We start from the raw sequence: 72,089 nt of genomic DNA on the forward strand, positions 1-72,089 counted from the left end.
ACACAAGTTTAGAATGAGTTTAAACGCTGATTCCAGTGGAGCTGTTCTGGGTCTTAGTTTTTTGTCTGGCTTTGTATTAACAGAAACAAGACATGGGAAGTCACTGAACCACAAGCTCTTTGGAAACTGTCTCCTGTTCTGTAATTAAATGGGTTCTTGCCTGGAGAATCCCAGGGACGGGGTAGCCTAGTGGGCTGCCGTCTATGGGGTCACACAGAGTCAGACATGATTGAAGTGACTTAGCAGCAGCAAGCACTGTGCAATGTTTGGATTTATAACTTTTAAGAACTTTTCTGTATGTCTTTACTGTGTACACTTCACAACTTACAAAAGTTGCAGTTAGTCCAGCCTTTGTAATCACAAGAAGATGTTGCAGGGCCTCATACAGTGAGGAAATAATTCACACCTTGGAATGCTAATTGCACTTGCTTTTCAACCCAGAGGCTCAAAAGGCAGCAGGACCCGTGTGCAATGGTATACACCCTGTCTTGTCTGGCTGGATCTGGCTTTTGAAATGAAGAAAGAGAAGAAAATCATTTAAGTTTTGCCTAAAAATAGTCTTTTTAAGGGTTCCCCCTCCTTCAAATAATGCACCCAATATAGGCTGTGCTAGATATAGAAATGTAATGCTTTTTTCATTCTCTTCAAAGGTCAGTTTGTTAGTTTACTTTTTCTACTTAGTGCAACACCTATCATTGGCTTGTCACCTTAGATCTGACACAAAGGTAATATAAACCAGGACCAGTCAGATGTACTCCTTGCTTAGATTTCATGTTCAGAAGATCTAATATTTGGGACCTCCCTGGTGGTCCAGGGGCTAAGATTCTGTGCTCCCAATGCAGGGGGCCCTGATCAGGGAACTATATCCCACAAACCCTGCAGGCCACAATGAAGACTGAATATCTCATATGCAGCAACTAAGACCCAGCATAGCCAAGTAAATAATTATTTAAAAAAAAACCTAATAATATTTTTTCCATTTACACAAGTATCAGAGTCCCAGTGTTTGCAAAAGACTTCTAGAAATTTGGGAAACACAGATAAGCTAGTCAAGCTGATCCTTAAAAATGAACTTTAAAAAAAATGATATAAATATATGTATATAAAGCATCATCAGTACACTAGCTGAAAGCACAGACCTTCATTTTAGACAAACCTGAGTTTGAATCCTGACTCTACTGGCTGAAACTTGGAGTAAGTTCATGAACTAGCTGTGCTTCAGTGTCTTCACTTCTAAGGCAAGGGTACAAAGAGTACCAACTTCATAGATTTTCTTTGAGGATTAAATGAAATAATGCACATAAAATATTTAGAACAGGGGCTGGACACACAGAAAGCATTCCAAAAAATGCTAGCTATTATTTTTGTTGTGACCCTCATAATTACTACCATTCTGCCACACAAATTATTAATACCTGAAGTAGGTGTGGTCATTGTGACAGATTTCATGGACTGGCTCCCACAATATCCACTCCGACCCTTTCTAAAATCCCCAACACCTGAATTCTTTTGTAACTAAGGTTTTACATATGACCCAGCTTCTGCTGAGTATATGCATGTGAGCCCCAGAAAAGTGACAGTGATGCAAATGAAGTGACAGTTTCACGTGGGTGGATCCATTTTCTTGCGAGAAGGACAGTGGAGAAACTCTGGTAAAAGTTCTAGTGTCCAGAACTCTCCCGGCAGTCCAGTGGTTACGTTTTGATTTTAAAACAAGGACAGAAATAAATGAGAAAGCTGGTAAAACTGAAACCACACTTCACCCAGGACTCCAGCCATCACACACTTCCACTGCAGAGGGTGTCCCATCCCTGGTTCAGCAGGATTCCATGCAGCCCGATGCAGCTAATACAAAAAAAAAGTTCCAGTGTCCAGTACCTCGTCTCATAGGTATTGAGTGGTAAGCAGCCACAATGGCGTTTCCATGAAAACAGTCCTGTTTATGGTTGCTCATTTCTCCAGAGACTGTCCTGGCTGTGTGGCATGTCAGCCTGTTTTCCTGGCACTGGTGAAAATCCTCCAGCCCACCTAGTAGCCTGCTCTAATCCTGTTCTGTTAAAACTAGCTGGAGTGAATTCTGTTGCCTGCAACTAAGGACACGGTGATTATCAAGCGAACAATACATAATTATCAGAGTAATCCTAATTACCACAGTCAAAAAGTTTTCTTTACCAAGTATATTCTGTTTCCTAAAGGGATCAAGATCAGCATGTATAAAAACCCTCAAAATGCATTCACCCTAAAAGATACCACATGAATGGAAACTTGTTTTGTTGTTGTTGTTGTTTTTAAAGGCTTAATTTTCTTCAGCAGCAGAAAGGGGGTCCCAGAAAGTCAGTTAGTGTGTATATGTACTCGGCTCAGTGTGTTGTATATGGTCATTAACATCCTACCCTCTAGGATGGCACCCAGGAGTGTGCTCAATTATAATGATAAGAATGACTTGAAAGACACTAACAAGGGCATTGAGACCCATCTCCAGACAGATTTTGAACTGATGAAAAATGACAGTGTGATGGGTGGAGTGCTGGGTGAAGTGTGGTTTCAGTTTTACCAGGTTTCTCATCTGTTTTTGTTCTAATTTTAAAACCATAACATAAAATTCTTTCCTTCTACAAACACTGCTCTTCAAGGCATCTTCTCTGAGTGAGACAGAGGCCATCTTTGACAATTCTCTTGTCATTTAATACCTAATTTCCCATTTTTCCCCTTTACATCCTCCTGGCAAAGTGAAATGACCACTTCAGTGCAGATCAGGGAACTTCCCACAACACTGAACTAATAGGCACAACTGTCAAGTGCTTAAGTTACTTATGTCTTTCTCCAAAAAAGTTCATAGGAATGCTGGACTCCTGGCTTAGTCAGTCAGATGGTATATTTGTTTCCTATCACTGCTGTAATAGTTGTCACAAATTTAGTGACTTAAAACTACACAGATGTATTATCCTTACAGTTCTAGACATCAGAAAGTCTTAAATCAATTTTACTGGGATTTAGCCAAGCATCCACAGGACTTGTTCCTTTTGGAAATTTCAGGGGAGAATCCATTTCCTTGCATTTTTCAGCTTTTCCAGGTTGCCTGAATTCCTTGCCTTCCTCACATCACTTCAACCTCTTGTTTTCATGGCCACAACCCCACTACTGACTCTGACCCTCCTGCTTTCTTTTTATGAGGATCTTCAGGATTACACTGAGCCCAGTTGGATAATCCAGGACAGTTTGTTCATTTCAAAATCTTTAACGTTCCTTTAATGTATTTTTGGCATCCCTTTTGCCCTATATGGTAACATTCACACGTTCTGGGGATTGCGATATGGACATGGAGGTCAAGAACCAGAGTTCTAATCATGTTTGCTCAGTCTGTGGGAGCTTACTATAATGTTACATGGAGAAATTAGAGAATAGGAAATAAGAAAACCAACTGGCATTTAAGATACAACACGGATACCTGGTTATCTTTCTGGCCTCTCAGTAACAGATCTTTTGTTTGTGACTCTAGACTTCACTGATATCATGACTGTCTCTACTTCCTCTATTTCTTACTAACTATCTCAGCATCTCTCACAGTCAGATTTAACCAGACACCATCCCGCAGAAGGTCCTCCTTTTCTGTCATGCTCTTGTATCAGACATCTCATTGGCTGCGGTCTAGCCTATAAAGGACAACTTTTGAATCACGTGCCAATCCTTAGTCCAATCGGCTTTGGCCAAGGAAGCATGACCACAGGGCCCAAAACATAGCCCCCAGTGCATAGGAACCACAAACATTTTTCTCTGAAAGGGACCGAGAGGTGGCAAGCATTCAGAGATTGTCATAGACTCCTCTCCAAACAATCAATGTCATAGACTTCTCTCTAAACAAAAAAACAATCAATGACCTCAGAGTTTGGGCCATAATTTTTTACCACCTGATTTTAAGAACTGGTACGTTTATAAGCGCCTGTTACAAATGGGTTTTAGTTACCATTTACAAAGTATTCTTAAGAGAAAAAAAAATTGTAAAATGTCCAAAAATGAATAAAGAAGGAGTTTGCCAGGAAGTTATGATGTCGTAAAAGCTTGTAGTCTAATCACTGGCAAAGATATGCAACTCATTAAAAAAAGTCTTCAAGGTCAAAGGCCTTTATGATACTTCAGATTACATAAAGCAACACACTGAAATTCCCAGACCTTGAGCCATCCAAGAAAAATAACCCTTATAGCTTCCAGGACACTGAGTTTCATTCATTTGATAAACATTCACTGTCTTTCAAAGAGAGATGAGATCTAGGAAAGGGGAGAAGTCGTATGGAATGTAGCACAAACACAAACTGACTTCTCTTTAATAGGAATCAAAGAGAGTGTCACACTTATACTCTCGGATTATGTCAGATAATCATAGGTTCAGCCACTGGATTAGTCATATCATGAATTTCATAATCACTATGTAATTGACACAGACCTTTAAACAGTCCTTTCTTCCTGGAAGCCAGTTTATTGCTGGAATTAAATGAACTGTCACTCTGGGGAAAATGGAACCAACTTTTCACTTGGCTCACCTTGGCTGTGAGTAAGAAAGAGCTTTCCAGGAGTTCGTGTTCTTCCTCTCCAAGTTGTCCAAGTGGAAACAAGTAGATTGTCCTTAAAGATGCAAAGATTCTCCAAGTGGGAGCCTGGAGCAAAGGTAAAGGAGTGTTTAATGCCCAGACTATTAGAAGTAATGGAATGTGCTGTGTGCGTTTCCACTGCATCAATACCAGCATGTAATTAAACCTCCATGCAGCCCAGGCACATCCATTGTAGCCTTAGAGCCAGAAGAACGGTTCAAATCCCAACTTGGCCACTTGCCAGTCATGTGACCTTTGGCAAATGGGACTGACCGGGTGCATGTTCAAACAGGACTCTTGTCATGATTAAAATCAGGTAAAATAAAATGAAAGCAGGCAAAATGCAGTTCAGTGTCTGTGAATAGACGCCCTCCACAAACCTTACTCTTGTTATCCATCATCCACTCTCACCACCTCAGATCTCGAAGTCCTGTCTAGAGTAATGTCACACTCCTCAAATCACCAAACGCTTTCTCTCTTCTTTGATACTCATTCTGGGCTCTGCAACAGCCCACGAACTCCTTCTAACACCTAAATGTAGTCTGGGTGCTACCTGCGAGCACTCCATTCGGCTTTTGACGGATTTGTTCTCCTCCTCTATGTTCTAAGCAACTGTCTGTTATTTAAGAGCCTCCTCTCTTTCTTCCCCTCCAGTTCTTCATTCCTGGTCTTCTCTTTCCCTAATCTTGTCCCTCGAGAGGCCAAAGTCTACAGTGGATAGGAAATTTCCCGTCAGGTTTAGAATATGTGAAATGTGGTCAGCTTGAAAGAAGAAAAAAGGAAAGGAATCATGCCTGTTGCTTTATTTTTTTCCACATAAATTCAGCTCCTCATAAATTACTCCCTATCTTTATGCAGCTTCTCAACCTTCTTTTTTGTTGTTGTTGTTTTTTTGTTCTTTAGCTGTTCCACCCAGCTTGCAGGATCTTAGTTCCCCAACCAGGGATTGCATCCAGACCCCAGCAGTGAAAGCACTGAATCCTAACCATTAGTTGTTGTTCAGTTGCCAAGTCCTGTCTGACTCTTTGTGACCCTATGAACTGCAGCATGCCAGCTTTTCCTGTTCTTCGCTATCTCCTGGAGTTTGCTCAAACTCATGTCCATTGAGTTGGTGATGTCATCCAAGCAGCTCATTCTCTGTCACACCCTTCTCCTCCTGTCCTCAATCTTTCCCAGCTGCAGGGTCTTTTCTAGTGAGTCCGCTCTTTGCATCAGGTGGCCGAAGTATTGGAGCTTCAGCTTCAGCATCAGTCCTTCCAATTCAGGGTTGATTGCCTTTAGGATTGACTGGTTTGATCTCTTTGCTGTCCAAAGGACTTCCCTCAACCTTTTCTTAATCCCCTTTGATTTATTGGCAAATATTGGGTATGATCAAGAGAGCAGGTTTTGTAGTCACACTGCATTTTCTGGCCTCCATGGCAGTCAAATTAGCACCAGATGACAGGGTTCTAGCCAGCTGGATGAGGGCAGATGTGTTGTATGTGACTTATATACTTGGCCCCCAAACATCTTACACTCTTCCACATTCTTTTTCTTCACCAGTTGGGTTGTTGGATAGAAAAGGTCTAAGGAAGAATTTCCAGGAGACCCTGGGGAGTTATGGGACTCCAGGATAGAAGGAGATTGCCCAGGAGAGCTGCCCAACTCACTGTGAGGTGAGGGGAAATAAATCTTTGTTGTTCTAAACCACAAAGATTTGGGAGCTCTGTGCTTTAGCAGCTGGTGGGATTTTTTTTTTTTTTTCAATATTTGTTATTTATTTATTTGGCTGCCCTGGGTCTTAATTGTAGTGCCTAGGATCTTCGATCTTTGTTGCAGCCTGCAGAATCTTAGTTTGGACCTGTGGGATCTAGTTCCCTGACCAGGGATTGCCTGCTGCATTGGGAGCACAAAGTCCTTGCCCCTGGACCACCAAGGAAGTCTTTAGCAGTTAGTGTCAATTAACCTTTTAAAAGTTCCTACAATGTAAAAAGGGATTAACAATTGTTAGTTTTTATTAACACTATTATTCAATCAGCTTGTAATTATTGATGATTACGCGTATTTTCTCATGTGTTTTCCACAACTCCTCAGGAGGTAGGTACCCAGGCCTTGCTCCCTCCCATTGTAGGACCTTCATCTGTGTTCTTCTTTCTGCCTAACCTGCTCATTCCTGCCTTCTTCCCTTTGGCCACTACTCATCCTTGAGATTCATAGCTCAAGAGGAATTTTACCCATGAAAACCTTCCTCAACCATCTAGGCTTGCTCAGTGCCCCTTATCACATGACCTTGTAGGTCCCTACATTTTTCCTACAGAGTACTTATCACAATTTGCCCTTGCATGAATATTGATTTAATTCTTTGGTGAATATCTCCCCCACCACAGAGTAAGCACCAAGAGAGTGGGGGCCATCCTCTTTGATTCACTGTTGCATTCCCTGTGTGCCTTGCCCAGTGGCTGGCATATTGGACACGCTCAAAAATTATCTGGGTTGTGCACGTCTCTGCCCAGGGTGGGTCTCACAGGCTTCATAGTGCTTCATAGTGGGGTCAAATGTCTGTGGATGATTGAGCTGTCATCTTTGCAAGTTTAGAAACTTTTTCATTTTTCATGGAAGCCCAGAGATCTGGGAAATGATTCACAATAACCACACTTACAGGATATCTACTTCCTGGCCTTAAAGTCCCTGGGAAAATAAACTAGTTAATATTCAGAAATGCATTTGAAAGAGGATGGTTTTGAGAGGAATTTGTTTCTTCTAGGCTGGAGAATTAACCTGGCTGTCTTAAAGAGTGTGTGTTTCTTTTCCAAATACAGCTGTGATTAGATACCACTGAAGCCGTGCTTAGTGAAGGCCATAGCACATAATAGGAGCTCAATAAAGACCTGAATAACTATCTGTGAATCTTACTATTAATAGTTAAATGACTGACAACTGTACTTATACTCATTTTCTGGACCCATGCACATAATTACCTTGTGTTGTGATAGTATCTGTCCCTGTATCTGCACCAAGAAAATTTAGGAAGGACTGGTGACCAAGAGCCAAACTCAAGACTACAGATTTCTTGAAGTTAAGAATCATCATCTTCCTCACCCCTACCCCACACCAAAAAAAATTTATTATCATGATGGCCAACATTTATCATGTACTTTTCCATAGGAAGCACTTTACCACTGTTGTCTAACCCTCATAACAACCTTGTGAGCAACAGCTTCATTTTCTAGATGAAGAAATGATGCCCAAACAAGATAAGGAACATATGGAAGATGACCTGACTAGTAAGCAGCAGAGCCAAGATTAGAACTCAGGCCTATGTCACTACAAAGTCTGCGTTCTTTTTCATCAAGTTCAGCACATTCCAGCCTGTAGTTGTTTTGGTATCCCTGCAACAGTTTGAAATGAACTTGTGTGTAAGGGACTTCTCTGGTGGTCTAGTGGCTAAGGCTCTGCACTCCCAATATAGGGGCTCAGGTTCAATCCCTGGTCAGGGAACTAGATCCCGCATGGTGCAACAAAGATTGAAGATCCTGCATGGCCCAACCAAGATCCAGCGCAGCCAAAAAAAAAAAAAAAAAAACAGGTATATACAGTCAAATCTGGGTTGCCAGGAGCAGAAAACAACTCTGGTTATTATAAAGAGAAAAGCGATTATAAGGCTACCCAGAATTTACAAGAAGCTGGAGAACTAGACAAAATTTGAGGTAGGGATGGAGCCTAAGGAGCAGAATATTGGATACTCATCTTTTAGCAGAAAAATCCAACCAGAATGCCTCAGACCAATCCTCTGAATGCACAGGGATCCTAACTTTCCATTCATCTTTGCTTCATTTATTCACAATTTAAAGTTTGGGTCATTTGCCCTTGTTCTAGCTAAGAGCAAGCAGGGGAAAAGATTGATCTCTAGACCTTTCTACTTCCCTAGTGGGATGTGAGGCTTTCTTTGACTCATAGAGTGGGAAGTTCCCCTAAATAGAGGGAGAGCTTTATACTAGGCAGTCACGAACATTGGCAAATGTCCTCTACATCACAGGTGAATTAACTCATATCCACTGCAATGACTGAATCACAGTTTATGTTATATTTTAGTCCTCCTTGCTGATACGATTTTTTTCTTTTTTCTTTTTTTTTTTTTGCCTGAACTGTGCAGGATCTTAGTATCTCAATCAGGGATCGAAACTGTGCCCCTAGCAGTGGAAGCTCCAATCCTTAACTCCTGGACCACCAGGGAAATATATCCTTGCCAATATTGGAGAAAACTCAGAAACACATTTACAAGTCACTATCTAGCATGCTTTATACACATAATTCAAAATTCACTTTGGTTTTCAAAGGTGACATTCTCTGACTGACATAGGGATGCTCCTTAATTGGAAGCCTACAGCCTCTTGCATCTGATTAAAGGAGCCCATGCATGAAACTGGCCATGTTTTCAGTTGAAGAAGACCATTCCCACCTGGGTAGGGGGCAGAGGGTTCTCCAGATCCAGTGGTAAGAATTGCCTTTTAATTGTTTTTAGGTTAACTATCACCATAATATCTCACAGCATGGACACTTCCTCCCTCTATGAAATCTCAGTACACCTGGCCTTCCTGCTGCTCACCTGCCACATCTGTGTTTACCTTCCTTTTAAACCCCAGGAAGGCCCAAAGGGGCTATGTCCATGCAGCTGGGCCAGGTGTGTCTGCAACAGTGGTAACTCCGTGCTTTGAATCCCGGTGGAGGCTGCAATGATCTGGGGCTTGAGGAGCAAGAGGCTTCCCAGTGTGGATCGGGAAGTAGAAGAAGGGGCCGCCAGCAGCTCTAGGGGATGAAAAAGTCCATCAGCCCCTCCCCAAAGCCTGCTCAAAATATCCGCATTGAACTGACGCTCTTTGTTTCTTTTTTAAATAAAATCACTTGAGGTGACAGAAAAACTTGAAAATGGCTATAATAAGACACTTGCATTACAGCTGTCCTGACTCTCTGAAATATATGACCAAGCTTAAAAAGACACTCAAGGTCAGAAGACACCACAGACTTGGCAACACCATCTTGGGTTCATCTGCCCTGAGACTGGCTCCTTAAAGTGACATGGTCACTTTTCTAAAACTCTTGCCTGCTTCTGAGCACACTGTCATGGAACTTCCTCCTCAGAACCATGTACACATGAATGTCCCTCTAGAACTGTTTATAGTGGATATCCCTCATGGAATAAAGCACTGTTATATGCCAAATCTAATATTTATTCAGTCTACTGAGAACCAAATTTAAGAAGTCTATTCATGAGCATTTTTTCACATCTTTGTATCAGTAGTTTTTTAAACTTGAAGGTAGTGGAATCACCTGGAGGACTTCTTAAAACAGATTGCCCAGCTGCAGTGCAGAGTTTCAGCTTTGGCAAGTCTGAGGTAGGAACCTAGGAGTTGTGACAAGGTCCCAGGGGACACAGTTGCTGCTGGTCAGAGGCCCACTTGTGACAACCTCTGCCTTATGTAATGAAATGGATCACATTCTCCTTTCTTTCCTGGGTCTGATGTAGCCTGTTTCACACTGGACACTCCTGAGAAGTACCAGGAGAAAGAGGACAACACAGAAGTGGGAGAGGACTTCCCTGGTGGTCCAGTGGTTGAGAATCTGCCTGCCAACGCAGGGGACATGGGTTGGATCCCTAGTCCCGGAAGATTTCACACACCCATGTGCCACAACTACTGAGCCCATGCCCTAGAGCACAAGAGCCTCAACTGCTGAAGCCCACACGCTCTAGAGCCTGTGCTCTCCAGCAAGAGAAGCCACCGCAATGGGAAGCCCTCGAGCACCAGGGCATGAAGATCCAGTGCAGCCAAAAATAAATAAATAAAATATTTTTAGATAAAAGAAAACTACTTATTAAAAAAAAGAGAGAGAGAAAAAAAAAATAAGAAAAAAAAAAAGAGAGGAAAAAAAAAGAAAAAAAAAAAAGAGAAGTGGGCAGAATGATATTTATTAATTTGAAATTTTTTCATTTGAAATTCCATATTTCGAGCTAAGTTGAAACTTAGTTACGCCGTTACCCCAATTCCTCACGAGTCTGGAGCAAGATCAGGCAGCAGTTAAGACGGGTGGGGTGGCACTGAAAGGAATAAGGTTGGATTAGTTTAAGGGCAAGTGAGTGTCTCTGTTCCCCCTCCCAGAACTGTGACCTTTTGATGCCAGAGATTGTGTCTTTCACAATAGGATAGCCAGCACCTAGAACAATGCCTGGCACATACTAGGTACTCAGTAAACACTAGTTGAATAAATGAATGAATGAATTACTAAATGCTGCCTTGATGGGAGCAAAGGAGTAGCTTGCTCTTCTTATTTTCTGTTAGAAGCCAGTGATAGAAAAGGCAAAGAAATGGAGAAGGAGAACGTGGATTGGACGCTTGTCAAAGGAAGGTCAGCCCCTTCCTGTGGTCGTTTTATGGGTAGAAGAAAAACTGAGTGAAAACCTGTACCAAACTGGGCCTAAGAAGATATAAACAAGCCAAATGTTCTACCTAGACAATGGCCCAATTCTCCCTGACTGGGGAAGGTGGGGAAAGTGGGGAACCAGACAAACATCCCCTTCCAATTTCCTTCCGTCTGCAAAGCATCACAGCCCACACCCCGCCTCTTGGACTTTTCCCTCATGGAAGGCATTCTCGAATCCGAGACAGCCTCTTATCCGGTGAGATCTTTGAAGGCTGGTTGGAGGGCAGTCAGCCTGAATCACCCCTAACCACAAGGGCCTTAGAATGACAGAGGGTTTCTGTTTCCAGGGTGTGTTCTGAAGTGAGCTTTTGTGGTCCAGTTTGCTTCCCCGTGACCCCTGCCAACCAGGAGGAGCTGAGATTTGCAGTCTGTGTAGATCAAATGATCGAACTCCAAAATACCCAGGAAAAATGGTAAAAACAAAACAACAGTGGAAGGACAGAGTTGAGTGAGACACGCTTGCACAGGGGCACGTGTGAAAAGTGGTTGAGTCGTCCAGACGCCTGCAGGCCTGTCGTGAGTCAGCTGGAGGATGTGGGAGCCAGGAAAACCTCAGGCAGGTCTGGACCCAGAGGAACTTCCAGAAAAGGAAAGGGAATGGCTGAATTTACTCCATGCTGGTCAGACCACCCTGGAGGAGGCTTGGCTCTGTCTGGATGTCCCATCTTGTGAGAGGAAAGGGTGTGTCCTGAATGGAATTGCTAAGACTGCTGGTTGTGGGGGGAGGGGTGGTAGAGGATACAGGAACTGCACCCTAAGGACAAGAGGAGGAGATGAGTGTCATGGAGGAGAAAGGGTTTGGGCATGAAGGGGTGGGGGTAGTGGAGGACTGTTGCCTGCAACTTCGGCTTGGAAGGCCTTTTCCCTTCTTCTTCTTTTTTTTTTTTTTTTTTGCTACACCCTGCAACATGTGGGATCTTAGTTCCCTGATAAGGGATCAAACCTGCACCCCCTGCCTTGGAAGCACGGAGTTTAAACCACTGCACTGCCAGCAAAGTCCCAGCTTTCCCCTTCTTCTCCCTAGTGAACTCCTATTTATCCTTTAGGCATCAGCTCCTGATGCTTCTTCTGAGAAGCCTCCCCTCATTCCTCAAAGTAGAACCAGCCATGCCTCCATTGGGACCTCCTCCCCCTGCATCTGGGAGTCAGTTCCCTTCATGCACAAGGAGGGATGTTGGCTGCGTGGAGATCCCATCCTACTCCTCTTTGCAACCCTAGTGCCTGGCACAGGGGCTGTTCTTCAGCTAAGGTCTGATTAATTAAGTGGTAGGCCTGAAAACAGTCGCTGAGCATTTTGACCATGAGGAAGAAAGATGGTATTCTCTCTCTGTGGCTTGAAAAAAAAAACGGAACTGGAAGAGGTGGGGGGAGATTATGAGAAGATGGATTTCAACTCAAAATTAGGAAGTGTTTTATAATAATAATGACAACAGATTTGCTGGGTGTTTCGCTCATCTATTGCTGCAAAACAAGTTACTCCAAAACATAGCGGCCTAAAACAATAAATATTTATTAACTTATGCAGTTTATATGAGTCAGGAATTGAGAAGAGGCATAGGAGAGTGATTCTGGCATGGGATCTCTCCTGAGGTTGTAGACAGGATCCTAGCCGGGGCTGCAATTGTCTGAAGGTAATTGGGGCTGGCAGATGGCTTTGAGATGGCTCCTCACCTGGCTGCTAGCAGGAGGCCTCGGATTCCCCCACTGTAGGCTTCTCCAAACTATCTGAGTTTCGGCCTCATAATGCTTTCACCACAGCAAGTGATTTGAGAAACAGAGGAAGGGGCAATGGTTTTTCGGACCTGAGCATCAGAAGTCACAGTCTTATTTCTATGATCTTCGCTGTGGGAAGAGGCTACCCAGAGGCCTGAGTACAAGGTGGTGGGAATCCTTGGGATCATCCTGAAGACTGGCTATCACAGTGAGTACTAGCGATGTACCAGCATTCTGCTGAGTGTTTTGCATTGGTTCTCTCCTAGAACCCTCACCTTAAGAGGGTGGCATTCTTTAATTATCTCCATTTTATTTTATTTTTTAAAAATCTGGCTTTCAAATTACTTTCCTCTTGATCACAGAAACAATATATGCATAGGTAGGTAGAAAGACTGTACATTATTTTTAAAGATTTATTTATTTTTGGCTGCACTGAGTCTTTGTTGCTGTGTGCCAGCTTTCTCTTGTTTCCGTGCATGGGCTTCTCATCATGCCTGCCTCGCTTGTTGCAGTTCACCAGCTCTAGAGTACAGGCTCCGTAGTCGTGGCTCAAGGGCTTAGTTGCCCTGAGGCATGTGGGGTCTTCCTGGACCAGGGATTGAACCCTTGTCCCCTGCTTTGGCAGGCGGGTTCTTAACCACTGGACCACCAGAAAAGTCCCAGATTGTAAATTCTATAAGCGACTGTGTCAGCAATTTCCTATGCATTTAAAAATGTACTTAATGGAAGTCTGGATGTCCAAATATATTCTGCAGTTAGATCTGATGGTGTATTTTCAAATTTCCACTTTATATATATGGAAACTGAAACACAGAGATATTTATTTGTCTCTGATCACACACCCAGAAAGTCTCTGAGCTGGGTGTGGCTTGAACCTGAAAACCTAAAGTCATTACGTTTTGTGCTATACTCTGCTGCACTATGGTGCCTCCTGGATATCCACTAGTCAGGATGCTGGAGCAGTGACACCCCATCCTGGCTGCACATAAACTCATCTAGGAAGCTTTTACAGGTCTCTGTGCCTAAACCCAACCTCCAGGTTTTTGGATCTAACTGTTCTGGGGTTTGATTCTACTATTCAGGGCTGAGAAACGGCCAGCCCTAGTTGGGGGTCAGATCATGCCTTCCCTGAGGTCTCTTGCAAATATTACATGCTATTACCTGAGTGAAATGAAACATATCTTTATTACCAAGCAGACAGGGACTCGAATATAATGTGTAGATGAGTTCCTGATCGTTGTCTCAGGCACGGTGGAGGTAACGTCTGAGCCGTAGGCAAGTAGATGTTGAATAGGCTGAGAAGGAGGTACATTCCAGCTAGAAGGAAATAGTCAGGAGACACCTAATGCCAGGGTAGAGTTTTAGGAATATAAATTGGGAACACAAGGGTTTTTATGGAAGTCCTCCTTCAGATTCTCTAACTGCCAGCCTAATTTCTCACCTCCTTTGTTCATGTCCCCAGCTCCTACTCACTGTCCACTTTGGTCAGAGAGAACGTTCTTGATACAGATACAGAGAATAACAGAGAAGGAACACGGCGGAAGGAGTTGCTGGAATGATAGATTCCTGTGCAGGAGAGAGAAGGAGGAGAAAATTTCTTTCACATTAAATCTTGTCCTCTACTTCTTGAACATTGAAATTGAACCAGGGGGCTGTACTTTCAATTCATAATTATAAGCATCGGAAGCCTAGTTGAGGCTTCTAAGTGGCTTTCTTTTCTTTCTCTTTATATTTATTTGGCTGTGCTGGGTCTTAGCTGTGGCATGATGGATGGTTGTTGCTGCATGTGGGCCCTGAGATGCAGCATGGGGAATCTAGTTCCCTGACCAGGGATCAAAACCAGGGCCCCCTGCATTGGTTAAGCACAGAGTCTTAACCACTGGACCACCAGGGAAGTCCAAATGTGGCTTTCTTGTCAAATCACATCACAACTTTCTCCCTTGCTCCCCAGTGTAAGCACACAACTGCCAATAATACTAATCCTGGAGGCAGAATAGTATAAATTCATTCATCCAGCAAAAGCTGACTTGAAGGACTGGGTCGGACACTGATCTAGGCATTAAACATGAAGCCATGAACAAAGCTCATGGTTTTGTGTTCATGGAGCACTCTAGAGAGAAAAGCAGATAATCTCTAATGGGACAAGAAGTAGGCTGATGCCAGAATCCTCAGTAGGATGCAAGGGGACACTAGAGAGATGTTTCTGAAATGTGGAAAGAAAGGAATTTTGACCCTGGAATTTTACATCTGGTTAAGTTACCTGGGCTTTTCTCTAGTTGCGGCAAGCAGCGGCTACTCTCTAGTCGTGGTACTTGGGCTTAGTGCAGTGGTTTCTCTAGTTACGGAGCACGGACTCTAGGGAACAGTCTCAATAGTTGTGGTGCACCAGTTTAGTTGCTCTGTGGCATGCAGGATCTTCCCGGATCGAGGACCAAACCCATGTCTCCACATTGTCAAGGGGATTCTTTACCACTGACCCACCAAGAAAGGGCTAGTTAAATGAAGGAATGAATTGAAGATAGTATCAGGTGCTCTAGGAGAACCTCAGAAAGTTTCCCACACAAAGACCTCCTCTGAAGACATTGCTGGAGGCAGTTCTCCAGCAAGGAGAAAAATTAAGCCAGAGAATGTTTTGAAGTATATAGCATGGAAATAAAAGTAGTCAAGTTCTTTGCTAGCTAAATAATTGATGGCCAAAAAAGAAAAAGAATATAATAAATCTTTACTCAAGCTCCAGACAATACCAAGAGCAGAAAAAAAAAAAAAAAAGACCAGAGTTAGTGAAAAGTATCTGGTACACATCTCTTTGGGAGAAAAGAAATAGATATTGATAAGCTTAAGAAATTAAATGAAGGTGAATATACATAGTAATGTGTGAGAAGTAAACCCCAGAAGAATAAAAATAGAATGAATGTACAACTTTTTTCAAACAGCAACTAGGAAATCTTTGCCTAGTACAAGATTGCAAACACTTTCTCCTGTGGTTTCTTCTAGAAATGTTAGTGTTTTAAGTTTTACAGTAAATCTATGATACATTTGAGTTCATTTTGTATATGTTGTGAGACAGAAGTCAAAATTCTCTTTTTTTTCCCCCACATATGTGCATGTTCAATTACTTCAGTTGTGTCCCAACTCTTTGTGACCCTAAGGACTGTAGCCCCCCAGGCTCCTCTATCCATGAGATTCTCCAGGCAAGAATACTGGAGTGGGTTGCCCCGCCCTCCTCCAGGGTGTCTTCCCAACCCAGGGATTGAACCTGCATTTCCTGTATTACAGGTGGATTCTTTACTGCTGAATCACCGAGGAAGTACCCCCTTTTATTTGCATTTGGCTTTCTAAACCGTCCTAGTACCATTTGTTGAAAAGACTATCCTTTTCGCACTGAGTTTTCTTTTCACTATTATTAAAAAATCAGTTGTGCATGTATGTACAGGTCTGTTTCTGGATTCCATTCTATTCCATTGATCTAGTTGTCTCAGGTCAACGATCTTGGCTTCCCACCTTAAGAGTACAGAAAAAGAAGAGCAAATTAAACCCAAAGTAATCAGAAGAAAGGAAAGAATATAGACAGAGTGAAAATCAGTAAACTATAAAAAAGAAACACAATAGAAAAAAATTAATGAATCCAAAAGCTGGTTCTCTGATCGATTAAATTGAAAAATCTTTAGCCCAATACTCAGCAAAAAAACAGAAGACAGAAGTCAGCAAAACAGGAATGAGAGAGTTGGCATTCCTACAAATTGTTTAGACAAGTAGATAAGATAATAAATAGATAATAAGATAATTCATCTTTATGCCAACGAATTTGACAACTTAGATGAAATGGACAGATTCCTTTTTCTTCCTTTTTGGTCCTGCTGCACAGCTTCTGGAGATCTCACTTCCCCTACCAGTGACTGAACCTGGGCTGCAGCAGTGAAATGCTGGATCCTAACCGCTAGGCCACCTGGGAACTCCCTGGACAAATTTCTTGAAAGATACAAACCACCAAAGCTCACTCAAGAAGAAACAGATAACCAGAATAGCCTTGTATCTGTTAAAGAAATAGAATCTGAAGTTAAAACTGACTTGGCTGGGTGGGATGGGGAGGGAGGTGGGAGGGAGGTTTAAGAGGGAGGGGACATAGGTATACCGATGGCTGATTCATGGGGGCGTTTGGCAGAAGCCAATACAATTCTGTAAAGCAATTATCCTTCAACTAAAAAATAAATAAATTAGAAAAAGAAAAGAGACACAAGTGATGCATGAAGCCTCCAGCACTTTTGGGGCAAAGTGGGGGACTGTGTTGTAGGCTAGGAGGATGTTCTGACTCTGGGGAGAGAAATAAAATTAAAACATGTTTTAAAAAAAAAAATCACCACACAGAGAAAACTTCAGACCCAGGTAGGTTTACTGGGGAATTCTCCCATGTTTAAGGAAGATATGACACAAATTCTTGACAAACTCTTTTAGAAAAATGAAAACGAGTGAATATTCCCCCTCCCACTCCTTGAAGCCAGCATTACCCTGATACTGAATTCAGACATTGCAAGAAAAACAGCAACAATGAAGACAAAAAAACTACAGACCTATATGCCTAATGACAAATATCCCTCTTAAAGTTTTAGCAATCGGGTCATGGATGAGATGACTTAGTCATTCTAAGATGTCAGTTCTCTCCCAAATTAATCTATAAATTTATGTAACTCCATTAAGAATTCCAGCAAGATTTTTTAAATGAAAATTTTATTGAAGTGAAATATATATATATGTGTGTATGTATCTATAAAACCATACCAATCATAAGTATACAACACAAGGAATTTTTGCAAAGTGAGTAACTCTGTATAACCATGACACAGTTAAAAAAAAAATGAAGCATTACCAGCACCTCAGGAACACCTAGGGGCCTTCTCAAGCCTGGTAGAGAAGAGTTTTGCCTGTTTTGAACTTTATATAAATAGAGTAGGGAATGGAACCTAAAAGGAAAACTATAATTGAACAAAATAAGAGCAATTCCTTGATGAAGAAGCTGATGATGATGTGCTGTGAATTAAGGGGTATGATTAACTCAACTCTCACTTCCTGAGGTCTCCAAAACCTACAAAACAAGCTTCAAGAAAACTAAGACCCTGGTGAGCCTAATTTACCAAGTGCAGACATGTGCAAATTCCAGTGGTAGACACAATTCAAGGTAAAACTGCTTCCAGCTCTGCCAGCTCCAAATAAGACCAAGTCTCTTTTGGTGCTCAAAATACCCCTGACTACATGTTAGACTCTTAGTTCTTCTTCTTCTTTTAAAAATTTTATTTATTTAACTGTGTCATTGTGGCACTCGAGATCTTCGATGTGTCATCTTTTGCTGTGGTGTACAGACTCTCTAGTTGTGGCATGGGCTCGGTAGTTTGGCAGTTGGGCTCAGTTGCTCTGGGGTATGTGAGATCTTAGTTCCCAGACCACAGATCAAACCTGCATCCACTGTATTGGAAGGTGGATTTTTTAACCACTGGACAACCAGGGAAGTCCTAAACTCCCAGTTCTTAGAGTTGGACTTTTCTCCTCACCTCTCAAGTTTCTTTATCTGCTAAATGGGTTTACTTGTCCATCTAACTCACAAAGATTTGAGGAAGAATCTCAGAATATGGTGAGGTATATGAAAACAAGGGCTTCCCAGATGGCTCAGTGGGTAAAGAATCTGCCTGCAATACAGGAGACACAGGTTCAATACCCAGGTTGGGAAGATCCCCTGGAGGAGGGTATGGCAACCCACTCCAGTATTCTTACCTGGAGAATACAGTGGACAGAGGTGCCTGGTGCATTATTGTCCGTAGGGTCACAAAGAATCCAAAGTGACTGAGCACATACCCATACATATGAAAACATCTAGTCAAGTATTATTCAGATAAAAGCCATCATAATGATTATTTTAAAAGGAAAATTTTTCTAAATGATTCCAGCCTAGATTTTTAAGAAAAGCTTTACATTATTTTATTATTTTTAATGTGAAATATTTAGCAAGATGGAAGAAATATTTTGATTTGTGGGAAAAGAGGAGCCCCAGATTGTACTCTTTAAATGCCATGGTTTGTGTACATCATTTATTTATGTGTTAAACTTCAGATTACGTGTAATAAACTATCTGTGGTGCAGAACTATTGATTTTCCTGCATTAGCAGCTGAATTAAATGTGCATTACTCAGGGTTGGTCACCATGAGAGATGCTTAAAAAGTTTTGAGGGAGAGTCAGTGAAGCCCTTTAAGGCTCTTGAGGCCCCATCTCCCGTTGATCCCAGTCACCCTAGGGAAGTTTTACTGCAATTCGGTCGCATGTACATCCTTGTCTTAATGCTTCCTCTAATGGTGCTTAATAGCAGCATGGCTACATCATTTGCCTTATAAAGAAAGAGTTGCCTTCCCCAACTGTGTCACAAACATGTTCTAAAAATGAGTGGTGCTTTTGAGTACATCTCAGGTAAAATACAAAATTCCTTGGTTTCATGTTTTTGTTAGCTCATTCATTGATTTAATCAGCTAACATTTATTGAATATTTAAATGGTTCTTGATATTTATCCAGTGGTAGTCTTTATCCCCAAGTTCAATACTTATATCTGTGATCAGTACCTGTAAATGAATTACTGCCTACTTGATGTCCTTGGAGAATATTAAAATATTTGGAGAAGTGAAGAGATGGAACTCTGGATTGAATTCCCACTTCTGTTACCTTCCAGCTAGGCGACCTTGGTTGAGTTATTTTTCAGAAATAACTGAGCTTTTCCTTGCAGCCCAGTAAATGATCGATTTGTATAAATATAATATGTGTGTTTTGAAACAAACAATAATGTGTATAGGATAAAAAATTTGGTATAGAGACATTAAAGCAAAGCAATAAATTATTTATCAGAATTATCTATATTCTTATAGATTTCTTTCTCTATCTTTCAAATTAAAACTGTGAACAAGAGTGCATTGTCTTGTTTAATTTTCTCACTCTTTGACCTTTTCAGCTTCAGGTTTACTATCTTCAGCTCTTGACTGTTCCCCCACCATGATTTTTTGAATGTTTCTCCTATTTTATCAGTTCTGTGCTCTTCTTCTGATATCCCTATTACAGTTCCCTGTAGCCACAATTCCAAAATCTTAAAATTCTCTGAAAGCCAAGAATTTCCTCATGAGCTGGCAACACTCCTTTGACAGTAAATCCTGACCTGACATGATATGAAACTATTTATTGTCTTTATTTATTCCCTTCAGTGTTTTACTGAAGAAATGTAATATTTTTGATTACAGAGTGCTGACCTAGACCCCATGGGAGTGTATGTAATATCAGTGTATGCACTACCTCATCACTCTAAAATCACCCAAATGCTGACTCCAGAAGTGCATCTGACTCCAGGGATTTTGAATAAACCATTGTTAGCCTGCGTATCTGTCTTAGACCTCCCAAATAAGTCCTCCTATCACTCTTGGTTTTGTAATTTTCATATGTATCCTGAATTTGAGGTGAACTTCTTCAGTTTGTCTTCTTCACTAAATTAATTTTTGGCAGCTCTGCCTCCAAGAGGTTTTTCGTTTGGCATTTGTTGTTTCCTTCTCCACAAAAATACTTCCTGATCTCAGAGGGATCCCTCCTTATGACTTCTTGCTCTGTATTGGCCAATGTTCCCTTCAGTTTGGCTGGATGAAGATGTGAAGCAGAAGCTCTGCAAGCCAGGGCCCTTTCACATGCAAGAAACAGACACCCAGCTGGATGTGGCTTGAGGCAAACGAGGATCTTCTTGGAAAGACACTGGAGACAGAATCGCGGAAACTAGGATGTCTCTGGGGACCTCAGAGAGGGACTGAAACCAGGGGCTTCATGCTGCCAGGTCCTCCTCTCTCTCTCTCTCTCCTTCCTTAGCTGTACTGGCTTCATTTTCTCCTACTGCAGTTGGATTTCTGCCTCCTGGTTAGAAACATGAATATTAGTAACACTAAATTCATCCCCTTTCAGCTCTGTAACCCAAGAGGTAATAGAATTCCTCTCTTCTGGCTTCAGGAATCATTTCAGGGCTAGGCTTGTTGGTCTAGGCTGGGTCTCATTCCCAGACACAGGTCCAAATGGACGCTGATCTGTCAAAAGGTGGGGGAGGGATCCTGAGCAGATTAAAGAATAACATCTACTTCATACATTTTCTAAAATGCTGCGTAGATTTACTTCAAACTGGAGGATTCTTCCTGACTCTCCATGGCGGTCCTCTTCTTTGGATTTGGAGCATGTTTTCGTAGATACAGTGACATCTCCCAGTTTGCCTGGTTTGGGGGCAGGCCCCACTGGATGCAGATACTGCCTGGTGCAGCTGTCTGCTCGGAGAGAAAGCCCCGCTGTGCAGGCTTCCTGCTGGCTGTGTCTGCCTGTCCTCACCCTCCGCAGCAGGACAGGAGAGGGATTCTGTCAGAGTTAGCCTACCACCAAGTCCAGAAGCATCTCAATGGCATCCTTTATAGTGCATCTGTTAGGGTTCTGTTTGTTACAAGTAACCAAACCCCACTCAAACTGGCTTAAAAAAGAAAGAGGATGTATTGGGTCCCTTAACTGGAGAAGTCCATCCGTAGGGGGTGGTCAGATGCAATACAATCAGGGCTTCAGCTTTGGTTCTTGGACTTCGCCTGAGTTGGATTTGTCTTAGCTGGTAGCAGGATGGCTGCCACAATTCTGAGCCTCATCTGAACACATCCAGAGGAAGACAGATGGCCTCTTCTGGCAGATATCTCTCCAGCAGGAGGATGTTGCGTTTTCAGAAGCTTTCAGCAAACTTCTCTTTACATCACATCAGCTCCATCTGGTTACCAACAATTTTGTGAGCCCATCCCTTGTCCAGGGAATCCGTGTGTGTTAATTGATTGAGTTCTTGAACCAATCGACAGTAGGGGGGATAAAAGTCCTCTTAGGGCAAGCAGGCCAATACCTGGTGCTGCGCATGAGGTCAGTTCCTCTGGAAGCACACGGCTATGTGGGCAAAGATGTGGGTGAAGATGTGGGCTATGTGGGCCCTCCACCAGCAAAAAGATTATGATCCACTGGAATATGTATATATAACTGAATCACCTGCTATGTACTTGAAATGTTGTAAATCAACTATACTTCAATAAAATAACAAAACAAACAAAAATTATGACTTGCTGAAGGCTCAGATTCGGTTAGCATTTTTTAGCAGTAAAGTTTTTGTTGTTGTTCTTTGTTTTGTTTTGGGGCTTTCTTTTCTTTTTTGGCAGTGCCAAGCAGCATGCAGGATCCAACCAGGGATCGACCTGCCATGGAAGTTTGGAGTCTTAACTACCGGACCACCAGGGAAGTCCCAGCAATAAAGTATTTTTTAATTAAGGTCTCTACATTACTTTTTCAAAATACATTATGCTACTGTGTACTTAATAGACTACAGCACAGTGTAAACATAAATTTTTTATGCACTGGGAGACCAGAAAATTCATGTGACTTGGTTTATTGCAATGTTCACTTTCTTTTGTGGCCTAGAGCTGAACCCTCTATATCTCTGAGGTTTGCCTGTATATATACATCCTACTGGTTTTGTATATAGAAGAACCCTGACTGATAAACCATTATTATGTCCCTAAAGACCCGACCAGCTCTTTACCCCAACCTTGGACACAGATCTACATTTTAAGAAATAATATTGTAAAAGAGCCATTGTTCAGCAATAGGTATAGGATTATTAAATAACTAGTTTCATGTCGGTGATGAGTTGGTGGTGTGTACAGAGAATACCATCAGGGGTTTTCCCAACTCTACCAAGGATATCACAGCAGGAAAGAGGCTCACCCTGGGAAAGGTCAGAGTCAGATTAAACATCAACAAGGATCCTTTCCTACCTGCTGTGACACTTCCTGTTTGGGGCAATTCATCCAAGTGGTCAGAATCCTCTGAATGCCACCAAGCTCCCTGTGGTGGCCCCATGGGCTGCCCACATCCGTTCCCATTGAACAGTATCCAGAATGTCCTTCTGGGGCATTGTTCGTCCCTGACTGTGCGTGGGTAATTGTGCCGATGCTCTCCTATGGGAGCTCGATGGGCCAGACCCGCCTCTCCTGGCTCCAGCTCCACTGTAGCAGAAGGGTGTGACGGCAGCTCAGCCAGCCAGGTACCTTCTCAGGGGACTGTGAACCTTGAGCAAACGACATGATTCTAAGAAAGAGAGGCTGGCACCATCCACTGCCGCCAAGGAAGAGGCATCAGTATTTTGAACAGTTTCCTCTACCTATAAGACAATTTCTGCACTTTCTGTGAACTGTCCAGCTTCTTGGCCCTCCTGAGGGCTCTTGGTTCCTGATATTTGCAAGTCTTGACTATCAGACTTCCATGAACTCTGACAGCCCCTTATTGCTTAAGATATCCAGAATTGGCTTCTGTAATGGGCATTCATGACCCCTGACCAATACAGATCCTCAGGTACTATTTTTGGCTCTGCTTCACTTCCAGGAGCCTCAGTTTCCTCATATGTAAAATTAGGAAATGAGATTATATGTGTGTTCCGCAAATATTTTTTGGCCACAAAATAAAACAATTTTGTGTAAACCAAATCTTCCTGGGACTTCGCTGGTGTTCCAGGGGCTAAGACTTCAAGCTCCCAATGCAGGGGACCCAGATTTGATCCCTGGTCAGGGAACTAGAGCCCACATGCCACAACTAAGGGTTTGAGTGCCACAGTTAAAGACCCTGCATGCCACAACTAAAAAGGTCCTGTGTGCCACAGCTAAAAGACCCACATACCACAACTGAGACCTGGCACGGTCACACCAATAAGTAAATGAAAACAAAAAGCGAAGTCTTCCTGAGGGGAGCAGATAAATCATAAAACTGATCAATGCAACACTGCTCTGGCTCAAGAGTTTCAAAACTCCAGAATCCTGTCTGCCTCTCTGTTTCTCAAGAGCACCCCACTGTGACTTCTGCTCTGGTATCATAATGGGAAACGACCACACTTCCCCTCTCTCACTGCAACAAAAGACAGACGGGGCTGACTTCAATAACTCGGGGAGGCATCATACTTCTCATTGACGAAGATTTGTTTCCTCTTGAAGAAATGTGCTGAGCACATGCTTGTGAAATGTTAATTACACACACACGGTCACTTTGGCTCCTTACTGTGGAGAAGGCCCAATGAAACCACAAAGAGCAAACAACAAAAAAGAATTGGAAAGGGCTGTCATGCCACTCTTTTGAAAGCCTTTGTGAACGTATGCCTTGTCCATTTTAGATGATTTTATTGTCTTTGAAGAACAGAATGGAAACTTCCTTCATGATAAATACATAAATTAGTAGTTTTTGTGGGTAAAACAAAACTAGTATGACTTTCACCATTAAGATTTAGTATGTTTACATGAAAAAAAAAAAAAACACAGTCTTTTCAGCAAGCGGTGTTGGGAAAGCTGGACAGCTGCATGTAAATCTGTGAAATTAGAACATGCCATCTCACCATACACAAAAATACACTCTAAATGGCTTAAAGACTTAAATCTACGGACTTCCCTGGTAGTCCCATGGTTAAAGCTTCGCCTTCCAATACAGGGGTGCAGGTTTGATTTCAGGTCGAGGAACTAAGATCCCATATGCCTCAGGGCCCCCAAAAAACAAAACAAAGCATAAAATAGAAGCAACATTGTAACAGATTCAACAAAGACTTTTTAAAAAGTGGTGCACATTAAAAAAACAAAAGAAACAACAAATATAAGACATGACATCATAAAACTCCTAGAACAGAGCATAGGCAAAACATTCTCTGACTTAAGTCATACCAATTTTTTTTAGGTCAGTCTCCCAAAATAGTAGGAATGAAAGCAAAAATTAACAAATGGGACCTAATTAAATGTACACGATTTTGTACAATAAAGGAAACCATAAACAAAATGAGAAGACAACCTACTGACGGGGATAAAATATTTTCAAATGAAATGACCAACAAGGGCTCAATTTCCAAAATATATAAAGATGTCATACCACTCAACAACAAAAACCCAAACAACCCAACTGGAAAATGTGCAGAAGATGTAAACAGATATTTTTTTCCAAAGAAAATACACAGATGGCCAGCAAGAACTTGAAAAAATGCTCAACACCACTAATTATTATAGAAATGCAAGTCAAAACCACAGTAAGTCACCACCTAACAACAGTCAGAATGGCCATCATTAAGAAGTCTACAAATAGGGCTTCCCTGGTGGTCCACCTTGAAATGCAAGGGTCACCAGTTCAATTCCTGGCCTGATCTCTTTCCCAGCATCAGGATCTTTCCCAAAGAGTCAGCTCTTTGCATCAGGTGGCCAAAGTATTGGAACTTCAACTTCAGCATCAGTCCTTCCAATGAGTATTCAGTGTTGATTTCCTTTATAATTGATTGGTTTGATTTCCTTGCTTTCCAAGGGACTCTCAAGAGTCTTTTCCAGCACCAGTTTGAAAGCATCAGTTCTTCAGTACTCAGCCTTCTTTATGGTCCAACTTTCACATCTTGTATAAGACTACTGGAAAAACCACAGCTTTGACTATATAGACCTTTGTCGGCAAAGTGATGTCTCTGCTTTTTAATACGCTGTCTAGATTTGTCATAGTTTTTCTTCCAAGGAGCAAGTATCTTTTAATTTCATGGCTGCAATCACCATCTGGAGTGATTTTGCAACCCAAGAAAATAAAATCTGCCACTGTTTCCATTTTTTTCCCCATCTATTTGCCATGAAGTGATGGGACCAGATGGCTTAGTTTTTCGGATGTTGAGTTTTAAGCCAGCTTTTTCACTCTCCTCTTTCACCTTCATCAAGTGGCTCTTTATTTAGTTTCTGCCATTAGGGTGGTATCATCTGCATAGCTGAGGTTTTTGATATTTCTCCTGGCAACGTTGATTCCAGCTTGTGATTCATCCAACCTGGCATCCAAGCTGACAGATGAATGGGTAAAGAAGATGTGGTACATATGTATAATAAAATACTCCTCAGCCATAAAAAAGAACCAAATAATGCCATTTGCAGCAACATGGATGAACTTAGAGAATATCATACTAAGTGAAATAAGTCAGAAAGAGAAAGATAAATACCATATGACATCACTTATGTGTGAAATCTAAAGTATAGCACAAATGAACTTATCCATGAACCAGAAACAGACTAACAGACATAGAAAACAGACTTGTGGTTGCCTAGCGGGAGGGGAGTGATGGATTGGGAGTTTGGGATTAGCAGATATGAACTATTATGCACAGGGTGGATAAACAGCAAGGACCTACTGTATAGCGAAGGGAACTATATGTGATTTCCTGTGATAAATCATAATGGAAAAGAATATGAAAAGAATGTATATATGGGGACTTCCCTGGTGGCCCAGTGGCTAAAACTCCATGCTCCCAATGTTTGGGGCCAAGATTCGATCCCTGGTCAAGGAACTAGATCCAGTGTGCCAAAAGAAGACCTGGTGTAGCCAAATAGATAAATAATTAAATATTAAATAATAAAAAAGAATGTATATATATATCTCTGAATCACTTTGCTGTGCAGTGGAAATTAACACAATGTTGTAAGTCAACTATAATACAGTAAATTTTCAAAAAATCTGGTATACTGAGTGAGTATAATGTAAGAAACTCAACACTATCCCTCCTCTTGGCCTGTTGGACCAGGTTCTGTGCTAAGAATTTTCACACACAGCCTAGTTTACTCTCGAACAACTCTCTGGGGAGGTATCATTTCTGAGTCTTACTTTATAGCTGAGGACTGAGGCTCAGAGAGGTTAAGGAATTTATCTAAGCTCACGCAGCTAGCAAGCACCGACTAACTGCATGGCTCCAAAGCTTTTGTTCTTTCAAATATGATACTCTGCTCTTCTAGATAATGCTATGTATCTGGATCTTTTATTATTTTTTTATTTTTTATTTTTTTTTTTTTTAGTTCTACCACTTTATTGCTACCAACCCATCTCCCTCCACCCTCATGCACGCATGCTCAGTCATGTAACCCCATGGACTTCAGCCCGCCAGGCTCCTCTGTCCATGGACTTTTCCAGGCAAGAATACTGGAGTGGGTTGCCATTTCCTTCTCCATGGATCTTTTAAAATGTGGAATAAGTTGACTCTATATTTGTGGTCATTCAGCTTTCTAATCTGGATATACCTCGAAGGGGAGGGCTGTAACTCATGCCCCTGAAGCACAGAAACCTCTGGACACTTCTTTTGTCCCAAATGGCTTTGCAGGAACATGAGCAGAGTCAGTTCTTAAAAGGACCAATCCTTTTAACCCTGGGCAGTCTTTTTTCCCTAGAGTCAGTTGAAATTTCCTCTGGGAATGCAAACTAATTTTAACAAACAGTAATCAAGAAGAGGAATTTGCAACTAAAAAAGAACTCTTTATGAAAATGAATTCTTTGACTCTCTTTTCTGTTAATCTACATACATCATCAAACAGGAAGTGAAGATAATTGTGGGATAAAGTGATATGGGGCCTGAAGGTGTTATGACCTTCCTCAGATAATCTTGATTTTAAATTCTTCGTTATCAACCACTTTGTCTATGCCAGTTGCCCCCATGTCTAATAAGGATAGTTCTCTGTAGATAATGCAAAAGCAGTCATCAGATGCAGTTCACCACTGTTTATACATCTGTGTTTTACCAGTAAATGAGATAATACATATCTAGATGCTACTCCTGCATATGCCACCATGTAACTGGATGGCCTTGGATAAGTCACATAAACCCATTCGGGCTTACTTCCTTTATTTCAAGAATGAGGGATTTGGATGTAACACTTTGTACTTCTCTATAATTTTCATTGTGCTGGTTGCTTTAAAAGGACCTGACCACCATGCAATCCCAAATATATCCAGAAGAGGTCAGAAGAAGTCACTAAAAGCCCTGAGGTCTACATTAACTCCAGTTACCAGTATAAATACAGGTTTATGGGAATCCCTATTCTCTGTGTCATTTCCCTGATTTTTAAGGTTGGACCAGGCATTAAGGTAGGTGTTTTTCTTGAAAGATCAAAACAGAGATGCATTGTCTGCTTTGGACCTCTTTGTCAAATGTAAAACCCTTTCCCAACTGATGAGCAAAGGTAAATTGCCTGTCAGAGGTGATACAAAGGTATAGGGGCAGTTTTATACTTACAGCCAATAACTTAGAGAAAGTAAGCTTGTTAGAGAAAACCCCATCCATCAAAAAAAAATCCTTATTGGGGCACTTCTGTGGCGCAGTGGATAAGAATCCACCTGCCAAAGCAGAAGACACTGGTTCGATCCCTGATTCCGGAAGATTCCACATGCCTCAGAGCAACTAAGCCCATGTGCCACAACTACTGAGCCTGAGTGCTGCAATTACTGAGCCTGTGAGCCTCGATCCTGTACTTTGCAACCAGAGAAGCCATGGCAAAGAGAGGCTCCTGAACTACAACAAGAGTAGCTCCCGTTCTCCACAACTAGAGAAAGCCTGCACAAAGCAACAAAGACCCAGGCAGTCAAAATAAACAAATAATTTAAATATATATGTAAAAAATCTTTATTGGACTTGCCTGGCTGCCCAGTGGCTAAGAATCTGCTTATATTTCAAGGGGCATGGGTTCAGTCCCTGCTAGGGGAACTAAGATCCCTCATGCCACACAGTGCAGTCAAATAAAAAAGCATGTAAGTTTAAGATGTACAACTTAATAAACTGGTGTATGTATGTAGTGAGAAATGACTACCATAATAAGATTAGTTAATATATCCATAACCTTTTGTAGTTAAAATTTGAAAACTTCTTGCCACCATGAGGTTGGACCATTTCTCTTCTGATTTTATCAGAAAAATTATTTGGGGAGATACACCATTGCAGAGACAGAGACTTTTTTAAGTATGGCTAACCCTTGCTTTTTTTAGGCAGAAACTGGAGAAGTAGTTTAAATGTGAATTATGGGGAAAGAATTTGGAATTAAAGAAAGCCCTGTGGCCAGGTAAAACCCATCCCAGTGTTTAAAGAAAAAGCCTACATATTATACTTAGAATTTAAAGTTTGGAGCTGGATGGCTCAGTTGGTAAAGAATCTGCCTGCAATGCGGTAGATCTGGGTTTGATCCCTGGGTGGGAAAGATCCCCTGGAGAAGGAAATGGCAACCCACTCCAGTATTCTTGCCTGGGAAATCCCATGGACAGAGTAGCTTGGTGGGCTATAGTCCATGGTCTCGCAAGAGTCAGACATAACTTAGCGACTAAACCAACAACCATATTTGAACCTTGTTGAATTTACTTAACCTCCCTAGTGATGCACTCCTTAGCTGACATCTATAAAATGACGACAGTGATAAAGCCTCCTAAGATTGTTGGGAAGATTTAATGCTGGGAGATAACGTTGGGAGAGAATTTAATTGTTGGGAGATAACACGTGTAAAGAATTCAGCAAAGCATCTGCCACATACCATGTGATCACTAGGAGCACGATTTTCACCATATGTTATCAGAGAGGAGTTGGTGTTTTAGTTAAAAAACAAACAGGGAAGAAAATCACCATACTTTTCTTTTTTCTTTACTTTTTTTTAAATTTTATTATTTTTTCTTTCTTTTTTTTTAACCATGCCTTTTTCTGAAACTTTTATCTCAACTATCCCAAACTAGGTTCAGTGTCCCTGCTGTGTGCTGCAGCCATAGGAGCTGACAGACCCTGACCCGGCCACCTGGCCCACTGACTGGCACCTCCACCCCCATCTTGGGCACCCCAGAAGTACAGCAGAGCCAGCTGGATACCCAGCATCCATCACCTCTCCTGCCAGCCCATCAGCAGCAGTCAGAGACCTTGCTCCCTATGGACATGGAGTGTTTCCCCTCCCAAGCCTCACCAGCAAAGCCAAGATTTGGAATGGGCCCCCAGCCCCCTGGCTCAGCGGCAAGCTCTTCCACCCGATTGTCCACTTTTTGGCTCTAGACCTTTATTTTTTTAATTTAATGTAGCACTGAGTTTTTCTTTAATACAGCACTCAATTTGCAGACTGTCATTATTGTTTTTCTCCTGCTATGCCTGGCTCCTCCAGTATGAGGCCTGTGCCCATCTCTCCCACTGTCATAGACCCAGGGGCCATCTGGGGAGGATGAATGGGGGTATGAGGAGATCTGAGAGCAGGGGGCCAGAAAGAGCAGGGAGCCAGGGGTGTGTCCCAAGGAGAGAGACGCTGTGTCCTGCGGTGCTTCTAGGATAAGGTGAAAAAGCCATGCAGTGAGCAGGGGCAGGGCAGGGGGTGGGGTAGGCTCCTGAGAAGCTCAGAGGGGACAAGCAAGAAATGTGATTACACAGAACACTCCAGATCAGATATGGTGTGCAACCGGGGGCAGAGACACAGGTTGAGCAGGGATGGGTAGAGACAGGATCTGCTACAATCGGCCCACATTCCAGAGACCATTCTGAGGACCAGTTGCTGAAGGCCCTCCCAATGACTCATGTTCAAAAGGAAGATGAAAAGCAACAAAGTTGTTTCTTTATGTCTGGCTGTAGCTCAGAACTCCCTGGAAAGGGTGTTTATTTTATTTTTTAATTGGAGGAAACTTGCCTTACAATTTTCTGTTGTACAATAGCTCAAATCAGTCATAATTACATATCTATCCCCTCCCCCTGGAGCCTCCCTCCCCTCACCCCGCCCCACCCCTCTGGGTCATTGAAGGGTGCCAGACGGCTCCGTGTGCCGTGTAGCAGCTTCCCATTAACTATCTGTTTTGAACTATATACGTAGTGTAGATACATGTCAATGCTACACTCAGCTAGTCCCACTCTCTTCCCCCACTGTGTCCACAAGTCTCTTTTCTCCATCTGCATCTTCGTTCCTTCCCTGTGAGTAGGTTTACCAGCATCATTTTTCTAGATTCCATAGATACGCATTAATATATGATGCTTGTTTTTGTCCTTCTGACTCACTTCACTCTGTATGACCGGCTCTGGGTTCATCCACCTCACTACAACTGACTCAGATTTGTTCCTCTTATGACTGAGTAATATGCCATTGTATGTATGTACCACATCTTTATCCATTCATCTGTCAATGGACATCCAGGTTGCTCTGGAAATGGTTTTAAATCTTAGGGTTTCTGTTTGCTCAGATGAAAAGAAAGCAGAAGGAAGTACTGATTCAAAGAGGAACTGTCTGCTTCCGTCTGAAGTAACTGACTCCTGACTCTGACTTTGGCGACTGTCTTGCCGAGACCCAGCCGAACTCTGGCCTTGCTTTGGGGGCCTGTATCAAAGCTCCAGAGTAAGGGTAGCACCCCCTGCTCCCTCTTGAGGAATGGAGGAAGCGGTGAGGACAATTTGTGACTGATGGTATGTGATGCCCACATACCCCAAACACAGTGTGGGAGACAAGCTGTTTTTATAAAATGTGATTTAAGATGTTTTTATAAAATTTAAAAAAAAAAAAAAAAGACACTTGACCCCTAGTAGGATGTGAACTATCCAAAAAACTCCAGAAAATAACAAGTGTTGGTGAGGACGTGGAGAAATTGGAACCCTTGTGCATTGTTGGTGGCAATGTGAAATGGTGCAGATGTTGCAGAAAACAGTAGGGAGGTTCCTCAAAAAATTGCAAATAGAACTACCATATGATTCAACAATTCCACTTGGGGGTATATACCTTGTGGGTATATAGCTGAAAGACTTGAAGACAGGGTCTTGAAGAGGTGCTTCTATACCCATGTTCATAGCAGCATTCTTTACAATAGGCAAAAGGTGTTCATTTATGGATAAATGGATATACAAAATGTGGTAGAGACATACAATGAAATATTATTCAGCCTTGAGAAGAAAGGAAATTCTTACACATGCTAAAACATGGGTGAAATTTGAGGACATTAAGCTAAGTGAAATTAGACAGGAATTTCCTTGGAAGTCCAGTGGTTAAGACATTGCATCTCCACTGCAGAGTGCTTGGGTTTGATCCCTGGCCAGAGAACTAGGATCCCACATTTCACAAGGCCAAAAAAAAAAAAAAAAAAGGAAAGGGAAATAAGCAAATCATGAAAGAACAAATATTATATAATTCCACTTATATGAGATGCTTAAATTCATAGAGATCTAAAGTAGAATGGTGGTAGCCAAGGGCTGGGATGAGGGAGGAATTTAATAAATAGAGAGTTTCAATTTTACAAGATGAAAGGGGTTATGGAGGTGGATGGTGGTGATGGTTGCTCAACATGTGAAAATATTCCCAAACTGCAAGCTAAAAAGTGGTTAAGATGGTAAATTTTATGTTACATATATTTTTCTATGATAAAAAAAATTGGAAAAATAAGTTTAGCATATGTTGTTGGGAAAAAAACCTCTTTGGGAAAGTAGTCATAGTAAATACTGTACACTGCACTTATATGAAAAGTATGTGGCATGAAGCCAAGCTGGACTCTGCAGGGCCTTCCCAAGGAGATAGACCTCCCCAGACCCTATGTCCCCCAGCCTCTTGTCGGTAGAAAATATCTAGCCTCCTTGGCCTTCCCTGAGTTCTGAAGAGCAAATTTAATCAGAGAAGTGAGAAAATGCAGAAACAAAGGAAAATAGTCAAGCCAGACAAAATAATAATAGTTGAGCCATTAAAAACAAAGTCAAGGACCTTTGGTTCCTCTTCAAGGCTGATAGATAATATTCTGAGCCATGTCCTTAAGCTATCTCACAGATACTGAGCCCCCCACTGCATGCTGGCCATCAGAATGTAGACTCCAGACCAGAAGACTGACCACAGAGATTCCTGAAACATCATTCTGTTAACTCACCATCAACCAATCAGAGAACTACCCACCAGCTGATCACATACCCTGTGACTGGCTCCCTCACACTGTCTTGAAAATCCCTTCCCTGGAAGCCACTGGGGAAGGGATTTTGAGCATCATTCTCTTTCCCTGGAGCCATGCCATAAACAATGTACTTTCCTTCACCACAAGCCAGAGTCGGTAGACTGGCTTTGCTGTGCTTCAGGCAAGGAGACCCAAGTACAGTTCAGTAACAGGAGCACCATAAGGGCAATAATACTGTCCCTTACATTTGATAGACAAGGAGAATGATCCGTGGGGGAGGTTTAGACAATTTACCTAAATGTAGACAGCTACTAAATAGCAGGGGCCAGGCATGCATGACTGCAAAGCTGGTGCTCTTAAACTCCTTCTGGGTCACTCCTCTTTTATTTTTGGCTGGACTGAGTGTCTGTTGCCACATGTGGACTTTCTCTAGTGGGGGAGAGCAGGGGCTACTCTCTAGTTGTGGTGCTTGGGCTTCTCATCGTGATGGATTTTCTTGTTTCTGAGTACGGGCTCTAGGCCACTCAGGCTTTCGGTGCCCCCTACATTGCAAAGTGAATTCTTAACCACTGGACCACAAGGGAAGCCCTGGACTTCTTCTCTTACAAGGAATCCCCTGCTTTGCTCATCCTGTTTCAGCAGCACTGGCAGCCTCGGGGTTCCCCTGGAAGTCCTGCCTCAGAACCTCTGCAGGTGCTGCTCTCTCCTCCTAGAATGTGTTGCCCCCAGATATCTACCTACATGGCTCCTTCCGTCTCTGCCCACCTGTCACCTTGTGATGGAGGAGGCCTCCCAACACAGAGGCCTCTTCTCCCCATCCCTTTTGCCTCTGTTTCTTGTTCCTCTTTATCCCTTACTGGCTTGACTGTTTTTCGCCTGTCTCTGTCACTGGGATGGAAGTCCGTGAGGTCAGAAGCTTTCTTTTGCTCATGAACAGTATCTTTTGCATCAGTGAATGAGAGAATGAATGGGTGGCTACGGGGATTAGTGTGGCTGGTGGTCGGAGGAGAGCAGTAGGGCTCTAGAAGCCAAGATTTGCAGGAAAGCCAGCTTCAAGCCCACTGATTTAACTGTACAGCAGGGTTCAGTTCTAGAAGCAGTTCAACGGCCAAGAATGACACCCTCCTCCTTCCCTCTTCCCCATTCCACTCTTTATCAGAACATTGACTCACTCTCCCCTCCCCCCAAGTAAACACTTCCCTTTGGGCCTTTTCTGCTCACTATCTGGACCACAAAGAACTAAAAAGTTAGTCGAACTGGGGATGAAGTAAAATTTCTGGGGTTGAGCAGGAGTGAAGGTGGGAGAGGCAAAGTCTGCAAACACCACTTGTTTTATCCCTGAAATCCCACTGTGATCTTTTTCCTCTGGCTGGTTTATTCCAGCAAGAATAAACTTGCTGGACTCCCCTGGTGATGCATTGGATAGGAATCCACCTGCCAACACAGGGGACACAGGTTTGATCCCTGGTCTGGGAAGATTCTATATGCCGAGGAGCCACTAAGTCCCCCAGTCGCAACTACTGAGCCTGGGCTCTAAGTCCCGTGAGCTGCAACTGCTGTCTGTGAGCTGCAGCTACTGAAGCCCGAGTGCCCTAGAGCCTGCGCGCTGCCACTATTGCAGCCCATGGGCCCAAGAGCCCGCGCTCCACAGGAGAAGAACCCTGAGCACCGCAACAAAGGGTAGCCCTGTTCGTCAAAACTAGAGAAAGCCTGTGCAAAGCAACAAAGACCCAGCACAGCCAAAAATTTTAAAAATAAAGTAAATAATTTTTTTAGAAAAAAATAAACTTCCTTTGCACTGGTCGACTACTAGAGCTGGCTTTGCAAGACTGGCTCAGACTGCCTTTACCCTCTGTGCTACTTTAGAACAAGCACAGGGCCTCCTGCTATCAGCAACACTAGTTTTGCAGGCAAAGCAGACTGCCTTGCCTGCGCCCCACTTCTGTCCCCATCCTATTCCAGGTTAGTCCCCTCCTTGGTGGCCCCAGTGTGGGCACAGCCTTTTGCTGACTTACTTACCACTCTTTATTTGTTTCCTCTACTCCAAACAAGGGGCTTGCCTTTCTTTCTGGGGCCTCAGGGCCGTCACAGCTTCTGGCAGATGGCAAGTTCTCAAAGAAATGTTTACTGAAGAAGTAAAAGGAGAGATGGGAAGGTGACCGACCTCATATTTTGAAGACCGGCTCGGAGTCTTCTCTAGCTACCAAAGCCAGTGCCAACCCAGAGTCCCAGAGGTCACTGAGATTTGTTTAGGATATATATCTGACTCAAGACAAATGGTGCTTTGCCTGAAAAACTGGTGTTGCTGATAGCAGGAGGCCCTGTGCTTGTTCTAAAGTAGCACAGAGGGTAAAGACACCAGCATCTGCGTCCTCTACCTCCATCCTTCCCTCCCCCACAGTAGCTTACATTGAACGATTTCCCCAGGCTGTCTCCACAGTGAGGGAGGTAAGGAATGAGAGTTTATACAGAGAGGGGTATGGGGAAGCCCTGGGGGGTGAGTCCCAAGAGAAGCCCTGCCAGAGACCAAGGACTCATCTTTCTCCCGGTTCCTTCTGGTTCCCTGGGAAGGTGGGGCCCTGGCTGGGAATTGTTCAGGAATGGTCAAAATGCTGAGAAGGTGCAGCCTCAGCCACATTCAGAAAGAACTTGGATAACTCTCTGGTGCTGTTTTCCAGGCTTTGTATTCATCCCACCTGCAGAACTGATCCACCTTCATTCCTGGCCCCAACAAACTGACAGGAGAGCAGTGACCCAGTGACCATCCCCTCATTAAGCAGCTTTCTCACCAGATGAACTGCCATTCTGATGCCTGGTCCCAGAGGCTGGGTGAGGGGGCATGGGGGCGGACCTTGTGGGCAGCTTTCAGTTCAGTTCAATCGTTAAGTCGTGTCTAACTCTTGCGACCCCATGGACTGTAGCACACCAGACTTCCCTGTCCTTCACCATCCTCCAGAGTTCTCACAAACTCATGTTAGTTGAGTCAGTGATGTCATCCAACCATCTCATCCTCTGTTGCCCTCTTCTCCTCGTGGCCTCAATCTTTCCCAGCATCAGGATCTTTTCCAAAGAGTTGGCTCTTTGCAGCAGGTGGCCAAAGTATTGGAGCTTCAGCTTCAGCATCAGTCCTTCCAATGAGTATTCAGGGTTGATTTCCTTTAAGACTGGTTGGTTTGATCTCCTTGTTGTCCAAAGGACTCTCAAGAATCTACTCCAGCACCACAGTTTGAAAACATCAATTTTTTGGTGCTCAACCTTCTTTATGGTCCAACTCTCACATCTGTACATGACTAGCAGAAAAACCATAGATTTGACTATATGGACCTTTGTCAGCAAAGTGATGTCTCTGCTTTTTAATATCTTGTTTAGGTATGTCATAGTTTTACTTCCAAGGAGCAAGCGTCTTTTAATTTCATGGCTGCAGTCACCATCTGCAATGATTTTGGAGCCCAAGAAAATAAAGTCTGTCACTGTTTCCATTTTTTTCCCCGTCTATTTACCATGAAGTGATGGGACTGGATGCTATGATCTTAGTTTTTTGAATGTTGAATTTTAAACCAGATTTTCACTCTCCTCTTTTACCCTCAAGAGGTTCTGTAGCTCCTCTTTGCTTTCTACCTTTAAGGTGGTATCATCTGCACATCTGAGGTTGTTGATATTTCTCCTCCTGGGAATCTTGATTCCAGCTTGTGATTCATCCAGCCCATCATTTGCATAATGCTCTCTGCATAGAAATTAAAAACGCAGCTTTAAGCAGCACCTTTTTGAGAATCCATGGTCAAGATTGGAGCCAACTTTCCCAAACCTGCCAGGCATCTCTGGAAGGTTCTGATTAGGTAGATCTGGGGGCTCCCTGAAATCTACTTAGAAGCCCCCAGATGATTTCCTAGCAAATGAAAATTAAACACATTAGCACCTTCCCACCTGTTGGGCTTAATTTCCTGAGGTTGACCCTATGCTTCCTGTGGTTACTCTGCCTACAATGCCCTTCCTCACTCTTTGTGTCTGTCTGGGGAGCTCTCCATCCTTCAAGTCACCTGAGGCTGATTTCCCATTCTGGGGAGCCCTTTTCATCACCGCCATCACCCTTGCAGAATCAGGCGTGTTCTTTTCTGTTTCCATGGCCCTGTGTGTGTGTCCTACTTGGAGCCTCTGGTAGATGCTCTACAGGTTGGACCCAAAGCCTTCCCAGTCCTCTCTTTCTGCAGTTTATCCCTCCATTGAAAACAGGCTGTCTCACTTCCCCTGTGCCTGGAAACTATGAGACAGTTCTGGCCAATGTTTGGGTTTCTTTGTTTTTTTTTTCTTAAGTTTTTATTGGAGTAGTTTCTTTACAATGTTGTATTAATTTCTGCCATACAGCAAAGTGAATCAGCTACACCTATACATATATCCCCTCTTTTTGGATTTCCTTCTCATTTAGGTCACCACAGAGCATTGAGTACAGTTCCCTGTGCTATATAGCAGATTCTCATGAGTTACCTACTTCATACACAGTATCATTAGTGTATATACATCAATCCCAATCTCCGAATTCATCCCACCCCTCCGTCCCCACCTTGGTATCCATGTTTGTTCATCCTCTATGTCTGTGTTCCTATTTTTGCTTTGTAAATAAGTTCAACTGTATCATTTTTCTAGATTCCATATACAAGTGATATTATACGGTATTTGTTTTTCTTTTTCTTTGTGTATCTCTAGATCCATCCGTGTGTGCTAAGTCGCTTCAGTTGTGTGCAACTCTTTGTGACCACAACCACGTCTCTGCAAATCACACAGTTTTGTTCCTTTCTATGGCTGAGTATCTGGCCAGGGTTGAATAAGTACAAGTCCACTGAGGATTTCTGGAAAACCTCAGATTTCACAATCCCAGAACAGCATCTTTTCTTCTTCCTGTATGGCTGCAAGGGCTGGACCTGTCATCTCAGCACTTGGAGGGAAAGGCCTAGGGAGTGGGAGACTTCCACCCTCGTATGCCAGGGTCACAAGGCCACCAGCAACATCCTACTTCCAGACTGCTTATGGGGGTAGGACATAGGCAACTCTCATTTATGAATAAACTAAAAGATTGAAGGCAGGAGAAGAAAGGGATGACAGAGGACGAGATGGTTGAATGGCATCACTGACTCAATGGACATGAATTTGAGCAAACTCTGGGAGATGGTGAAGGACAGGCAAACCTGGCGTGCTGCAGTCCGTGAGGTCACCAAGAGTTGGACACAACTGAGCGACTGAACAACAAAACCTTTAATTGTGAATAAACTAATAGCTGGATTTTCTTTTCTTCTAAGTAGAACTGTTATCAAGGCTGGTGCCCCAGAAATCTATCCCTGCCCACAAATGAAAACCAACTGCTCTTATCTAAGTTTCAAGAGGAAGCTGCAAAGAGAAAAAGATAAGAACCAGTTATAACCATCTAGGCCAGAGGTCCCCAACCTTTTTAGCACCAGGGACTGGTTTCATGGAAGACAATTTTTCCACAGACAGGGGTTGGGGGAAATGGTTTCGGTTATGGCTGCCAGTCATTTCCTGCTGTGTGGCCCAGTTCCTAACAGGCCATGGACAAGTACCAGTCCATGGCCTGGGGGTTGGGAACCCCTGATCTAGGTCCAAGATGGTGGAAGATTTGACTTCCGGTAGACCTTGAGCCTCATTGTAAGCTCCTTGTAACTAGCTAAACGACACACCTGCCAATTGCCATGACAACAACCAGGAAAGCCCAAACAAGGATGGGAAAGAAAGGAGTGCTGCATCAGTTCTGGGTCTGAACCACCTGTTATTCTGGATAAGTTGTGAATAATCCTCTCACGCTTTCTAATATGCTCCCTTTTATCTCTACCCTCTTATATAACGAGTATCTCTGCCCAAGTGGGGTTGTGAAGTTTTGATTTGCAAACCAGGCTCCCTCTTCTCCGTTATTTGGCCATTGAATAAAGCTTGGGTTGTTTCAGTCTCAGCATGGGTTTTGTTATTGGCTGTGAGAATCCAACCGGAAGGAGAGCCTCCCTGGCAGAGACAAGGGGTCTTGGCCAAGCTACAACCCCGAGGAGAGTCCAGTCAGCCAATCTGGTAACAGAATGAGTCCCCTATGAGATACAAAGTGAAGGTGCCTGCTTTCCCTGGGACAGCCCCAGTTCATACCTGATTTCAACGTGAAATTTTAAAATTTCACTTCTTTCACTCTCGAAAGTGTTCTGCTTTCTTTTTTTAAAATAATTTATTTATTTTTGACTGTGCTCGGTTATCGTTGCTATGCATGAGCTTTCTCTAGTTGTGGCAAGCAAGGGCTAGTCTCTTGTTGCAGAGCACAGGTTTTAGGGCATACGGGCTCAGCAGTTGCAGCTCACAGGCTCAGCTGCTCCATGGCATGTGAGATCTTCCTGGACCAGGGATCAAACTCCTGTCCTTGCACTGGCAGGTGGACTTTCAACCACTGGACCACCAGGGAAATCCAAAAGTGTTCTGGTTTGAATTGTAAATTACCCTTTGCACTTTTCTTTTTGCTTTAGATGTATTTTATTTTGACTTTTATTAAACTTAATGCAAAGTAAGTATTCATTAATCTATCCTACATCCCTGGGCTTCCCTGGTGGCTCAGCTGGTAAAGAATCCGCCTGCAATGCGGGAGTCCTGAGTTCGATCCCTGGGTTGGAAAGATCCCCTGGAGAAGGGAAAGGCTATCCACTCCAGTATTCTGGCTTGAAGAATTCCATGGACTGTATAGTCAATGGAATAGACTATACAGTCAATTCCATGGACTGTATAGTCAATGGAATAGTCAATGAGGTCGCAAAGAGTTGGACATAACTGAGCAACTTTCACTTCAACCTACATCCCTCAAATGAAAATAAGGCCATAGTCATGGTGTTGCAGCTAAAGCTTGGAAAATGATAGTCAACTTGTAGCTCATGAAAGGTTGGCCATCACTGATGAGACCAATTTAGCCCTGAGAAAAGAGGTAAAATCCTTAATATATACCTTAAAAAATCTTAGCTTAAACTTGAAGATATACAAATGTTTTCTTCTCTGCTCTCACTTTAGACAGTAGAACTTCCTGTTTTAAATTATCACATTAATCTCATATCCTCTTGCATGTTTTTAGACTGATCTCAAGGAGGGCAGGGACCTTTGCTTGTCAGGTTTCATACTGCCACGGGCTCAGTGCTCAGAGGTCCTTTGTAGAAAAAGCTGAACTATTCTGACAATTTCTTAGGAATTCTGAGCTTCTAAGATTACATAGGTGTCTTCTATGTATTTCAAGGTATTCAGGATCAGAAAAATGTTTTCAAGTTACACATGTCTGCAGAAGCCCAACTGCTCCTCAAAAATACCTTGATTTGTAACTGACCTGGATTCCTACATTTTCCCTGTTACTAAAAACCTAATTCCATGAAATCCCTAATGAACATCACTGCAAATATCATCTAGGACAGTCGCACTGACCTTTGTTTTTTTTGGCAGTGCTGGGTCCTTGCAGTGTGGAAGTTCTTTGTTGCTATGCACAGGCTTCTCTAGTTGTGACTTGCCCTGTGGCCTGTGGGATCTTAGTTCCCTGACCAGAGATCAAACCCGTGTCCCCTTGCATTGGAAAGTAGATTCTTAAAGTAGAACACCAGGGAAGTCCCAGCATTGACCTGACTGTTGGACAAAAAGTAGTAAAGGGATTTCCCTGGTGGTGCAGTGGATAAGAATCTGCCTGCCAATGCAGGGTACACAGGTTTGATCCCTGGTCTGGGAAGATACCACATGCCAAGGAGCAGCTGAGCCTGTGCGCCACAAATACTGAAGCCTGCATGCTCTAGGGGCCTCAAGCCACAATTAGTAAGCCCCTGTGCCACAGCTACTGAAGTTCATGCGCCTAGAGCCGAAGCTCTGCAAGAAGGGAAGCCGCCATGCTGAGAAACCCGAGCACCGCAAGTAGGGAGTAGCCCCTGCTTGCAACTAGGGAGTAGCCCCTGCTCTCCGCAACTAGAGAAAGCCCGTGGGCAGCAGTGAAGACCCAGTGCAACCAAAATTAAAAATAAATAATATAAATAATTAAAAAACCATTTAACATTTCAGTAATTATCAGGTTAACAGTAGTATAAACTGGTGGTCTGGAGAGGGTCCCATGGTCAAGACCCCAGCTGTCTAACTGACAAGCCATGGGAGCTGCTAAGAGCAGGAGCGTTGTTGATGTGCACAGTATCACTCACCAACCTGAAATCTTTGCAGCAGCTTCCCACTGTGTCTGGGATAAAGTCCAAGGATTCAAGTTTCTAGGACGTTTTGGGAGCCCTAAATGACCTATCCCATCCCTTTGGGCTGATCTCCACCAAGTCCACCTTCCTTGCATTTTCTCACAAGGCCCACACTCTCACACCTTCATGGTGGTCCCTCTGCTTGGAATACCTTCCCTCAACTGACTAACTCCTAATCTGTCACCAGAACTCACCACCTCTGGGAGGCCTTCCAGGTTGAAGAGAGGTGAGCAACCATCCCTAGTTAGAGAAATCAGAATGTCCGCCCCCCACAAGGCAGGGATTGAACAAATACATTATTTTACTGCCAGAAATTGAAATAAAAATGGAGATGTGAGTTTCCTTATTTCTCTATTAAGCAGTTTAAAAATAGTTACATTATGTTCATGGTCAAATATCCAAGATCGCATAGGGAAGAGTAAGTCTCCCACTTCCTCCTGGCTCCAGCTTTCCCTGAAGCACCCCCTGCTGTCAGTTTCTTGGGTGGTCTTCCAGGAATGTTCTACATGTACACAGGTATATAGAAGTCAGAGTGAGAGGGGTAAAGCGAGGCCGTGAAATCCACATAACAGTTCCCGCACCTGAGAAACTCACAGCCTTCTCGGGAAGGTAAATCAGTATCAACCTGTTAGCTGGTACCACGGAGCAGTATGTGGGAACCTGTATGGTCCTCACTCAAGGCCACTCAGAGCCAGGATTCAAGTCCAAGCCTGGGCTGATTTCATCTGCCATCACTACCCATAAGTAAAGAGGATGCCACCCAGAAGTGGAATGAAGACACACTTCCTGGTCTCAATCCTTATGAACAGCTTGAACACACATATTTTAATCTTTGTTTTGTAGAGTTCCAGCTCTTGAGCTTTTAAAGCTGGGATAGAGCTGAGTCTGGAATTGGAAACCAGGGCAGTGCAGGACAATAAACTTAACCATGCATCATGCTTTTTTGCTTGAACTATAGTTACAAGTCATTACAGGAAAAACAAAAATACTCCATTAAACGGAAGCACTGTGATGAAACTCAAGCTCCGAGAACAGGAACCATGCAGAAATGTGACATCTTTTGGTCAGCATCTCCATTTAAACCATCTGACAAATGAGGAAACCCCATGGAGGGAAAGTGACTTGCCTAAGGTCACCAGGTTAGTTTAGACAAAATGAAAACTAGAGTGGGTGGTTCTGACTGGGTTGAATGCACTTTCCATAGCATGGCCTCCACTGACACAAAAGAACAACATGAGTACATTAATATCCTTCCCTGAGATGCATTCTGGGTCCTTTCTCTTACTTCAGGTGGGAACTGATGAGACAGGCTTGGAAGGTAGGTCAGGAACTCAACTACTATGTAATTGTCAAGGTTCCTAGCTGGAATCCATTGACACGGAATGGCTAAATTAAGCAGAAAATGTCTCAAAACTCTAGTGGACCATTCACAGAACCATCCAATGCTTGAGAACTAGGCTCAAAGCTACACAGTCAGAAACGTCATCCCAAATGGAAATTCCGTGTGTGTGCCATGCCCCCGCTGTGCCAGGAATCCAGATCTGCTATGCTCGCCCCCACTGAGAGTGGGCGTTCTCTGGGGTCCCTGCTCATCCCAGGCCATGCCAGCTCCCCATCAAAGCCTGGCACAGGCCCCTCTGATTGGCAAGCCTGAGCCACATGCCCAGGATCATATTGCAAAGGGGAGGCTGAAAAAAGAGAAAATCTAGCATTTCTAGTTTCTCCAGTGGGAGGTAGGTGATTCCTTTTAATAAAACCATGCAGTGGAGAGTCCTCCAAACATACAATGCAGGAGACAAAGGTTCTATCCCTGGGTCGGGAAGATTCCCTAGAGAAGGAAATGGCAACCCACTCCAGTATTCTTGCCTGATGATTTTCACGAACAGAGGAGCCTGATGGGCTACAGTCCATGGGGTTGTAAAGAGTCCTGCGGGTGACCAAAAAAAGGAGAGAGGGGGGAGGGAGAAATGCCCTTCAGCTATTGGAGCTGGAACACAAGGAAGATGGGACAGTTCCTGGAAACAGGGCTGGGGAGAGAAGAGCCCTCAGCAGGGTCTAGCCGAAAAGTGCAATTTGTGATGTGAGAGGCATAACTCCACTGTTCATATTGCCCCAGGACAAGAGTTGCCAAATGCAGATCACATGCTTGGGGAAACTGCAAACACAGGAAGAGAAATTGAGCAATCCCAGGGAGAAATGAAATCAGAATATGTTCCGGGAGGAAGGGAAGATTCATTTCTCCCTACCTTGGTTGAGAGATCATTTGAGAGGGAAGGAGGCGGAAGAGGCTAACGCATGTTAAGCACTCACTCTCCTTGAACGCCAAGCAGGCAGGCACTGGACTGTAGTTGACACATCTCTTGTAATATGGAGAAAAGAATCACCCTGGAGGAAGAAAAGGAAATGACACAGTCTTGATAAGCTGGGCGCGGCAGCGGTTGGGATCCGGAAAGACTCCTTTCCACTTGTCACACCCTCCTGGCTTCTTTCCCTCTCTCTCAAACCTCTCTTGGGAGGAGGAGTGGGTTGGCAGGCTGGGGAGGGCTGCCTAAGCCCCGCCTCCTGCTTTCCTTCCGGCCAGCTGGCCAGCTGCAAGGACAACTGTAAGCAGCCAGTCCGGCAGCGAGGCTCTGGGCTTTCAGCACGTCTTCCCGCCAAGCAGCTGCGGGGAGGGGTGTCTAATTCTGGAGATGCTATTACGAAGTTGGTCACTGCCTAGTTCTACATCTATGCGTTATTCATGCCTTCTACATCTACGTCACTAAATCAAGACACATCAACTTTACACTTGGTCAGTTCTCTGAAATTCAGCTTACACAGAATCACAAAAATTCACTGATAGTATTAAAAGGAGTCTTTACATTTTTTTCTCATTACTGGGCCACACTGCCAGCAAAGCACTTCAATTTTCAAAATATAAATTTCTAATTGCCTTCCAAGTGGCACAATTATAGTTCATTTTTTCTGTATATCTGTACCAATATTGTTGGTACCAATATTGTTCAGTTGCTCATTCATGTCCAACTCTCTGCGACCTCATGGACACCAGGTTTCCCTGTCCTTCACTATTTCCCAGAGTTTGCTCAAACTCATGTCCACTGAATCAGTGATGCCATCCAACCATCTCATCCTCTGTCGCGCCAGTATAGAACATTAAAATAATTTGGTAAAGGGCAACATTAAAAATAGGCTGCAATTTTTGTAAGCCAAGGCACCAGACCTTGCAGGCTGACTAAGACCAATTCCCAGCTCCCATCTCCTTGGCCTCTTCCACTATATCGTCTGGGTGGGGAAATACTCTCTTTTCCAGACTTTCTTGAAGCTAAGAGTGCTACATGACATAGTTCTGGCCAATAAAGCAGAAGCTGAAGAATTCTGAGAATTTCTGGGAAAACTTTTGTTTCCTTAATAAATGGAACCAAAGCTGCTAGTGCTATCCCCATTCACCCTCATTCCTGCCTTGAATGAGGCCATGATGCTTAAAACTGTAGTGACCAAAACAAAACAAAACAAAACAAAAAACTGTAGTGACCATCCTGGGGGTAGGAGGTAGTACATAGGTCCCAAAGCTAGCTTCTTAAAGAGGGTGAATTAGAAAGATAGAAACTGCTTGGGGCCCAGTGGAACCAATACCAGCATCATCTCCAGACTTCTTATAGTGCCAGGAAACAAATCCATTTTCTTTGAGCACAATAAGCCAGGTTTTAGGGACTTCTCTGGTTGTCCAGTGGTGAACTCTCTGTCTTTCCACCGAAGCGGGGCATGGGTTCCATCCCTGGTCAGGGAACTAAAATCCCTCATGCCGTGAGGAATTGCAAAAAAAATTAAAATTAAAAATAAATAAATCAGGTTTTAGGTTATGGGTAGCTTAAAGCATTTCTGCCTGATGCTCTCTATTTTGGCACTTCTTCATTTTTGAATGTAGTAGAAGAGCTGTCAAAAAGTGGAAATGGCCGAGGTCTTTCTCAAACCCTAAGAGCCCCTGGTGTGGGTGTCTTGGTTACATGGACTTTTCCATTCTCCAGGATGCTTCCTGTTCCTAAGCAGTAAGAGGAATCCTGGTTACATCTCAATTGTATTTACTTTTCTGCCTCATCCTGGGCAACTCCATTTCTTAGTTCTGAGCCCCATTCCTGGTTTTAGTGCCAAGATGGATCTCCCCAAGTATGCCCTTGCTCCCCATCTCCCCTTCATCTGCTCCTTCAGGCCTGCTCAGGGCCCCTGGACTTGATAGCTTTAACTGGACCATGGGCTGCCAAGGAACCTCTATAAAATGACAGGCCAGCACAAGGAAGCCCTGCTTCCTAGGATGTTTTGCTTGTGTGAAACAGCAAAATAAAATATTTACACAGTTCAATTGGTAATTTATATATATTATTTTGTATCTTTTATTGACATTTTCTTTTAGAAACAGTTGCCTTTGGGAAGATCCATTCTACTGACTATGGAAAGAAACATAAAAAGTAACTTTTGAAACATTTCAAGCACTTGGTCTCCCACGTGTGGGCTCATTGCACTTGTGGGATCTTAATTCCCCAACCAGGGATTGAACCTGTGCCCCCTATGTTGGAAATGCAGAGTCTTAACCACCGGATTGCCAAGGAAGTCCCCACTCATTTCTTCAAAAACTCTTTTTATGCCTTTGCTGGAGACCAAATTACTATGATGCTAAAAGAAGTTTAACATTCAATCAGTATGCCCTGTGAATGGTACAGTGTTCCTGGGTATTCTCATCGTCCTGGGCTTAGTATAGAGGGCATTGCTTATCTACACAGAAATCATATTACCAATCAAGAAACAGTCTTTATGGTTGGGAAAAAAAAAAAAAAAAAGCACATTTACATGCTCGGTTAAATATCTGTTTAATTAGACAAACACCAAAAAACCTAACACTCCAGGTCAATACCAAATGCCAGACAAACCTAATTAGATTGCAGTTGCCGTGTAAATGCATTTGAACTTAATGTTCAATTGTTGATCTTTTCAGGACATTACTGCTCCCCCTCAGGACTTCCCCAACTGGAGCACATACTGGCAGCATCCCGGTTGACACTGGTGGGGGATTGAATCCTGCCCACAGGTGTGTTTGTTGAGGCTGTACTGTGTTTTAGGAAATTTGAGAAACATCCAATTAAGTAGAATTGATGGATTACAAGAGATTTTATCTTCTTACAGAGACACTACTAAAGTATTACTAGAAGAATAAAAACAAAAACAAAAGCCTTATGGGACTTCCCTGGTGGTCCAGAGGTTAAGAATCTGCCTTGCAATGCAGGGGACGTGGATTTGATCCTGGGTCAGGGAATTAAGATCCCACACGCCTCAGAGAAACTAAACCTGCGTGCCACAAGTAGAGAGGCCGTGTGTGTGTGTGTGTGTGTGTGTGTGTGTGTGTGTGTGTGAAGTTGCTTCTGTCGTGTCCAACTCTTTGTGACCCTATGGACTATAGCCTGCTTGTGGGGCTCCTCTGTCCATGAGATTCTCAAGGCAAGAATACTGGAGTGGGTTGCCATGCCCTCCTCCAGGGGATCTTCCAGACCCAGGGATCAAACCTGAGTCTCTCCTGTCTTCTGCATTGGCAGTGGAGAAGGAAATGGCAACCCACTCCAGTATTCTTGCCCAGAGAATCCTGTGTACAGAGGAGCCTGGTGGGCTGCTGTCCATAGGGTCGCACAGAGTCAGACACGACTGAAATGACTTAGCATGCATGCATGCATTGGAGAAGGAAATGGCATTCCACTCCAGTATTCTTGCCTGGAGAATCCTGTGGACAGAGGAGCCTGGTGGGCTGCCATCTATGGGGTCACACAGAGTCAGACACGACTGAAGCGACTTAGCAGCAGCAGCTGCATTGGCAGGCGGGTTCTTTATCACTAACGCCACCTGGGCAATGCACTACAGCAAAAGATCCCAAGGGCTGCAACTGAGACCCAGTGCAGCCAAATAAATAAATGAAGATAAATACATCATGATGATCATTCCGTGTAAGTATTTAATGCATGCTTACTTCTTTTTAGCTTCTCTATAGTGTCCCACTGTATGAATGAAGCATAATTAATTAAACCAGTCCACTATTGTGGAATGTATAGCTGGTTGGAATTTTTTTTTTAAGAGTAGAATCTGGCTCACATACTTCTAGTCATACAACTTTAGACAAGTTACCTAACCTCTCTGAACTTGAGTCCCATCTTTGTAAAACAGGAATAAAAAAAAAAGTCCCTCCTTCACCCCTCACAAGGTCATCGAAAGAATTAGAGATCAGTAGGTAAAGCAGGCGGGACTTCCCTCATAGCACAATTGGTAAAAGAATCTGCCTGCAACGCAGGAGACCTGGGTTCAATTCCTGGGTTGTGAAGATCCCCTGGAGAAGGAAATGACAATCCACTCCAGTATTCTTGCCAGGAGAATCCTATGGACAGAAGAGCCTGGCAGACTACAGTCCATGGGGACTCAAGGGTCGGGCACAACTTAGGTAAAGCAAATAGCACAGAGTCTTCAGTAGGCCGTGCTGGGTCATGTTTGTTCCCTTCCGTTTCACCATAATGCCTCTCCAGAATCTGTCCCTGCCCTGGGGAAGGGCTTTCCTATTTCCACTGCCACACTGGTATCTGGCTTCACCTCCTGGCTCAGAAACAGGCAGCTTTGACCAGAAGCAAGGACTCCAGCATGCTCTCCAGGGGAGCCTGTGTGTGCAGGGGCTCTCGGACTGCTTCTCACGCCCTCGCGTTGTCACACATTCGCCACAGGGCCAGCCCGGGCTGTTTGCCTTCCCTGACACTGACCTAGTTGGCAAGGACTGCAGAGAAAAGTCAGGCCCCAGGCCTGGCACACCCGAGGGATGTTACCACAGAGCAAACACGAGTTTGCTGGCTGGGTGGATTCCAGTCAACAGGGAGATAAACAGATTAAAGGCAAACAGGAGAGAAATCCCTGCCGTGGAAGCAAGGTGAAGGCTCTCTGCTGCCTCTGTTTGGGGTTGGTCTCCCATCTATCTAATAATTAAAACAGCTTTACTGACATATAGTTAATATACCATGCAATCCACCCATTTACAGTGTACAGCTCAATGGTTTTTACTATATTCAAGAATTGTAGGGAATTCCCTGGTGGTCCAGTGGTTAGGACTTCATGCTTTCACTGCTAAGGACCTGGGCTCAATTCCTGGTCAGGGAATTAAGATCCCACAAGCTGCAAAACATGGCCAAGAAAAAAGAATCGTGCAACTCTTGTGATAGTTTTAGATTACTGTCATCATCCTAAAAAGAAACACCATGCCCATCAGCTGTCACTACCTCCTCTTCCTAGGCATCTACTTCCTGTAGTCCTAGGCAACCACTAACCTGCTTCCTGTCTTCATGAATTTGCCTATTCTGAACATTTCATATAAATGGAATCCTGTAATATGCAGCTGTATGATGTCTTCAAGGTTCACCTATATTGTAGCATGAATCACTACTTTATTGTAGTTGGCCCTGCAACAAAAGAAGCCACCACAACAAGAAGACCTTGAACCATACCAAAGACCCAGAGCAGCCAGAAATTAACAAAACTAAACAAAACAAAACAGGGGGTACCGGTGAGAAGGGAGATTGGGAATTATGGTAGCTTCGTGGAGGAGATGGTGTTTAAGTTGATCTTGAAGAATAAGTATGAGCCTGTCAGGTCATAGAAGAAGAGTTAATAGTATGTACAAGATCATAGAGGCATAAAAGAGCAGAGTGGCCTCCTCCCATGCCTTTAGAATGAACGGCTTTGGGAGGCAAATCCATGAATTCCTATAAGGGCATCTGATTCTGGCCCGCCTTTAGGTTCAGAGTGGATGAGTTGAGCAAAAGGACAGGGCTAGGGAAGAGAGTTCACCCCCAAAGCAGGATGGGGCTAAGAGTTCAGTCTTATTCCTTAGTTCTGAAGGTCCACAATGGACTGGATCCAGCCCATACACAAACCTTTATATGGAGCATCATTCTACCTCCTGTCAAAAAGTCAGGGAGAGGGACTGTAACTGCAAAGAGGTGTGGCTATGGCACCAAAAAGGGGATTAGTGAGGGTGGGAGGGAGGGAACTCAGAAGAACCACAGTGTTTATTCTACACTTCTGTTTGTCCTTCCATCTTACCTAGTGTCTATAGACTTGTAACAAGTAACTAAATCAGTGACATCAAAGCTTAACTCTTGGTATAAAACAGGTACTCCCCTTCAGTCCTAAGTGCCAAAACACATCCCATTGCCCCCAGACCCTTGTCCTCTGTAAGCTAGTAGGCGGCCAATCACAGTTTTCCTAGAAGTTCCAGGCGAACTGCCAGCTGGTCGTGAATTTAGCCCCTGCTGCCCATTTCTGAATTTGACCTGCTGCCCTAGGCGTGTGTTGCAGTGTCAGAGTCTGGTGTGTTGGTCAAGAAGCTTTCTGATATAAGTCACTGAAAGCTCAACTCAAAATGGCTTAAATAATAATGAAAAGTATATTCACAGAACAAGGATTTTGGAGGTCAGGTGGTGTCAGAATCGGTGAATTTAACAGCAAAATTGGGTTGTCAAGGACCTCAGCTGTTGCCACTCATCTTCAGTATACTGGCCTCTCCCCCTTCAATGTCATAGGTCAGCTCCCCTCATGGTCCTAATACGGCTGCTGCAACCCCATTCTTCACACCACAGACATCATGACTAGAGTTAGAAAAAAACTAATTCCTGCCATTCACCTCTCTTCAGAAGCAAAGCGAAAGTGAAGTCGCTCAGTCGTGTCCAACTCCTTGGGACCCCATAGACTGTAGCCCACAGGCTTCTCCATCCATGGAATTTTCTAGGTTAAGGGTGCTGGAGTGGGTTGCCATTTTCTTCTCCAGGGGATCTTCCCGGCCCAGGGATCGAACCCGGGTCTCCCGCATTGCAGGCATACACTTCACTGTGTGAGCCACCAGGGAATCCCCTCAGGAGCAAAGAACTTCCCCAAAGTCCCCAGCAGACTTCCTCTCACGTCTTCATGCCTGGAACGGCTTCACATGCCCTTGGCTGTCAATGATAGGCAAAGGGAACAGATAACTATGATTTGCTTAGATTCTGAACAATCAGGATTCCGCCTCTGGGGCTTGAGAGGAAGCCAGCCTTCCCTGAAGCTCCCATCACCTGATACCTAATTAAAGCTGACGTCTGCTGGGTAAGCAACTGTCAATACTTGGCAAACACAGGTAGAGCTCTGGTGGGGACTGCACATGCTTTATAGGCTTTTTGAGGAGGCCAGACTTTCCCATGGGGATTTTTTCTTTCTTTTTTTTTTTTTTCTTTTTTGGCTGTGCTGGGTCTTAACTGCGGCATGCAGGATCCTTTTAGTTGTGGTATGCAGGATCTAGTTCCCTGACCGTGGATCAAACCTGGGCTGCCTGTGTTGGGAGTTCAGAGTCTTAGCCACTGGACCACCAGAGAAGGCCCACCTTCACATTGATGTTTACCTGCATAAAGTAAATCTGTTTTACTACTGCGAGTTCTATTTGGTTCTTTTTCAATAGTCCTTGCTCTTTACTCAGAGTTTTAAGTGTCCCTTTTATTTCTTGAATGACTCAGCTCCGATTGTGTCAATATCAGTTGTTTTTGCAAGTCTGATTCTGCATTTGTATCCCGTAAGCTTATGTTTCTGATGCCTTGTTTCCTTATGTGTTTATTGATCTTCTCAATTTTCTTCTAATTTATTTGCAGAAATTCTTTGAGTCCAAAGATTAAAGTGGGTGCTTTTGTTTTCTTTCTTTCTTTCTTTCTTTTTTTGGTCACATCATCGATGGGATCTCAGTTCCCTGGTGAGGGATTGAACCCAGGCCACCACACCGAAAGCCTGGAATCGTAGCCTCTAGACCACTAGGAAATCCCCAAATGTGGATTCTTTCAGAAAGAATCTGTATTTGTTTCTTCAGGCTCTGGAGAACACTGTCTGCCAAGGACAACTGAACATCCTCAGCTTGAGGTTTTGAAGTTCAGGCTGCAACCTTGTGTGAGAACCAGCTTGGGTTTAAGATTTCTTGTGCATGCATGCATGCTAAGTTGCTTCAGCTGTGTCTGATTCTTTGAAACTCTATGGACTGTAAGACTGTCAGGCTCTTCTGCTCATGGGATTTTCCAGGCAAGTATATAGGAGTGGGTTGCCATTCCCTCATCCAGGGCATCTTCCTGACCCTGGGATCAAACCCATGTCCCCCGCATTGGCAGGCAGGTTCTCTGGACAGAGGAACCTGGCAGTCTACAGTCCATGGGGTGGCAAAGAGTCAGACATGACTGAGGGACCCACACTTTTACCACTAGTGCCACCTGGAAAGCCCTCAGAGTTCTCAGGGGTAGGGTTAAGGGAAGGAGCTCCTCACTATTCTCCATGCCCAAGATTTAACATAGGCTATTTGCCTGTAGACTGCTGGGGGTATGGTGGTATTTTTAATGCATCTTACCTTGATGGTATGGACCTTTGGGATCTTGTATTTGTGAGGGACTCTCCTATTAAAATCCTCACATTCTGCAGACCCCAGAGCCTCTTGGCAAGCCCTCAGGGTCCAAGCTGCCTTCAGTGCTCTTCTTTGCTTCTAGCCTGAGGATTTCTAACTTTCTGATGGCTCACAGATATATTCAAGATGATATTGTTACTATTTCTCTGTGATAATTAGCTATTCTCGGTGGGAGAATTAGTAGTTAGCTAGTCTGCCATGTTATCAGACATACAAGCTATTTTTCTAATTCTAAACTCAAATTCATCAGTTAACAAAAACTATGAAAGAAAGATTAAAGATGAAGTAGCCCTTTGCGGGGGAGGGGAAACAACTTGTGTTAAATTTATATTTTTCACAGACAATTGGTCTATGTGGTACAGTACTCAAATGGTACCATAGGACATGTAGTCTATTTGGCCAGTAAAGTCTCCTTCCCCCACTCCCCACCCCAGCTGTCCCTCATTTCCTTTCACTTCCAGAGATCCTCTCTACATACTTTGAAATTACACATATTCTTCCCTTACTTCATCCTCTTTTTTAAAATGGGAGGTTATTTTTCACCCAACAGTATATCTTGGAAATTGTTCCCAACTGCTACATAAAGAGACTTTCCATCCTTTTTTTTTTTTTAAATGTTATTTATTCATGGCTGGGCTAGGTCTTTGCTGCTGGTCGGGCTTTTCTCTAGTTGGGGAGAGCTGGGGCTTCTCTCTAGTTTGGGTGCACAGGCTTCTCCTTGCAGAGGCTTTTCCTATTGCTGAGCACCAGCTCTAGGACATGTGGGTTTCAGTAGTTGTGGTGCGTGGGCTTAGTTGCCCTGAGGCATGTGGAATACTCCCGGGACCAGGGATCAAACCTGTGTTCCCTGCATTGCAAGGCAGATTCTTAATCACTGGAGCACCAGGGAAATTTACTTTTTCATCCTTTTGTATGGCTTCATAATATTATATGATATGAATCACATAACCTATTTAAGCAAGCCTCTATTTATGGACATTGAGGGTGTTTCCAGGCTTCTAAATAGTATGGCACTGAATAACCTGATGAGTCAATCATTTTATGCTCTATGAATATATCTGCAAGAAAAATTCATGAGGAGGAATTGCTGAGTCAAAGTGCAGGTGCATTGGTAATTTTACTAGAGATTACTATATCACTCTCCATAGAGGCTGTTAACAATTTGTAACTTACATTGTGTGCTATTAAACACTGTGGTCTTTGTCAAGCTGATAGATTAAACACTGAAATAGGTAGCCATTCCCTTCTCTAGGGGCTTTTCCTAACTCAGGGATTGAACCTGGGTCTCCTGCATTGCAGGCAGATTCTTTACCCTCTGAGCCACCAGGGAAGCACAAATTAAACACAATATCTGATAAACAAGAAACAAACTTCTTGGCATCCTGGAAAAGTAACTAGTAGGCAAGGTGCCCGAGAAAATACTGTGACCCATGTTGACACAGAAAGCAAGCCCACCAAATCAACTCCTAGGATCTCCAAATAGATTGGATTAAATAGACTGGATTAAAAATTGGATTAAAAATTACAAATTACTGGACTTGCCTTTTCCTCCAGTGGCTAAGACTCCACATTTCCAATGCAGGGGGCCCAGGTTCAATCCCTGGTCAGGGAACTAGCTCCCACATGCTAAACTAAAGAGCTTGCATGCCGCAACTTAAAGCTCGAGTGTGGCAACGAAGATCGAGCACTCCATGTGCTACAACTAAGACCAGAGGCAGCCAAAATAAATAAATAAACATATATTTTTAAAAGATTGGAAGTATCAGGGACTTCTCTAGCCATACTGCAGGGAGCACAGGTTTAATCTCTGATCAGAGACCTAAGATCCCGAATGCCCCCAAGAGGGCCAGAAAAAAAAAAAAAAGAAGTCTCAAAGAATCTTGGCAAAGAATTCTGACCCAGTCAGATAGAAGATTAAAAAAAAAAAGAATCTAGTCTTCCTTCCTAAAGCAAATTCTGATTAAAAAAGACAAAACCCCTAAGTATCCAAAGTCAACTAAGTACAGAAAGTTTACGGCAAAGGAATTTCCCTGTGTCCCGCCAGGAAGAGGAATGTTGATAATCTCTGCACATGGCTAACATAGTTACCCTAAGAAATAGCTTCCTTTGTTTTAATTTCTATTAGGCGAGAAAGCATAAGGGATTTTCTAGACCATGGCTGTTTCAGTAGAATTTTCTGTGATCTAGAAATGTTTTATATCTAAGTCATTGACATAGAAGTCACTGGCCACAGGTGGCTACTGAGCCCTTAAAATGTGGCCAGTGTGACTGAGGCGTTGAATTTTCAATTTTATTAAATTTTACTTAATTTAAACGTAAATAGTCCCATGCGGTTAATGGCTACCATATTGGATTGTGTAGTTCTAGGGAGACTAGTTTAGAATTTTCTTTTGAAAATTGTTGTTCAGTCTCTAAGTCACATCAGGCTCTTTGTGACCCATGGACTGCAGCATGCCAGGGTCCCTTGTCCTCCATTGTCTCTCTCGGAGTTTGCTCAAATTCACGTCCATTGAGTTGGTGATGCTGTCTAACCATCTCATCTTCTACTTCCCTCTTCTCCTTTCACCTTCAGTCTTTCCCAGCTTCAGGGTCTTTTCTAGTGGGTCGGCTCTTTGCACGCCCATTTCTTACTGGGTCAGGATGCCCGTGATGGCAACATCTGGACACAAACAGAGTTGTCATTTAAACTTCACTCCAGATTTCTTTTCGCTGCCGGGTGCCTATTTCCTCCTAGCTCTTCTCCTCAGACTCTCCCCACATCATGCCCCTTCTGACCTACGCCAACCCCTCCCAATCCTGGTTCATTTCCTTAGCTCTCCATCTTTTTGTTCACCAGACCATCTTGGCTATGCCTAGGAGGCTTCCTCTTCAAAGCCAGTCATGCTCTGCAAGATATGTTCTTAAACAAAGACCTTTCCTTCCCTGTGAGAAATTACGTACTGAGCTCAGAAAGGAATATGTCGTTCTCCTCAGTACTCTACACTTCACCTTACTCAATAGCATGGTTTTCCTCTTGAGTGCTATGTTCCTTCCCTTTGTGTTATAAGAGGTTTTCATAGTTCCTATGTTGGTTTTTTCCTACCTTTCAACCTTTGAAAATTGAGAGATTTATCTAAACATCCTATAAGGCCCTGAAATGGCTCACGTGATTCTCTTGGGATCCTATCACGTGCTCTCTCTCTCTCTTTCTCTCTCTCTCTCTCTCACAAATCCTCCCCACCCTTCCCAGATGCAGCATTGAGACATTTCTTAATTTGAAAGCCTCTATGATCGTCAGCCTAAGGGTAGAAGAAAGGGGCTCCAGGGCTAAGACTGATGGGCAGATATTGTCATTCTAGATGTTTGATGATGCACCTGGGCCAGCTTTCTCTGATGGCTCTATGACTAGCCTGGGGGCCCCAGGTCCCAGGTAGAGTCTAGCCTGTTGTTGTGGCCACCAACTCAGGGGGGCAGTCTCCCCCCCCCCCTTCTTTATGGGGGTAGTCACTTGTCACCTTGGGCTTCACACACAACTGTTATTTAAAGGTAAAAGGGATTACAAGTGGAGTGATGCCTTGGGGCCAATTTTTACCTTTAATTTTCTGTCCTTTCTAATTAGAAGAGTCAGTGGGATCCAGAATCACCAATTATTCCAGGACTCTGCTTCCTGTGGGGAAGGAGAGTCAAAGTCAAGTTGTTTTTCCTTCATTGCAGACTATCTGCTATGGTCCAATAGAAAATCTTCAGTGATGTCCTTTTCTGGTTGTAACAGTGATACTCTTTCACTGATGTTTCATTTCTTTCTTTGAGATGGTATGGAATTAGATGTTGGCCTTCAAAGTCACCATCTTGTCCAAAATTTTTTCTTTTTTTCCTTGTCCAAAATTCTTTTCTTTCTGTCCAAAATTTCTCTTTTTTCCCTCTAATTCATAGCAAAGCCCTTTAAGTTTAAATCAGATACTCTCAACATTTTGAGTTTTGACCGTGTCTACAAAAAGGGCCTACTCAAATAAATACACTATCATAATCTAATTGCTATAGCACACAGGGAGACAGGATATCATTGCCTCTATTTTCAAGATAATCTTTGGATTTCTTTACTCATGTTCTGTTAGAGGGAAAAAATCAGCTTAGAGAAATCTGAACACTTCCCAAAAATAATACCCAGCTGAAAATTCCTTTTGTTAGTTTTCTCAGGAAGCAGAGCAAGCCTTTCCATTTCCTAGCAGGTCCCTCGAAGGTCAAAAGAACAGGGAATGTTTGTAAAGGCATCTTGTTTGCTTTCGTTCCCACCAGCCCCTAGATCCCCTGGGAACACCAGACTCTAACAAACAAAATAATCTAAGGACAGGAAGAAACAGCAGGCACCTTTTAGATGGATTACACTGTAGCCAGAACATTGATCTGGGGAAGGCTTTGCAGGAAGCTGGTGTTTTGAACTTGGAAATTTTCTGTTTGGTAACCAAAATTCAGGGGGAAGAAAAGAAAAAGAAAAACTCCCAGAAAACACAAATGAAGTGACATTTGGAGACAGCATTGGTAGACAGATAAAAGATGAGGTTCCACTTGGTAAGCCAAGTACTATACATCATGCAAAGTCTGTGACAGGGTGTCCCACATGGCTATACACCTAAATTAAGTCACAAGAGGAATTCTGGAATTCTGTCGACACCACAGTGAGTTTGGGAATAATCTAAAGAAACTTTCTTAGTGTTTCCTTGGATGGTCATCTCTAATACAATTGCTGAACATTTACACACCTCAGTTCCTGACTGGTCCCACCTCTTCTGACATTATTATCCACAGCACACATTTTCTCATGTCTTTATGTGAATTTGTAAAGCCAAAGTTGGCATTGTGACTTCTGCTTCCTGTTGTTACTCAGTTTGGAGAACTGGGGATACAGGCTGTGTGTGTGTGTGTGTGTGTGTGTGTGTGTATCAAATAACAAAAGATCCAAGCTGCCTCTAGCAAAAAGGCCATCAAAAGAGAAGCATGTCACTCTGGGATTAGTGGCAAAATTGGTCTAAATGGGTGTGATTGCAAAGTTTCTATTATATTAGGTCATGTTTCCCCAGCCTGTTGCATATATAAGAAATCTATGTTCTGCCATACTAGAATCTTATTAATAATTGAACAGCATCATTTTTAATAATACTAATAAACATACTTTAAACATTTAAAGCTATAACTGAGATTAAAAAATATAAAGATATAAAGGAAGTAAATTCTGTACATACAAAAAGTTAAAGTGGTCTTATAATAATATTCATCGTAACTTCTTTAGCAAAATCATCAATAAATTTTGCAACTTCCAGTTGTTTGAGCTACTATATAAAGCATACCCTGTGCTCAGTCATTTCTGACTCTTTGTGGCCCCATGGACCTGCCAGGCTCCTCTGTCTGTGGGATTTTCCAGGCAAGAATACTAGAGTGGGTTGCTGTTTTCTCTTCTTCAGGGGATCTTCTGGACTCAGGGATAGGAACCCATGTCTCCTATGTCTCCTGCATTGGCAGGCCGACTCTTTACCACTGAGCCACCTGGAAAACCCACGTAGAAAGTACTCTGTTAAATATTATTACTCTTCCTGATCATTTTCCCCAGACTTCCCTGATGTTATGAATCACCTGAACAACAGAAGCGGATTGACACGCAGGATCTAGAGTTCAGGGTGGCAGAGAGCAGCCCGTAATTCTAACAGCCACCAACTCTGGTTATGCCTCAGTGTTTTTAGCTTTTGTCCTTTGTTCTCGATACAAAAGGTGACTAAGAACAATGTCTTGAAATGTGTGAGCTGGTCAAGAGCAGACATTAAAGAGAGATGTTTCCTAGTGTGCAGGAAACAATTTAGGGAAGAGAAAGGCCAAGCTGATTGATTTGTCAAATTCTTCCTCTCAGGTAGCAACAGATTGTTACTTAATTAGTTATTTTTCAGAAGTGCTGAGTTCTACCTTTTGTTTCTCTTGTGTTCTAATTTGGGGTCCTAGAGGTATTCACAAATTAGCAAAACAGCACAGGATTCAAAACCTTTGTACGTACTGGATGGAAGGCATTTTTAAAAATTAATTAATTTATTTTAATTGGAGGCTAATTACTTTACACTATTGTAGTGGTTTTTGCCATACATTGACATGAATCAGCCATGGGTGTACATGTGTTCCCCATCCTGAACCCCCCTCCCACCTCCCTCCCCATCCCATCCCTCAGGGTCACCCCAGTGCACCAGCCCTGAGCACCCTGTCTCATGAATCAAACCTGGACTGGTAGTCTATTTCATATATGGTAATATACATGTTTCAATGCCGTTCTCTCAAATCATTCCACCCTCACCTTCTCCCACAGAGTCTAAAATTCTGTTCTTTACATCTGTGTCTCTTTTGCTGTCTCACATATAGGGTCATCGTTACCATCTTTCTAAATTCCATATATATGCATTAATATACTGTATTGGTATTTTTCTTTCTGACTTACTTCTTTTGTATAATAGGCTGCAGTTTCATCCAACTCATTAGAACTGATCCAAATGCGTTCTTTTTAATAACTAAGTAATATTCCATTGTGTATATGTACCATAGCTTTCTTATCCATTCATCTGCCGATGGACATCTAGATCGCTTCCATGTCCTAATTATTAAGAACAGTATAAAAAATTCACTTTTCAAATACATCTAAATACACAATATATGTGAAGGGTAATATTGCTTCTTGACAAACATGGGTGTTATTCTAGAAAAGCATAGATTTTTTTTTTATTACCCTTTGATCCCCATCATTTAAAAAATAAAAACAGTTAATAAGATTTAATTAAATTTTCAAAGCCCAATACACTTGTTGACTTTATTTTCCATCTAAAATTTTGATATTCATGAAATTTAATTGTATCACCCTTTAATTCTAACAGGTAGCATTAAGTATTTTTAAAAAATATTTATTTGGCTGTGCCACATCTTAGTAGCAGCATGTGTGCAAGATCTTTGGTTGCGGCATGCAAATTCTTAGTTTTGGTATGTGAAATCTAGTTCCCTGACCAGGAATTGAACCCACACCCCCAGGATCGGGATCAGGGGTCTTAGCTATTGGACCACCAAGGAAGTCCCTAACAATAAGTATTTTAGAACTAAAATAATTACTTAGAAAATTTATGAAAAGTAACTATTTTTACTTTACACTTATTTTATTTTTTGATAATTTATATTCAAATTTTTTGTACTTGGGATATAATAAGAAGGTGTTTTTTAATTTTTTACACTGTTATCATCCAGGGAACACAATTATGTGAAAAATGTTGATAATCACAGCAGTGTAATAATTTTGTTGAAATGAAGGTACAAAGTACAAAAAACAAATTTCATGAAATAAATATATAATAACTTACAAAGGATGCTCAGTTTATTACTCTCCTAAACATCCCTGATGCATCAGCTGAAATGCAAGACACGCGCTCTAACAGCTTGGTAACCTTTAGGTTATTCTTGATAACCTTTGATAATTTACTACTTTGGGCATATAAAACTATAGCTTTCCATGTATTTTTAATTTTTTAGAAGTTATTCTCTTTTATTTACTTATTTTATTTATTTCTGGTTGTTCTGGGTCTTTGTTGTTGCATGCAGGCTTTCTCTAGTTTGGTAAGTGGGGGCTATGCTCTCATTGCGGAGCGTGGGTTTCTTATTGTGGTGGTTTCTCTTGCTTTGTGGAGCACAGGCTTAGGACATTAGCACACGCGGGCTTCTGTAGTTGTGGTGAGTAAGTTCAGTAGTTGCAGCTCACGGGCTTTAGTTGATCTCCATCATGTGGGATCTTCTCAGACAAGAGATGGAACCCATGCCCCCTGTATTTTTAAATATTGCCATTTCAAAGATACTGTTGTTAAGATTGGAGAGTGGAACACATTTTATTTAGCAGTTTGTTCACCTGATCTGATTTTTAACCTTTAGGCATTAAGCACTGTGAGTGCATTAGTCTCAGGGACTGCAGTGTCAGGGTGAGTCTAATCGGAGCTTTCCCAGGGATTGCGGTGGGGTCTTCTGCATGCAGCTTATCTCTTGATGATGAGCTCTTCTGGAATTCTAAGAAGTATCATTTCCTCCACCATCTTACACCTAAAAGATGATTTATTTCAAGTCTCTTGACCATCAGGTTCTAGCTGTCACATAATTTGCTTATTTAGCATAAGGCTCTCCTATCATGCCAGGGCTGGGGCCTTCCAAACAGCAAATTCAGAACAAAACCCATTTAGAACTAAAGATCTGGAGACAGGTTGAGTTCTATGACACGCTGCTACTCCAAGTGAGGTCCTGGGAGCAGAAGCATTGGTGCCCCCTGGAAGCTTGTCCTAAATGCAAAATCTCAGGTTCCACCCCACACCCTCCCCCAAATGACTGAATAAGAATATGCATTTTAATCCCCAGTTCATGAGTGTGCCCACAAGGTGTGAGAAACTCTTCTCTGAGATGAGGAAGAAATCAAAGGTGACTCAGGGTCAGCTAGATGCTTGGGGAGGGACACCCACAGGAGGACTTTGGCCTGGGTTTCATTGCCGGCAAGAGCACTTGGGTAGCAGCATAGGAACCCGATGTTGTGACTGGACCACTGGGCCCCAGGGCCCCTGGCTGAGAAGGATGTACTAAAAGACATTTTAGGATTATCTGCAGGTCCACTTCCTCTTCTGGGGGACTGCTGTCCCTGGATCCAGCTGCATTGCGGTGATTATGTCATAAACCATGTGATCCTGAACCCTCTGGCCTTAACCCATATAATCATCTCAGGTCCAATGGTAACTAATTCATGGTCTGGTTGGTGGCCTGACTTGTGGCCTGGCTTGAATATATGAGCTGGGCCATATCATATTCCTCTCTGGGGAGTTTAGGATGGTTATGGGGGTGGAGGTAGGCATTCTGGCAAGTTACAAAGTATTAAGCTTGGGTGGCCCTAATGAGCCATGTACATGCCTAAGGTATGAGGCAATGAAAAAAGTGACTAAGCAGAGGAAGTCGACCAGAAAAGAAAGTGGAAGAGGAATGGAGGCTTTATGGACACACCAAGGGAAGGGAACCGGGTTGACAAAGAGAAGGGGATGAGAGAACAGCAAGGGTTCCTGCTCTTCCTGTAACTCATATTTAGTCTTCTTCCAGGTACAAGTCTTTGATTCTAGCAACCAACAGACCCTTGCCTAGAAGAGTAGTTGAGTTAATTCCTAATAATTGAAACCTAAGAAATCTAAGGCTATAATTTTTCTATTAGTGTTGGCTCTTCCCAGGTGGTGCTAGAGGTGAAGAACCTGCCTGACAATGCAGGAGACATAAGAGTGTGGGTTCAGTCCCTGGGTTGGGAACCCCTGGAGGAGGGCATGGCAACCCACTCCAGTACTCTTGCCTGGAGAATCCCAAGGCCATAGGAGCCTGGCGGGCTACAGTCCTTGGGGTTGTAAGAGTCAGATACGACTGAAGCGACTTAGCATGCACAGAAACTGGTAAGGATGGAACAAGTCAACTTTGGTGGGAAAAGATTGACCTCTGAGGACTGATGTCTGGGTGTTTGAGAACTCAGTTTAGGACTCATGTGTCACCTAGAGATTACAACAATGTGTCTTATTTTTCCATTACTTGGTTTGTCTCCATGTATCAAAACTGGAGGAAAATGTTCAAAATTTCAACAGAAAGCTCAGATTAGGGATATTGCCGGCTAAGTACTTGTTTTGAGCTTGGATTATCCAAGTCAAATTTGCTAATAAGGCCTTAATTTGATCATGTTAGAGGAGATTAATTAGGGAGATTTAAAATAATACTTCTGTAGCAGTCTTGAACCTAACTGTGTCCCTCACTGGGCTTTTTACACATGTGTGACCCGACCACAGGAATGGGGCAATGCAGGTACGGGCTCTGAAGGAGTTGCTTCCTGGGACCCCATCTGCATAGAGTGGTTGCAGAAGGAGCATGAACTTTCTTGTGCCAGTGGAGGAGGACTTGTGAAGGCACTGTTGATCTGAGTGCTAGGGAGAGCAGGGCTTCAAAGATGCTGAAAGAGCTGTCATCCCTACGACATCTGAAACATTAGGGCACAAACCAAATTGTTTTGATGTCTGGGTGACATTGAAACATGACAAAAAAGGGAAAAGAGTTTCCTCCACTTCAGCGGCAGAGCCTCTGGGCACTGAGGGCAGCAGTACGGCTCAGACACCCCAAGCCTGCTGCGCGATCTACTTTTTGTCTTAATCTACCTTTTGTTTTGTTTTAAGTTGGCTCTTATGTGTCATGGGACCTTGCTTTGTTCATAGTCTACATATTTAAATTCTTGCCCAACCCTTGTTTAATTTTTCAACTCCTGATGTCATGCATATCCCAAATCTCTACTTGTCTACTCATGTCCAACAGGACTTACTGTAGTGATCTCTTACCTGGTCTTCCTGCTGCCATTTTTGCTCTCCTACATTCTGTGCAGAAAATACTTAAAGAGATGGAAAATTGTTAAGGAGCTGGGAATACCAGACCAACTCACCTGCCTCCTGAGAAACTGGTATGCAGGTCCAGAAGCAAAGGTTAGAATCGGACATGGAACAACGGACTGGTTCAAAATTGGGAAAGGAGTACCTCAATGCTGTATTTTGTAACCCTGTTTATTTAACTTGTATGCAGAGTACATCATGTGAAATGCTGGGCTGGATGAAGCACAAGCTGGAATCAACATTGCTGGGAGAAATATCAATAACTTCAGATATGCAGATGACACCACTCTTATGGCAGAAAGCAAACAGGAATTAAAGAGTTTCTTGATGACTGTGAAAGAGGAAGGTGAAAAAGCTGGTTAAAACTCAACATTCAAAAAACGAAAATCATGGCATCCAGTCTCATCACTTCCTGGCAAATAGGTGGGGAAACAATGGAAACAGTGACAGACTTTATTTTCTTGGACTCCAAAATCTCTGCAGATGATGACTGTAGCCATTAAATTAAAAGATGTTTGCTCCTTGGAAGAAAAGCTGTGACAAACCTGGACCGCATATTAAAAAGCAGAGACATTACTTTGCCGACAAAGGCCCATATAGTCAAATCTATGGTTTTTCCAGTAGTCATGTATCGTGTCCAGCTCTTTGGGACCCCGTGGACTGTAGCCTACCAGGCTCCTCTCTCCAGGGGATTCTCCAGGCAAGAATACGGAGTGGGTTGCCATTTCCTTCTCCAGGGGATCTTCCCAGCCCAGGGATCAAACCCGGGTCTCCCGCATTGCGGGCAGACGCTTTAACCTCGGAGCCAACAGGGAAGCCATCATGTATGGATGTGAGGGCTGGACCATAAAGAAGGCTGAGTTTTTGAACTGTGGTGTTGGAGAAGACGCTCAAGAATCCCTTGGACTGCAAGGAGACCAAACCAGTCCATTCTAAAGGAAATCAGTCCTGAATATTCATTGGCAGGACTGATGCTGAAGCTGAAACTCCAATACTTTGGCCACCTGATGCGAAGAGCTGACACATTAGAAAAGACCCTGATGCTGGGAAAGATTGAAGGCAGGATGAGAGGGGACAGAGGATGAGATGGTTGGATGTCAGCACCAACTCAACGGACGTGAGTTTGAGCAAGCTCCGGGAGATGGTGATGGACAGGGAAGCCTGGCGTGCTGCAGTCCATGGGGTCGCAAAGAGTCGGACACGACTGGGTGACTGAGCAACAGCAGCAACATTCTGTGTTCAGCAGAATAGTCGGTGGGAACTTTCAAAATGGAAACCTCCTCTTAATATTCCAATAGTCCTCCCGTCATCCTTAGCGAAGACCAAACCCCTCCCCTGCATGGTCTGGCCCCTCCCCATCAGACATCCCCGGCTTCTGCTCTCCTGCTGGTTTCACTCCACCCCTGTGGACTTTCTCAAACACTTTGAGCTCCCCCAAGCACTTGTGGAAATGGGTCCAGCTGCTGAGGCTCCTCCTTCTGTCCACTTACATGCTAGCTTCATTGCTAAGCCTCTCCTGATCCCTCTGTCTAAAATGGCTATCTCTCCACTGAAGCCACTTTCTATCACCTCTTTGTATTTGTGTTTTCATCAACTGTGTCGCTATCTAGGATGTCCATGTGTCTGTTTCTTGTTCATTTATTGCCTTACTCCCTCAAGTACAATGAAAGCTTCATGACAGCAGAGCCCTCATCTACCTCATCCGCTGCTGTAATGCCGGCACCTAGAACAGTTCTGGGGACACAGCAGGGGCTCAATAAACAGGCGTGGAACGCACAAGTGAACTCCTTCCTGTGTCCAATTGCACATGGACTATTTAGATTGCAGGCCTGCACTTGCTCCTCTGGCTCTGGAGGCTCCCCTGTATATTTACACCTGTATATTTACACTTGTATTCACATCTGTATATACTTGCTTCTGGCAATTCTGATAAACTACTCAGATCAAGCCTCATGCCTGGAATTTTCTCCAGTCCCAGAAGAGAAAAGTTAATGGAAGGTTGACTTGGTGCATTTAGTATTTGTTGATTGAAATGATTACCTCCTATTCCATGGGCTTCCCTGGGAGCTCAGTCGGTAAAGAATCTGCCTGCAGGGCAGGAGACCTGGGTTCAATCCCTGGGATTGGGAAGATCCCCCTGGAGAAGGAAATGGCAACCCACTCCAATATTCTTGCTTGGAAAATTCTAAGGACAGAGGAGCCTGGCGAGCTACAGTCATGGGGCCACAAGAGTCAAACATGACTTAGTGATTAAACCCCACCACCACCTAGTCCACACCCATTTGACTGCAGAGAAATCCTGTCTACCATCACTTGGCTCTGTCTTGCACCTCTCCACATGTTGACTTTGTTTGCTACAGCAACAGGCCTGCTTGCTGGCATCACCTGGGCCTCAATCCGAGGAGGTCACCGCCAGCCCAGTGCTGCTTGGCTTTCCTAAGCGGCCATCTGAAAACTCCTGGGGGAGGTCTAACCTGACATGTCTCATGTGTCCCCCTGCACCAGCCAGCTGTCACAGGTAGACTGCATCCCACAACCCACCACTTGGGCCCCGCTCCAGGGTCTCAGGGCTATTTTTGGAGAAGAGGGGATTGTTGTGAACTGGGAATCTGTTTCAATCTCTTTCTCTAACAGTGGCCCTCCAGCCTTGACAGATAGGTCTCAGAGTGGATATATGACACAAACTGAGCCAGTAAGAATTCCTCTCTTAAAATTTTGAAATATAATTAGTGTAGGACAAATGAACTTTGCTGAGGCATATTGTTGTTTAGTTGCTAAGTCTTGTCCTACTCTTGCAACCCTGTGGCCTGTAGCCCACCAGCTCCTCTGTCCATGGGATTTTCCCAGGCAAGAATACTGGAGTGGGTTGCCATTTCCTTCTCCAGGGATCTTCTTAACTGAGGGATTGAACCCATGTCTTCTGCACTGCAGGTGGATTCTTTACCACTGAGGTACCAAGGAAGCCCTTTGTGGAGGCATAATTTACATATAATAAAATGCACCCAACTTAAATTCAATGAGTTTTGACAACTATACATGAAATTACATTTGTCATCCATGAAATTATCACCATAATCAAGATATAGAATATTTTAATCACATCCCAAGTCCCCTTATGCCCCTTGGTAATCAATTTCTTCACATCATACCTAAGCAAACACTCAAATCTATTTTCTGACATTATAATCTATTTTCTGCCCAACTGAGTTGGGCCATTTCTAGAATTTTGTATAAATGGAATCACACTGAATGTATTCCTCTGTGTCTGGCTTCTATCATTTGGCACCAGACCTGAGAGATTTCTACATGCTGGTACATCTATCAGTAATTTGTAGAACACCCAGTTTTGGTTACAAAGTAACAACAGAGAAGAATGAAGCCAAGATACCAAGGGAAGAAGTGATGGATGGCCACAGGGTCTAGAAGGGCTAGAGAGTAACCTCTGAGCCTGGTTCTAAAACAAAAACTTTAAAAACCACCACCACAAAAAAAAAACAACCACCACCACTAACCAGGAAAGTACAGTACTATCTCATTTATCAAAACAAAGGGGTGGAAAAACAACCCCATACATGAGTGTATTTGTCTAGGCAAAGGCTGGAAAGATACATACAAAGGGGTTAATTGTGGTCATCTCTGGGTGGTGGGATTATGGTTCTTTAAAAATATTATTTTTGCTTATCTAAGTTTAAAATTTTCTATCATCAACAAAGGTTATTTTTACTTTAGGGGGAAAAAACTATCTTTATTTTCAAATGTGCAGCTTTGGAAATCAGGCTGGGAAACTTCTTGAATGCTTGACATTTTTAAGTGATGGGAACTGTTCCTAGTTACATTTCAAACCTCTGATGTGGCAGTTACAGCTCTGCGGCTGTTGTTTAAAAGCAAACTTCTGAAATAAGATCATTTCTGACTAATTATGCACTAAGCTCAGTTTTGTTGAAGGCACTCTTAAGTCATCTCAAATTCTAACTCTTCTATTTGCGGGCTAAAACCTTAACCCAGCTATCCTTGTGATCCTTGAGCCTGTGGTCAAGTGGAAAGGACTGTACTTCCCATCATTCTTAGGATGTGTGCCAGAAAATTCACTTGTGGTGGTTGTGAAAATGCAGATTCTTGATCTGCACCCTGGACGTATTGACCCACAGCCTTTGGAAGTGGAGTTAAAAGGGTGATTTTTAACAACTTTTAACAGTGGTGTTGGAGAAGATTCTTGAGAGTCCCTTGGACTGCAAGGAGATCCAACCAGTCCATCCTAAAGGAGATCAGGCCTGGTTGTTAATTGGTAGGACTGATTTTGAAGTTGCAACTCCAATACTTTGGCCACCTGATGCAAAGAGATGACTCATTTGAAAAGACCCTGATGCTGGTAAAGTTTGAGGGCAGGAGGAGAAGGGGACAACAGAGGATGACATGGTTGGATGGCATCACCAACTCAATGGACATAGGTTTGGGTGGACTCCGGGAGTTGGTGATGGACAGGGAGGCCTGGCATGCTGCAGTTCATGGGATCACAAACAGTCGGACACAACTGAGCGACTGAACTGAACTGAACAATAGCCGATCAGGCTATTGTGAGACACACTCAAGTATGAGAGTCAGTGTGTTCATTTCTCACCAAATAAGCTTAATATCTCCCCTTACACAGGCGTCCTAGGACCTCCATGTCTAACCAGCTGATCTTCACCTCCGCTCTGACTCTGCTCCTGGGACCAGTCCTAACCTCAGGCAGAAGAGAATAGAACTGGAATGATTCTGTTTTGTTTCAAAGAACTGTGTCCTTTGCTTTTTGGGGATGTTTATTTTCTCTTGGAAATCTGAGCACCACCACCCCTACTCCTGAAATCTTGGGCCTTCATGGTATTCTTGCTGTCTGGGGACCTCTTAATGTCTAACTTGGTTGGCTGCCTGCCTTCATGGGCATCCTGTTATGTCCCACCCTGGGGTTCTATTGTTTTATGGTGCCTGTCACCTGGGAGACCCTGCTAATTTGATGACTGCCCTCCAGACTGACCCTTCTCTCTTTGTGCTCGTATCTTCTCTCTCCTCTCCACCCATCCACTCCTACTGCTGGTCTTTGTTCTGTGCTGGTGACTGGGTTTATTTCTCAATGCAAGTCCGATTCTGCTCACTGGATCCCCAAAGATGATATGAGGAGATTGGCTATAATAACTTAGGTTTCTCTTGGGCTTATTCCTCTAAGTTCAACAATGGAGGTTGAACACATTGAGTCTTCTTGAGTCTCAGTAGAGCCGTTTCTAATTAGTATCAGAGAATTTTCTGTGTGCTGCTTTATCTGTACTTACCTTGTCCTCATTTCTTCTTAGAGTGTTGAGGAGGACACTCGCTGAATTTATCCTCAAGGACAGAAATAGTCAGTAGTACACTAATGATCTATTCTATAATGTCTATATCACATTTAAAATTCAAATGGTGGTAGTGGTTTTTTTTTTTTAAGTCAGCTTGATCAAAGTCCTCTACTTCAGAACCAATAGCCTCTTTGAAGTCACAGAAACATTTAAATATGGTTAAAACTCAAATTTAGAATTTTGATTACTTGAAAAGCTTAATCAATTTCCAACTAGCCTAAACAGATTCACCAAGATAAGAATTTAGGGTTTGGGGACTTCCCTGGTGGGGACCAGTGGCTGAGACTTCATGCTCCCAATTTAGGAGGCCTGGGTTTGATCCTTGGTTAGGGAACTAGATCCCACAAGGTGCAATTAAGAATTTCCGTGCTGCAACTAAACATTCTGCATGCTGCAACAAATGTCCTGCATGCTGCAACTAAGACCTGATACAGTCATATATATATATATATATATATATATATATATATATATATATATATATATATATACACTTTAGGGTTTTTCTTACAGAAATACAATGTACTTGAATTACTAATTCTACAGAGTCATTAGAAAACCTGGAGCTCTGAGATACAGAAGATTGTGTTTTTCAAAGATAACCACACAATATCTCCCACCACACGTACCCCTCTCCCCTCAAGTAGCATTCTTGAATTCTCCCCTTAAAGTTGGGCTGGTCTTCATGACTTCTTGAAATTGTAGAATGTGGCAGAAGTGACGTTCTGGGACTTTCAAGGACAGGTCATAAGAAACTTTGCACTTCTACCCAGGTCTCTTGAAATGCTTGCTCTGGTAAAAGTCAGCCACCAAGTAAGAAAGCCAACATTCCTGAAACAGCCATGTTGTGAGGAAGCCCCATCTAGGCACATGGAGAGAGACAACCATGCTACCCAGCCCCTATCTGCTCTTGCCATCCCAGCCCGGGTACCAAACTTGTGAATGAAGTCACCCTCTTGAGTATGAGTTAACAAGGAATCTAGGCATACTTCAAACAGTTCTTTCCATTTGTTGTTCTGGCTAGCCAGAGGTTGTGTTACTGGCAATTGTGGCCTTAAGGAGAGTCCTGAGTCTCCAGAATGGCAAGTATTTTCAGTTTAAGTGTTTTGATATGTTTCCTGCCCCTTCAAGAGTTTCTATGCTGCGGGATTCCTGGCTGACTTGGCAGCAGCTGTTCCCACACATCCAAGGCTGGTTGTCAGGGAGTTTCAGATGCTGATGAACATAATGGACTGGAAAATGCGAGCCAGTTTTTTGCAACATAAATCCACCCTTTTCTTGGCTCTCCTGGGATTCTTCTCTGCTTTACCATCAGCCATATGGAATTCTGCTGAAGTTCAAACCAGAAGGCTGAGAAAGGGTTTGATTGCACACAGGAGAGATCACGTTGCACTGAGAAGATTTCTGATACTCTCACTGAGGTCACGGGGAAACTGTCCTACAAAGTGCAGCTAAGCTAGGGCCACTCCTGAATGACAGCCTTTAGAAGCATTTCTTTCAGCCCTATCTGGCTTTAACCATTGAGGCTACAGCTTGAGGATTCACTGAAATGGAAGTGTAGTTGCTCAGTCATGTCCGACTCTTTTGCGACCCCATGGGCTGTAACTCGCCAGGCTCCTGTGTCCACGGGATTTTTCCAGAAAAGAAAATTGAAGTGGGTTGCCATCCCCTTCTCCAGGAGATCTTCCCAACCCAGAGATTGAACCAGGGTCTCCTGAATTGCAGGCAGATTTTTTTTACTGTCTGAGCCACCAGAGAAGCCCAAGGATTCACTAAGGCCACACAATGAACAAAAATACGTACTTCCTAATTCAGGAATAACTACAGAGGGACCACCTGAAGTTTCTAGGCCCATTGGTCTAACACCGACAACTTTGCAAAATAACACAACCAACTTTGCTGTTGGTTGAGGAGGTTGGGCTGTTAAATAGTGCAAGGGAGAGGGTGTTGGGATCCCTGTTAGCATCTTCATCCTCTTTTATTTCTTTAGTCATAGTCTTTGGTAACTTTTTGAGGCAGTAGATGGGGTTAGCTACTGTAGAAAGGATTAGCTCAGGGTTACTTTTTGCCTTTCAGTGGTAAAGAATCCACCTGCCAATGCAGGAGATGCTGCTTCAATCCCTGGTTGGGAAGATCCCCTGGAGAAGGAAATGGCAACCCACTCCAGCATTCTTGCCTGGGTAATCCCATGGACAGAGGAGTCTGGCAGGCTACAGTCCATGGGATCACAAAGGAGTTGGACACAACTTAGTGACTCAACAACACTTTTTGCCTCAGTGCAGGCTATTGTTGAAAGACCATCCACACCCATCTGCTGCAGAGCCAGGGCAGCAGAGAACACACAGAAAAGCTCTTGTTAAACTTTGTTCCTAGCTCCCACCAGTGTTTACTGGGAAGATTGTGGCAACAGAGGCAATCTCTAGCCAGCAGTTTCTTGGCTTGCGGATTAAGAAAAAATAATTTACTTGGAAAATAATGCAATAATGGAGGAGGAAATAAAAGGGGTCTCTTCTTTCCATATGCCTCAGGGCAGCTAAGCTCACTCACCACAATGAAGACCCAGCACAGCAAAAGAAAAAGAGGGCAGGGGGATCTCTCCTTAACTAATTTACTTACCCAACTTTGCTCCTCTTTGTGGCTGTGCCTTGCTCTATACATTGAAATATTTGTTCATCATGACAAGAAAATACTAGTGAGTGAGAACATTGGTGGTGTCCTCTTGGTTTCCCAAGCCTGCATCTACAAAGCCCCTAAAGACAGCACCACAGTTTAAAGGTGCCAGTGCAAATATTTAAACATAATTACACAGCATGTTCCCCTTGAGAAGTACATCTTGCATTTTACGTCTTGCATTTGAGAAGTCAGTTCAGTAAGTCTGAAACTTCAGAGCAGAGAAAAATGTCGTTTGTACCACGGTGAAATGTGGCCTGTGTATAAAGGACTGCTTCTGTCAAAGCAACTGAGTAATACCACAAATTTAAAAGGAAACAATTTGCTGATTCACTGCATCCTGGATCAAAATTGCAGAGTTGGTTTCATGAGCACAATGAACCAGTGGAGAAACCTGGAAAAAGTACTTGCTGCTCTTTTCTCTTTTTATTTTTTCCAAGTAGGGATAAATGGAAATTCTGGCTGTGGTAGAATTTGTAGGTTTTCAGTGAGGCCTTCCCTATTCTTCCTTCCTCCCCCAAAGCCCAACTACATGAGACTATCATTTTGGTTTTTATTGTCTGAAGAAAGCAGGGTAGGGTGGCTAGCCTAGGAGTACAGCTCTGGGCATTAATCCCCAAGGTGACCTTAACATCTTCCTATTGAGACTCCACCCACAAACTACTCTGATCTTTGAGGGCCTGGATGTCATGGAGAGATATGCTAAGCTTCTGAAGAATATTTTTAATATTATATTTCAATATTTGTGGTATATTCACAAATTTTATTGGTAGTATGTTTTCTAGTTCACAATGAAACTATAGCTACCTTTGCTATTTAATAATACAACTAATTTGCTTATTAAATTCAGCTTTTAAAAATTCATATGCACTCTGAGGGCTTCCCAGGTGGCCCAGTGGTAAAAAAAATCCACCTGCCAATGCAGGAGATGCATGAGATGTGGGTTCTAATCCCTGGGTAGGTAAGATCCCCTGGAGTAGGAAATAGCAATCCGCTAAACTATCCTCTTGCCTGGACAATTTCATGGATAGAGGAAGAAGCCTGGCAGCCTTCACAAAGAGTCGGACACAACTGAACACATGCACATGCATGTATGCACTCTTTGAGGCATTGCAAATTGACAAAAGTCACAGAAACACTTCTAATTTTCAACCACTTTTAGCAAAACAAATAGGGGCACATTCAGTACCTTTGGAAGATGAGTTCATTATTAATAAATCTATAGAAGTCTGTGCAGTTAATGGTCCTCATAAGTCCATACGGTGTATAGTGCATGGATAAATGAAGACATTGTTTCTTGTGACAATCTTGCTGAAAGGAGAACACCTATATAGTAAAGAAGTAGTGGCGAAAATCTCCACCACTACCACCCCAACCAACCAAAGATGAACACCCTATGGCAGTCATTGGAAAAAGTAGAAACACTCTCAGAGATGTGAGGTCTGCAGAATGGTTGAGGCATAGAATGACATAAGCAATACCATAACACAGAAAGATGAACTCACTGAGAAATTGAGACATGTGGCTAAGCTCTGCCAGAACCCCTCAAAAACCCAGAGGGCAAGAAAAATGGGGCATATCTAAGGATGCAGAGGAAAAGGTCTGTGACAGGGGTCTGATGATTCTGTTTGCTCACAGCAGAAATACTTAAAAATAATTTTGGGGCCTTCCAAGTGGCTCAGCTGCAAAGAAGCCGCCTGCTAATGCAGGAGATGTGGGTTTGATTCCTGGGTCTGGACGATCCCCTGGAGAAGGAAATGGCAGCTTACTCCGATATTCTTGCCTAGGAAATCCCATGAACAGAGGGGCCTGGTGGGCTACAGCTCATGGGATCGTAGAAGAGTTGGGCACAACTTAGCAACTAAACAGCAACAATACAGACTAACAAAAACAACAACAAACCTCTGCCTTTGTGACAGAATCACTGTTTTCCTTTAAGTTATCCAATTTTTATAAAAGTATTGGACTGGGAGAATGCCATAAGTTAGTTTATAAGTTAGGTTGATTTTCTTTATACAGTTTATAGTTTTGCTTGTTTTTTGTGTTTGATATGGTCAACTTTTACTAAGTTCGTTTTTACAAAGAGATTATTTCTGATGGATTTTCCTTTATAGGAGATTTTTATGGCTATTTTTTGTTTCCTAACTTTTGTTGACATGGAGAAGGCTGGGGAGAAAGAGACACAGTGGTTTTGGTTTGGAGGCGCTTTTTTTGTTCTGTTGTTTATATCCCATGTTGTACAGTGGAAAGAATGATGAACTTCATCTATGAATGGCTTAGGAGAAAAAAGGGAGACCTAAACTTAATTTATAATTAAAAGTTTTAAATATATATATTATATTAAAAATATATATAGTCCTTCCTTTTATATGACTTTCCCTGAAGGAAAAAAAAAAAAGAGTTATACTA

At 43.1% G+C, this 72,089-nt stretch overlaps 1 long non-coding RNA gene across 1 annotated transcript; it reads right to left on the reverse strand.

Moving 5' to 3' along the window:
- Positions 1-10,531: 10,531 nt before the first annotated feature.
- Positions 10,532-43,189, reverse strand: LOC122694419. Its single transcript, XR_006341185.1, has 3 exons — positions 43,051-43,189; positions 34,520-34,627; positions 10,532-10,659 (listed from the first exon to the last, which is right to left on the reverse strand). It is a non-coding gene; the product is annotated as an uncharacterized LOC122694419 (long non-coding RNA).
- Between the last annotated feature and the right edge of the window lie 28,900 nt (positions 43,190-72,089).

The sequence above is a fragment of the Cervus elaphus genome, chromosome 5 (assembly GCF_910594005.1).
Source record: "Cervus elaphus chromosome 5, mCerEla1.1, whole genome shotgun sequence".
NCBI classification, from domain to species: domain Eukaryota; kingdom Metazoa; phylum Chordata; class Mammalia; order Artiodactyla; family Cervidae; genus Cervus; species Cervus elaphus.